This window comes from Kryptolebias marmoratus, linkage group LG3 (assembly GCF_001649575.2).
Source record: "Kryptolebias marmoratus isolate JLee-2015 linkage group LG3, ASM164957v2, whole genome shotgun sequence".
NCBI lineage: Eukaryota > Metazoa > Chordata > Actinopteri > Cyprinodontiformes > Rivulidae > Kryptolebias > Kryptolebias marmoratus.
Window position 1 is genome coordinate 10936178 of NC_051432.1, and position 57062 is coordinate 10993239.

Consider the following 57062-nt stretch of genomic DNA (forward strand, 5'->3'; position numbering starts at 1 on the left):
GCTGCTACACTGAAACAGATTTCCGAGCAACTGAAGAGATCATTTGGAGGAAAATGTTTATAATTAAAGTTAAATAATTCAAAAAGTACTAAGGTTACAAATTCTAAGAGTCATAGCGTACTATTCCCAATCAAACCAAACATTTTGACATATAAATGGTAAAAATAGCCAAAACTGTTGAAGTGGTGTGATTAAAAAAAAAAGAAAAAAAGGACAAAAGCTACAGTATGAACAGGAAACCAGTGTAGAGTCTGAGTCAGCATTCACTCTGTTATTGACTGATGATTCGACTCTCAAACCCAGTTTTGCTACAGATCCTACAGAGACTAAAGTTTCCACATTAATGTAAAATATAGGAGTGGTTTCCCACCATTAGTGTGGCAGCGAGGTGAAATTTTCAGACCATTTTACCAGCTGTTAGATGCCCTGCCCACAAGATACCCAGCTCAGATTTTATAGTGGATGTGTCAAATAAACTGTCACTGCTTGTATAATAAAAATAAATACAACATGTCTGACTACCAGGACTGGCAAGATTTATTATCTACCATTAAATCTAACATCCGGAAGTCATCTGAATTTCACAAGAAAAAAGAAACATTGGACAAATGTTATTTTTAAGATGTTGATTAAGTACAGCAGTGAGCACTAACATGGTGAGACTTCAGGGTGAATCCCTACATGCTAATAAAGCTAGAAAAGCAGCATCACTTATAATAAATACATGCTCATTTGAAGGCTTTGTCCAAACACAACTTTGGCTCAACTGTGCATGGTCTAAGAAAATAAAGCATCTATTGTTTGATGTGATGCTAATAATTTATGATCCTACAGTGTGTTGATGAGGGACTGCTGTTGGCATATTACTGCACACTAGAGCTGAAGTAAAAGATGCCAGCTAGACAGCATTTCCAAAACAAATTTGTCCTACACTTACTACGAGAAAAAAGTCAATTATCAAATGCATTTTTTCTGGGCTACAAAATATATGTAATTCCCTGGTTATTAATTAAATATTTCCAGATTTAAAAAAAAAAAGAAACAAAAAGCCTAGCATTTCTTGAAGGAATGCATAATGCCCACCACCTTGCACGCCAAAGTTTTAAACAAAGACGCTGTGTGATTTTGTCAGCACAAGTTTTAGCTCAACATCTGTAAAACTAACTGAGTTACAGCTTTTTTGTTTTTGCTAAAGCTGGTTAGCTGCCACAGCCATCTTGAATTAGGCTGACTTAAAAGCTAGGAAGTTGTAGATGTACATATAGTGATTACTTTGTAGGAGTTTCATTAAAATCCATCAATTAGTTCATGAACTATTTGTGAACAGACAAGTGAACACACACAGACAGGCGGTTATATAATTGACTGTCTTTCAGGGCAGTGGGTGATTAGTAGAAGATACAATCATGGCAAAAAGAAAGTGCAGACAGATGTATTATGTCATGGTAAAAATTAACTTATTTAGGCTGAAGAAAACAGATCAATGGCTAACTTAGAAACAAGGCGAATGAAGTGCAGAAGTTGTAAATGAAAATTTACAGTTAAAGCACCTTCCTTAAAGCAGAAATTCTGTCTTGTTTCTCTGGACGATTTAGGTGTGTGCTGACAAAATGACAATGACAGCAGCAGTGATCTCTAACAAGCTATTTTTACTGCCCATCAATTTGGGAAGGGTTATTTGCCATTTCCAAATAATTTTGGGGCCCCACATTTTGTAGAGAAAACTACTATTCGCAGGACAGGAAACAAACAAACCAAAAAAAAAAAAAAAAAATACAGTTGCCAGTTATCTCAATTTTAGCAATTTCACAAAAGTTACAAAAACCCCAGGAGCTTCATGTCAGACTCAGAAGACCTGACTAAGCATCCTAAATGTTAAAATTTATGACAGTACAATTGAAAAAAAAAAAAGGCTTAAGGTTGCCGGGAGGAAAGATTTTATTGCAAATAGCTTGGGTTTGCAAAGCAGCACCTGAAACGAATGAAATAACTTTGTATCAACATGACATCTTGCCAGGTCTGAGCATGAATGACAGAGCTGATAGTCTGTCACCGATCTGCTCTCTGGAGCAGTAAAGAGCCATTTCCCACTAACACATGCACTGATTGCTTAATGACCAAGAAAGTTACATCGTAAAGGTTGTCAGACTTGACATTAGCGTGACATATTCAGAGGAGCGCAGCATCTACCGCCTGCTGCTCTGTCGGCTAATTTTACTTGGTTTTATGGGTATTTACATAATTGTGCCTGAAAAGTTATCACTTTAGTTGTTTTCAGAATGTTCAGTTTTTATCATTTTCATTCTTTTTAGTGTGTAAACAGCTATGGGGAAATTTCTTATGATTTCCTCTCTGGGTCTATATTCTATGTACAATAAAATTGACATAGTCTTATTGATGCCCATCAACTGGACTATTTTTTGGCTCCAAGTTCAACATTTTCATCTTAGTAAACTTTGGTAGTGGAAAGCAACTTTCCAATCACACAATTCCTAAAACTCTAAAACATTTGTGTTGTAGTTGTTTGTTTTAGAATTAACATTAGGGGCCACATTAGGGATTTACCCTTGTGATTGTGATACACACTGTTGTTTCTGTACCAAATTGGAGTCAAACCCTGCTGGCTACTAAAAAGGTTTAAAGCACTTCTGCTTAAATTCATTGTTTTTTCAAAACAGCAATTTCAACAACTTTCCTATAATACGCTCAAGGCTTTCCATTAATTTGAGCTTGAACTGTTGCTAAAAGTTACACATTTAGTCATGCTTAGATCTGTTTAGTTTAGCTACTATTTTTGACTGTCTTAGCTCATGCTTAGATATGTCTGGTTTTACTTCGGCTGTATAGCGGGCCTGGGATACTTTTAGATAGTTCGGTACCATTAGTTTTAGTTTTAGCTTAGTTTAGTTCTGTACATTTAGTCATGCTTAGATCTGTTTAGTTTAGCTTAGTATATTTAGACAATTAGTTATCATTGTATCTTGTACCTGTCTGTAATTTTGTTCTGTAATTTTGTTTCATTATCATGTTCTGTAACTTTGTCTGTAATTTTGTTCTTGTGTTGTAAAGCACTTTGAGTTGCCTTGTGCTGAAAAGTGCTATATAAATAAATGTACCTACCTACCTACCTACATAAGAAGAAGACGGGCATGAGAGCAGAAAACATTATTCTTGAGTTATCCAAATGCAAACAAAGATAATCTAAAGGGAAAGTTCAGAAATCTGATGGTAGGTTTCCATGGAAGGGTTATACAGCTTTAATTTTGACCGGATTGATGAGCTCACGGCTAGTCCAAATGTGGCCACTTCCAAAGCAGATTTCTGTTATCCTAAAACAACCTCAGTCTCAAAAACATGTCATACAAACCTTAACATCCCTGTCAGTTTTACGTTATTCTGGCCAAAATGTTACAGTAATGCTGCTGGAAGTGCCTTGTGATGCACCAGAAGTGTCACAGCCAGCTGCTGCTGTCATTATTTGAGCTTATAAATAACCAGACTTTCATGTCAGTAACAAGTGTATTTTAAAATTGACGGTGATGTAAAAGGGCATGAACTGCTATTAAATTTTTTAAGGCTCAAGTTGTTTTAAGACATCAGCAGCTCCCTTTGGTCTTGGGCCCCATTCAGACTAGCCATTAGCTCAATGTCCCTGTCAGAAATAAACTATATTTCTCCAAAATGAGGTTGGTCAAAGAGCTAAGTTAGTAAGTGTTCATAACATTTACACAAAACCTTTAATTTTAAACATCTGAACTACATCTTTATGCCTTTAAAAGCTAAAAGTGCAGGTTGGGATTTAGTTTTTGTGGAGTTGAGATATTTATTAACATTATTCCTTCAGGCTTTTTATATACATTGCTTTGGTGCTCTTCATAGAAACACTGAGTTTCTATGAAGGTCTGGTGGTTAAGCTTCCCATTAGAAATCACAGAGCCACTGTGTTTATATATGTGATCCGACTCCTGTGTAATAATTTCTTCTATCCTTGGTTCGTTCGCATAAATATTGTTTGAAACCACCTGCGTCAAACTTTCATTTAAACAAGCACCAGAATAAACCAGAGATAAGATTAGAGGCTGAATTTCATGCAAGAACAAACACAAATGTGTCTGCTGTAACAAGACTCCCCTGGTGGATAATTCACCTGGCAAATATATTATGTGGTTAGTTGAGCATGATGCAAATAGTTGAAAAGTCAGAGAGGAAAAAGCACAAGACTAATTTTTACAAAGTTTTAAAAACAAAACCACACATTTTTTTGTTAGATTCTTGTGTACTGTGACATTGCAGCTTTTGTGTTGTGGAAAAAAAAAGTATAAAAATATGAACCACATCACTAAGTTTTATGTTGTAATTGGATTCAGCAGCTATAATTAGGAAGACTTTTAAAATAGTCTTTTTTTTTCTCCGTCTTGAGCTGTATTACTTTCCCTTTTCAGTTGACTTACAGAAGACGTCTGGAGTCATCACAGGTGTTTTCATTACGCCTCACAGGACTTAACTCACACTGATTTCTTCGTTTTACATTCCTTCACTCAAATCAAGTGATGCTCCTCATGAGAACAAAGCTGAGGTTAAATACATGTCATGAAAGAATCCACAAGTGCTTTTATTCAAACTCTGCTCTGACAGTTGTTATCACCTGCTATTTCTTGGGCTTTTTTCCATTACGTCACGAAGCACCGTTCAGCTCGACTGTTTTTTGGACGTTTTGATTATCCTTTCTAGAGAGCATTTTGTATGACTTCATCTCGGTTTGCAGCGAATGTCGTTGATGTTGAACAATGATGCAAAAACCCTGCAGACCATCGACTGGTCAGAGATTGCTTGTCTGTAAGCACAACAAACTGTCTTCATGTGTCAGTCCCTTAACAAATCTGTGAGCTTTGACCGTAAAACAAAAGATGTGATACATTCTCATTGTGTATGAAGAAGGATCTAAACAGTAATAGTTTAAACATGACATCTTTTGCTCATTACTCACGGGAACCTAATAATAAACGATAATGCATTATGTGTCAGGACAATACAAACCTATCAGATATCATATTAATTCTGATGGAAATAACTGGGTTTTCTGCTTAACTGGCAAGGAAACAAATGTGCAAACAAAGGTAAGTGCTTCTGCCTACTGTTACAGTAGTTTTACTACATTAAAATAATATCTAATAATAACACTGCCTGATAGAAAGCATATCGTCCTCCACCTTTGATGTCAGAGTTTTACACTAAGACTCTTTTATGTTGAGAAATGTTAGAATTACAGTCTTTTCAAACCTTGAAAATAATAATATGCACACTCTCATATGATATTTTGATAGCTGGTGTTATCTCACATAATGTATGAGCGCTCAGAGTATTTGATGTGTATGACAGTACACCACTACCACACCAAATTTTAGCTCAATATCTGTAAAATTGGTTGAGTTACAGCAATTTGTGTCAGTAAACATTGATTGGCTGTGGTGGCCATCTTGAATAGGTTGACTCCATGAATGTTTCACAGTGCGTTGCACTCAAAGTTACGTGTTGTGAACAATGTTGAGCTACTACCACACCAGATTTTAGCTCAATATCTTTAAAATTGGCTAAGTTAAAAAGGATTTTTAATCATTTTAATAAGAAGGCTGTCAATTACTCATGATCATCCAGTTTTTGTGTAAACAAAAGATTTTGTTTTCACCAGCAGGAACCTCTGCATTGACCTTTCCAACCTTGCCTCCTATGAAAGAAACATTACAACAAATCTAGGAGTGAAAACACAGCATGTGAACGCAGCAGTAACGTCCTGCTACTTTCAACTGAGGTGGTTGTCTAAAATCAATCCTATCTTGTCTAAAAGAAATCTTGAGACAGTAATACATGCTTTTATAAAATCTCAACTTGATTATTGCAATGTGCATATTAAAACATTTTTAGCATTAATCAGGCTTCTGTTGCTTGTTTGCAAGTGATTTAGCATACCACAGCTTGATTTTTATCTGGTACAGGTAAAAGAGAGCAAAATCCACTTACAGATTATTTTTATTTATCTTTTTTTTTTCTTTCTTTTTAGTCACTTAGCAGTTCTGCCCCCTCTTATCTCTCTGAACTGCTGCACCAAAAAAAAAAGCCTTGCTCCTTCATGTCAGCAGACCAGACGCTTTTAATGGTTCTACAGACGTGATGCAAGCTCAGAGGTGACAGCTTTTTCTCTTGCAGGTTCCAAACTCTAAAATGGTTTGCCACTGCATGTTCTACAGGCTCCCCCGCCCTGCTGCTTCTTCCTAATTTAAAAACATACTTTTACTCCCTGGCCTTCAACCCAGTGTGAAGGGTTGACTGTGATCTTATTGTACTTTTATTGATCTGTTTTAGTCGCTTCATAGTTTTGCTTGTCCTGTAGGTTTATGCATTTTTTATTTTATTTGTCCAGCGCTTGCTTGTTTTATTGTACAGTACTTGGGTCTGTGGTGCTTTATAAATAAAATGGTATGTATGGTATGGTATGATATCTGAGCCTGCCTGTTAATACCAAACCACAGTAATGTGGCACTGAAGTACCATGCAGATCATTAGGCACTATTTAGAAGCAAGATTTCAAACATTCTTAGCATCTACTGCAAACGTTTTTTTCTTTGGTATGTTTAATTGCTCTAAAGCCCCAATGTTCTATTGCAGCTGCTTGGTCCTAAAAAGACAGGGCTTGGTTTGATAATGACACATTTCCCTTCAACAGGAAGCTACTGTTGAGGTTGTCATTGATCAAGAAAGCTTTGCAATGATTGCTATTGTATATCCTGCGGAAATACTATCATTGTGAAACAGTTATAACAAAAAGACGTATGTAGAAATAAAGTGCAGAATTTTATTTTAAAAAGAAAGGTTTTCCAACTTTTAAACCCTGGTCACTTATCTCTGACATGTATCGTACTCAGTGACACTGGAAACGACACCAAAAAATACATTCAGATAAGTACTTTTAAGTGTTATGGCCCTCACTATCTTGTGGATTTACCTCAAAAGTGCAGTAAATTGACAAGAGCACAAAAGTCTCACAGGACAAGAAGGCCTTTGGCATGAAGGAATAATGGATGAAAGTCCAAGAAACAACAGCTGACAGGTCTGCTAAAGTGTTTTGAGCTCATAGAAAGACTAGAAAAACACCATATACTGTAAATGTAGTCCATTTGCCATTTTTCTTAGAGAGCTTGCGATAAATCAAACCTAAAATAAAAGTTTAAAAACTGTGACATAATTGAGCAAAAAGACAGTGAGCATCAGCTAGCAGCCTGCTGACCAAATCCGACCCACTATCTCATTCTGGTCTGCCACAGAAATAATGAACTATTTTTTAAATAAAAGCCTAGCATGGAAATGCATGTTGCCCGCCACCTTTCATGCCAGAGTTTTGGACTAAGATCATCTTATGTTGAGAAATGACATAGTCATAGCCTTTTTTGGCCAGACCTCGAAAATAATGCGATCTCATACAATATTGCAAGAGGTGCGTGTCTCAGAAATTAATACATTAACATTAACACATAAACTGACTGAGCTGAAGCCATTTTGGGGTTAGCTAGTGTAGATTAGCCATGGTAGCCATCTTAAATAGGTTGACTACAAACGTTTTTTCCTACGGATCTCTATCTAATGAGTACTTCCTGAATGTTTTATTAAAATTTGTTCATGAAGTTTGCAAACAGACAAACAGGGTTGAACTCAACAACTGATGCTAAATTTTTTAGAAAAGAATTTTACAAAATATGTAGCACTTGGAGTTTGTGTTGTGAATGGCTCTCAGCTACAACCACACCAAAGTTAGGCACAATATCTGTAAAATTAATGGGATTTTAGCCATTTTTGTGTTTTCAAATGGGTGAACTGGCCATCCTGAATTGGATTGACTCCAAAGGTTAATCAGTTGTAGAGGTCTATCCAATCATTACTAGCCGGTGGCCTTTTAATTTCTTAATTTACAACTGCAAACAACTAATCCTGCTGCCTTCATAGAAGCATACACACTTAAACTTCTCCAATGTTAGCTTCATGTCCATCAGACATCTGTCCTCGACATTTCAAGAAAAGCCCAGCTGTCCACAATAAAAACAATAAAACTAATGTTGGTTGTGGTCATAAGAGATGAATTCGGAGGTTACCTTGTCCCTGGTACTGGAACACCACGGTGGAACAGAGCCATTATTTATCTCATAAATTACATCTGTGTTTGACAAGTCAGAAAGTCTAATAACACTCCCTGCAGTGCTTATCCTCACAGTTTTGTTTTATATAGAAGATTGTAAACATCTAAAACAAAACCCACCCACATGGATTTATCAAGCTAACCTTTTCACTTGTCACCATGAAAGACAGACAGTTATAGACCAGGCTGCTCAAACATCAGTTATGAAGCTGGACCAATCTGCAACCTCGTGCCTGTTTTTGAGGACCATTTATGCTGCAGTTGCCTGCTTTTGCTTGGCTGCAGCTTCACTTGACCAGCTTTTTAGCCTCAGTAGGAATTCAAAGGCCAATGTGTCAGAGCCTTTTCAGGTTTGTTCTAACAGTCTTTTTCACAGCAGACTTTTTGACTTTATTTGCTGAGACAGGCACAGCTGTGCACTGTAGTAAGGCATTGCGGTGTGACAGTGAACTAGAATGAAGAACTCAAGAAGTTATACATCGGCAGTATGTAAAAAATCAACTGAATTACTGTTTCTACACTTATGCTGTCCCACTGAGATGCATCAAAATGTAAAAAAAGGCTAGGACTGAAACTTTTGGTCAGGCTGGTCTTTTTTCCAGTCACTGCTGTTTCCCATCATAATAATTACAACAGTCTTCTTCATCTCCGACTGAGCTGATATATGACTTTCAATTTCTTTTTTCTCAGGAAAAAAAAAGACAATTTAACATGTTTCATGATGTAAAAGGGGTAAGGATGATTGCATCATTTGAATTTAAGCTGATATCTGATGGTTTGTAAAACCAACATCAGTTTGCAACATCAGTTGATGCCTCATCATTTACTAAAGCCACAACTTTCTAAACTTTTTTCTTAATTTACACAAAAATATCAGTGCAGATGACAAGTAGGAAATACTCATGTTGCAGTATTAACGGTTCATCAAAATGCAAAGAATGAGCGATTTTAACTTGGCTATAAAATCCTCCAAAAGTTCTGCCTCTCCAAGTCCTACAGGACTGATGAGCTAACAGCTACTCTGAATGCAACCAAGTTTAAAATTGATTTCTGCTGTCTTAAAACAACTCCAGTCTCAAAAATTTCATAACAGTTCACAAACGAGGCTTCATAACCCTTTTCACTGTCATCACTTTTGCAGTAGTTATTTACATCAAATTGTGGTTATTTGAAAGAGGAAATAGTGGCAACAGCAATGAGCTGTACAACTTCACTTATGGCAGAAATTTCATGATGTTTCTGTCAAAATAACTGTGTGATATGAAATTGATGGTGATGTACTGATATCTCTAACATTTTTGGAGTTTGGAGTTGTTTTAAGACAGGAGCCATCCAGTTTGTTCTTGACTGCATTGGTATTAGCCATTGGCTTGTCAGTCCTGTCAGATGTAAATGCTAAAGGCACATTTACGTGGGACTGACATGGCCAGAAGACATCTCAGTCTTTTCTAAACTGACCAAGGTGACATATGAGAGTTGAGGTCAGCCCACCACTGGTACACCTTTGTGCTGCCAAATAAATAAATAGCAATAAAATAAATAAATAAATAACAGAGCCATACCAGTCGACATGTGAAAAAGTAAGCCAGGCTTGCAGCTCTAGGCTGGGATGTAATGATGACATACGGTCTGTGTGACCACCCAGCTGTGGGATTTAAAAGCCTCAACAACAACAAACAGATTCATTAGTGAAGCAACAATGAACTTTGCATTTACTTAAAAAAAAAAAGATTAATTACTTTGTAATGTTTCAGAAATAGTATGAGAATGGTATAATATCCATCATACATTTAATGTGTGGTGCTCCACATCAGTACAACTGAGTTCTTCTTCATGACTCTTTTGGTTCCAGGAATTTTTTTTTTGATTTTTGAAAACTCAGATCCGGATGTGATCATCTCAATGAGGGATTTATGAATGGTCCAAGGTACCTTAAAAACAGAATGGTCTATGTGGTTATTTTGCACAACTGTTTTGTAAAAGTGCCTTATTTCTCCAAATTGAGTCTGTTTAAAGAGCTATCTACAACAGGTAAGATATTAACTGTTCTTTCTACATGCCCTCTTTTGATGGCAACAGCATCAGGATAAAGCAAAACAGATGTAGACAAAACATCTCCTTAGGGAACAAAACAATAGTGGGCATACGCAAAATGGGCTACTTCATTTTTATTTATTTTTTTTAATAAAAGGCTTTGCGATGTCAAGTCAACACAAACACACCAATAAAAGTTTGTAAAAATCTCCATTTTGGAAAGCCATTGTAAAATCTAACAAAAAGAAAAACCCCAAACAAAATGGTTTTCTCAACAATTTTTTTTTGTGTGGTGCAAACAGCAGATATTGTCCTTTTACTGGGGGGGTTAAGAGGTAGACAGGGCCTTAGGTACAGGTAACACTCTTCTCCAACATGTTAAACATAAATGTTAAACTCTCAAAGGAGACGAACCGTAGTGCTCCTTCAGTTTTATGCTTTGACTCACAATTAAATTGCCTAAGTCTGCAATGAATTTTACATATGCAGATCAATATAATCTATCTAATTCTGGGAGAAAAAAAAATATCCACAGATTGTACAAATTTATGTCAGCAATTGTTGTTTCTGCACATTTTGTTTCCCTCGATTCACAGGCATGGACAGAACAATCCCATTTGAAACTGAGAGTTTCATGATAATGTTTTAAACCACCCAACGGATGTGGCAAAAACAAAACAAAGCAACAACAAGCAGAATGTGCTGTTTTGTCTTGTTTTTAAGTGATTGTGACAGATATATGTAAAGTGGTGCAAATGGAGAACGAGGGCTGCAATTTCACATGAGCTGCTGGTGGTTTTCCACAGGAAATATGGAGCAACAAGCTGCCAGCAGAAAGCTTTTCAAGGATTACTTCCAATGATAGCAGTCACTGTGTTCAGTGTTTAGTTAACATAAAGAAAAAGAAATCAGTGACCACAACAATGAAAGTGTTTTCCACTAAGAAGAAGAAGAAGAATAAAAAGAAGAAGCAAACAGTTTAAACTACCACACATCAAGTGTTTATTTTGGCAGCGGTGAAGCTCAGGAAATCAACAGCTCATCACTGTGGTGGGTAAGAGGCTGTTCTCCAAATCACTGGCCATGGACTGATGCAGACCAGCGCTCCGAAAATGCATTCAGTGGACACAGATTACTGTGTAACAATTTCCTTATTTAGTGGTCCAGATCAGTGCTTGTTCATGATGAATAGGCTTTTGTTTTAAAGAAAAAAAAAGCTGTGTCACATGAGTCAAATTTTGGGCTTAAATTAAAGTGAATACAGTATTTATTTATTTTGTCTTTCTTGCAATTTACTATTGGTAAGTAGAAAGAGGATTATAAAGGTAAAACAAAATGCTGATAAGTAAAAATAATAAAAAAAGAATGATGCAAAGACAGCTCAAAGTTTGTGGTTTTGCGGCTGTTGGTTTGTACGATACGTCTATCATGTGATGTATTTTTGAAGTCCACTGAGCATTTTGAGCTTAAAGCTGATAAAATATTCAGTTTTTCAATGTTTTTTTTAGTAAATTTGTTTTGTATATGTGTATCATCTATGATTTAAAAAAAACACTAAATATGCATTGTTCACTACCAAAAGTCTACTCCTTAATTTGCAAGTAAAAGCACTCTAAAACTGCAAACCTCCACCAAGGCTATAGGGCCATTCAAATTTTAATTATTTGTAGTTGTTTTTTTGACAACTCCAACATTGTCTGTAAATTTTATTAAAATCTGTTCATTAGTTTTAAAGTAATATTGCTAACAGATGGACAGATGGACGGACAGACAAACCAACACAACCTTCCAGTTGACATGATATTCTTGGTGGAGGTAATAAATAAGTGAAATCAGCAGAGTCAGGTTTTGTTGCTAACAATTATGAGACATTTGTTTACATTCAAATGTTAACGAGTCAACTTCGGACAGTCTGACACATACTGAGTCGGTGAAATAATCCCTGGACGTACACAGAGTCAGAGGGAGGCGATGGAATCAGAGAACACCAGGTCCAAAAAAAATAAAAAGATACTGTAACTTGTTCTCTTTTCTTCTGAAACAAAACAGCAAATAAAAGCTGTGAGGACGAGAGTCGACAGAAGTGGAGTCATTTTAAAATCGAGCTAAAATCAGATGTAAATGAGCTGTGCTGAGGTAATGGGAGAATTTTCACGACTGATCACTAAATGTAGTTGTAAACAAAGGCGAAGAGTATTTGCTGTTTTCTAACACAAGTTTTACAAAATCCTTGATGAGTTTGAATTAATCTACCCCCCAAAATTGGGGTAGAAATTGTTATTATGGCTTTAAAAGGACTCTTTTAAAGACAACCTTTATGTATCTAAAAGGTAGTCTTTTCTAAATAGTTCATAGATGGAGGCAGAATGATGATGACACTTCAAAATCAAGTTTTATTTTTTGTTTGTTTTTTTGTCTCTACTTCATTGGCATCCTAAAACAACTCTAGTCTCGAAAATTTTACAACAGTTCAAGCAACAAGTGTTTTATAAACCTGTTCACCACTGCCAGTTTCAGACTGCTCAGTTATGCTGGCAGAAATATTATGAAATGCCTGATAGAAGTGCTCCAAGCTGCGCCGCAAGTGCTACAGCTAGTTGCTGCTGCTGCTACTATTTGCATTGATGAATAACCAGAAATTGGCGATAAAAGTTTACAAAATAGCATTTCCATGAACTGCTCTGAAATTTTAGAGACTGGAGGTGCTTTGAGACAACAAGAATCTCCTTTAATCTTGGCCCTGCTAAGACTAGCCGTTCGCTCATCAGTTTGACCAGAAATAAACCCCGTTTTTCCACTCTGAGGTTATTTAAAGAGTAAGGTAAGATATTTAGTAAGGTAACTGCTCACAACCTTTCCACAGACCCCATTTCAAAAGATCTGAATTATTGCTTTAAACAATTAGGAAATGACTCTGAGTACAACTTCCTTTGATTAAACTCAAATTGTAGAATTTTTAAAATTAAAAAATCCCTTTAATGCGGGTCAGGTTAGTGTTAAAATCCAAAATGTTTGCACTATCTCAAGTGTTTTCAGTCATATTTGTATAAAAAAAACACCACACAAAGTAAAGTTTAAAGTTATTTATTTCCTTATTTATGAGAAACATCTCTCATGTAATTCTGAAATGCAGAAGTTGTCACAGCGAGGAACATGACTGTAGTCTGCTTCCGTGACGCCTTTAGTGCTGGTCTTGACTCAAACCGTACAAATAAATTTGAGATATTGAAAGTCTGTAAATTATTACAATTGTTTTTTTCACAAGCAACACCGATAACAAAACACCGGACTGATATTGCAACAAGCCACAGCTACGCTTTATCATATATACATCATTACATGTAAACATGATACTATAAAGAAGAGCATTGCAGCGAAGCTAATCAATGCAGATACACTAATACTGACCGATGCAGAGCAATACAAAACCTTTTAGACTTACTATAATAAACACGATATAGAATTGTAAAGTTACTTTGCATCATTAATAATCAAGCTGCAAGAATGTGCATGAAACCGTCGTAATACTGTTATTTGTCCTCAAATATATTTTCATATTTTCTATAAATGTCTTTAAAGGACAATATGGTCATTTTCAACCTGAGTTTTTTTTTTTTTTCTTTTTGTATGAAGTTTGAAAAATGCACTGCAGAGTTAACGTGGCAAAGCTGTGTAGCTGTCTAACGTCAACAACAGAGTTTTTTTAATAAAGAAAATAGAAAGGAGATGAGTCTCAGGCTGAATTGCACCAGTCGTCCTTTAAAAACACAACAAATATAATGTATTGTCACCATTTGACAGTGAGAGGCACACATCGTACTGTACATTCAAACAGTAAAACACGTATATACAGAGAAATGTGAAAATGGCCATTTATACATTGCTTGACAACTTCCGTCTAACGATTACACAACAGCTTAGGGAGGCAAACTTTTTAAAGTTTTCTTCACATTCGTTTAAGTATTACTTTCATGACGTCTCCTAACATTCAAATATTCCAACTTACTCTGTTGCCATCTTCCTAAATGAGTGTCGGATGACTGACTGCAAACAAATGAGCTCCAACAAGAAGAAGATAAATTAATTAAAAGGAGAAAGGATTAACATTGATTCAATATTGATGGTGCCCGAGGTTATAAAACAGAAATAATGTATCTTATCTGTTTTCTGTTGGCTTTCATTTTATTTTCTACTCATGTCCTAGTTTTGTGATACACTTACAGTTAAAAGCAATTACAGTAACGCAAACAATCTGCATTTGAATAAACCAACACCTTTTTTTTCTGCTTTCTTAATTGTGGAACTGAAGCAACCGTGCTAAAGCTATACAGATCGATGTAAATAGATTAAACATTTCTTGATGGATGAGGTCACTTTTTCTTCTTTTTTCCTTTAGGGTGATGGTCAGTGTGTGTGTGTGTGTGTGAAGGGGGGGGAGGGGGGGTGTTAATTGCCAATTTAGCCAACTAGTATTGGCTGTAATTGCCAGCTTCAGAACTGCCACACATTTTGACGAGTTTAGGCTAAAGATCACCTGTGCCAGCTTTAGTGATTATCTGAAATATAAGGGAAGAAAAATTAGTTTGGATAAAATAAGGCGGTCCCCTCAGTTAACTTTTCTCAGCTGAGATTTTCCAGCAATATAATGGTATGGTCACAATAATTGTATTATTGTGGCAAATGTGGTAAAATGGTCCAGAACTGTGTGAACTCAGGAACTCAACATACAGGACAGAGCCGTGGGGAGACGTTTCAGCTGTAGCATGTATGACCCTTAACACCCATAATGCCTAATATCTGCAGCGACGTGCACTGGCTGTGCATGTTGTCTTATCTGAGTATTGACAGTAAAAAATGTGCTGTATAATTCGAACAAACAGCATCCTGACCTAATGCTAACCTGCTCTCTGTTATAAGGGGTTATACTGGTTATAGAAGTTTCCACGCAGATACAAAGCTTAATAACATCAAAATGTTATGGGAATTTCAACATGTAAAGCACTAATAAAATCTGCTTCTATTAATTTTTTCATTACTTCTTTAACGATTAATTTAAACGTGCAACAAATGATGGCTTTGACTTCACTTCCATTTTGGCAGCTATGCCACTGGTTTTTCAAAGGCAGTGACAGAAAAAAAAAAGGTTTTCTTTTTTTTTTAAAAAAAACAAAGGACGTGAATAACAATCTGATGTTTTTGCCTGGGAGTTAATTATGCCAATTATGGTGAGGATTCAAAAAATAAAATCAAGAAACAAGCTAAAAAAATTTAGTTACATTTCTAAAACTTTTAGGGGTTGCTAAGTTTAACAGCTGAAGCAGAGAGAAGAAACATGAAAAGAGATAAAAACTGTCTTTCTTTTAATTACCTTTTATGATATAAGGATAAAAAATATGGAACCTAGAACTTAGTACAATGTAGACAAAGAAATATATAAAATGTTTTACTGCCATTAATGGTGCTATTCTGTATTTTGTGAACCTTACATGATCAAACTTTAAATCAGGTAAGATGCTGATGTTGGCAGAAGTGAGTTCAGCTTAAATGTAATACAGAGAAACACCTCTGAAACGACAAGAAACCAAAAGGCTGACCTACTTGTTTCGACTGTTTGCTGCATAAACGCATTGAAAAAAAAAATTAAAAGCAAAAAAAAAAAAAAAAGCAACTTATTTTCTTTCCCTTCAAAGAAGTAAAAGGTAAACTGGTTTGTCCGTGTTCTTTCACGGAAATTACGCTGCAGCCTGTTTTTTGAAGAGCTGTAAATAAAGCCTGGGTTTTGCCTCTGGCTTGTTGCCAGCCAGTTTGACATATTCCATATAATAGTTACATAACCGAAAGCCAAGTTTGGAGCCACACACACGAGGCCAAACAGAGTTCAATCAGCAGCTATTCCATTGATGACTCTTGTTTGTGGCCATGGGGCAAATAGATGCAGAGTCCATTCTCTGTACCACACACAGCTCACTGCTTTTTTTACAGACTGCATTATTAAAATGAATTATCTTTTGATTAACTTTCTCATTAATGGTTTTTACCATGCCTACAGAATCCTAAATGGCAGATATTTGATTTGATTTTATTATTTATAAACTAAACTTTTGGATTTTGATCAGAGCTGAATGTTTGGTTAAAAAAAGAAGAGGGCAGATAGTTTTTGTTTTTTACATCCTTGCTGAAGTAGCCACTCCAATTTCATGCCTAAGTTAAACAATTATTGTGTGCACTGTTTGTATGTACATTGCTTTGTGCAAGTTCATAAAACCCTTCAAGAGAACTCCTCCACTTCAGCCTTTGGTGCCACTCCGTTTTGTATTTTTACATTGCTTTCGTCGGAGTTGGCGATCTCTGTGTGGCGTGAGGTGACATAGCTTCTCTTCCTGGAAGCCAAAGAGTGCTTTCTCCCCCCAGCGCTGCCGTTGCCCTCAGCGGGGTCGTAAACTACGACCATGGTGGTATCCATTCGCGTCAGCGTGTACATGCTGCTCTGGCGCGTCGGGTGCAGCCGGGTGGAGCGTAATTCCAGCTCGTCGTGGGTGGACACCTTGATGAATGGGCACCAGCGGAATGCCCTCTTGAAGCCTGCTCGAAATCTGGCGCCACGGCGAGAGAAAGATAGCGAGTTAACAATCACAGAAGAGAAAGGTGTTTGGAATACTGAGAAAGAGAGGCACACGCATAAATAAAACAACAACCATCCACCCACTTGATCCTGTGCAGGGTCCCAGGGAGCTGGTCCTGATCTCCAGGAGTTAATGGGCCCTGTGATGGATGGCTTGCTAGTCCATCACAGGGCCACATAGAAATATGCAGCCATTCACAATCACACCTAGGGTAAATTTAGAATCTCCAATTGACCTAACACGCATATTTGACAGTAGAAGAAAACTGGAGTGACTCAAGAAAACATTTGTACGCACTGGAAGAACATACCAACACCAGGCAGATACGCTCCAGTCGAGTTTCAAACCCAGGTCAAATAAAACTAACTCTGTTTTGATTTGTTTTTTAACCTAAGGTAGCCTGAAAGTTTTTAAATGTAATGGCACACATTTTTAACTGCAAAGCAGTGTACAATTCAATGAAAAGTATTAAGGCCTTTGATTGTTCCTGAAACTTTCTTAATTAGTGAGCCAAGCCTAAATGTCGAGTGGTGATCATCTCCTGCAACATCTCTTGCAAAAATATGCAGATATTTGAAATTACAGCAGCACTTTGGCTCATTTAAAAAAAAGAAAAAGAACCAAAAGGTTTGATAGGGGTATACTGTAGGAAAATAGATATTGCAAAGTGTAAAGATCTCCTCATTTTATGTTTGATGACTTTTTTTCCACAAAATATGGAATTAAAATGAGGAAGGCGCAGCCATTAATCAAAGCAAAGTGACTAACACTCCTCACCCTAATACGATGCCATACTTCTGGTATGCAGCCACATCATCATCATACAGTACTTCCACACAGCATCAGCCCCACTGCCAAGAAAACAGAAGTGGGCTACACAGAAACTAGAAATGCCTCAGAAAAGACTAGAAAGAGTCTTATGTGTTCACCTGGAATCCTGCTTTGGTGACAAGAAGGACTACTTGATATTAGCTAAATATTCATGATGTCGTGGCTGATCATTGTATCTAGTTTAAAAGGATTAGGAGCAACACGTAGAGGTGAGAGCCTTGTTTGCCCTCCTACCTTTTGAACCATCCGTTGTAAACTTTGATAAACCTTGTTTGTACCCACCTGCTGTTGAGGCAGCAGTAGATGATGGGATTGTACATGGTGGAGCTCATGGCCAGCCACAGCACTGACAGGTAAACCTGCTGGATGTACTTCCACTTCCCCAGACGCTTATTGAGACCGGTCACGATGAAGTAGATGTGGTACGGCAGCCAGCAGAGGGCAAAGGTCACCACCACAATGATCATCATCTTTACCACCTGCAACACAAAAAATAAACCATATAAGACAAAAAGAAAAAAAGCACTGCTGTTCTTGAAAGGCTGTTCATTTCCAACAATTCAGCTTAAAGGGTTAAAGCATTTGTGATGTATTCACAAGTGTTTGACCAACCAGTGGTCACGAGCCTAAGAATGTAATGATCCCTGAAAACATCACCTCTAGAATCACTGCTGTTTGTCACATGAGGATCTGCGCCAACACAAAACTCTCCTTACTAAAGGATGTTGTTTTTACCAAAGAATTAGCTTAAAAAGCAAGGTACACTGTGTTAAGGTCCTCTTCACATGATGATGAGAGCAATCCTGCTTTGATGTACAGACTGAAACAACAGACAAACTACTCCTGCTTGAAGATAATCACACATTTGAACAGCTCAGTTCAATAACCCATGAAGGAAATTTGTTGAACACAGTCGATGACTCCTTCTAAGCCCTGAAAAAAGGCAACAACCTAGTTTACATAAAAAAAAGCTCTTCTCTGAGCTGAATATCAGTACCTTTTTAGACAAAGTGCAGTGTAAACATTTCCAAACAGTGAGAACATTTTTTTTATTTTTTATTTGCATGGACATCTCATATGGTTTCTTTATTCCAAAAAGAATTTGTGCTTTAAACAATTCGTTAAATCGCTATCATCTGTGATTAATGAACTGCTGTACATTCTGTCTGAGCCTGCAGCAGTCATTCTGCAGACATACGAGCAGAGGAACGACCAGAGACAAAACAGACATCAGCGAGTCCCTCCTGAAATCTAAACAGCAGGTTTGGCACACCGTGTTTTAACCTAATGTTTCAAAAAAGTTTACAGCGCTACATAAATCATGCTGAGGACTGCACTAGGTGACTGCTAAACAGCGGTAAAGCTGTATTTTTTATTAAGGAGAGGTTTATGATGAACTCTAGGAGATATAAACTTAAGCGATGTGAGAAGTCAAACAGAGAAACAAACAAAGCATAGTGTTCAGGCAGTTTTGCCTCCTTAGCATTTGAAGTGTTCTGCTCCAACGCTATGTTACTGTTATTTAGTTGCGAAGCTGAAGGATAAACGGATGAATCTGGTGTTTATTTTACAGTTCATCCATCGTATCAGTCCGTGCAGTGGTATGCAAAAGGTCAGAGTTTCTGTTCATGTAAATAGTTCAGTCTGTGAGGATCAACTGATATGTGCTGGGATTAAAGGAATATTTCAGATTTCTTTCTGAATTTTTTGTGGAAAAGTTATGTACAGTTATTATCTTACTTGTTAAAGATAGCTTGTTGATTGACTTGACAAGCAAACAGTTAGTACAAAGAGAGCCAGAACCAAGGTCAATTACTGCCCTCTTATAAAAATAAAATAAATTGCACGATTCATGCAAACACTATTTGGTAAACCTTGACAGTACCATCAGCTTCACATTACACAAATATGTTGTTTTAAGCAACAGTATTTTGACTAAAATGTTAAAATCAAAAAAATGTTAAAATATATAAATATATTGGCCTTCTCTTTGACCAAATCATTTGATTCTGCCTGTTTTACACATTAATTTGTATAAATAAAAAGTTGACTTTTAAAAATAAAGCTAACTAAATTAGAGTTGTTTATTATGATTTTTATAAAAAAATATATACATCCATCCATCCATTTTCTTTAACCGCTTCTCCCTTCCGAGTCGCGGGTAGCTGGTGCCTATCCCCAGCAGTCACTGTGCGAGAGGCGGGTGACACCCTGGACAGGTCGCAAGTCCATCGCAGGGCCACATATAGACGAACGAGACAAACAACCATTCACACTGTCACTCACACCAAGGGACAATTTTAGAGAAAAATATATACATATATATACAATTAGATTCATTGAATAATCAAACAATTAATCAACAGAATAATCTAAATAAAAATCTCTAACTACCATTTAATTGTCAAAAAAAAAGAAGCTAAAAATGAAAAAAAAAAAGTTTGACCTTAAGTACTTTTCACTTGGAGCTTTAATTTGTTCGATTTTGTTTCCACTCATTCAGTCATCTTTTTTTTTTTTTTTTAGGGATAATACACAATTAAAAGCTTTAGAGATGCTTTAAAACCTTTCTCCCAAAAATCAGCAGTCATGAGCCCCCAGTGGGACATAAATTATGAGTACTCAAAGGACTGCTAGAGGGGAAAATCAAAACCCTCATTTAGCTTCAAAAGATCTTCAAAAAGAGTCTTTGTGATTAAACTTCAAACTAGGAGGCCATCCAAAACAGCACTTTGGGAGCTAATTCTGCTGCATAATGTTGCACACTTAAACAACTGGCAATTTTTATGACAGGGGATTCGTTTATGTCATTACTATAAGGACAAAAAAAAAAAAAACTCATGCAAGGTGCCAAAAACAATGTTATTTCTAAACAACAATAAAAACACAGAGGGATAAGCTACTGGCAGTGGACCAAGACAAAAACAGTTTATAATAATGGATCCAATTCAGACTCAAAACTCTGTTCTAAAAGTGCAATTAGCTGTCTCAAAGTTAGAGAAAACTGTCTGCTTTATCCATAGATTAAATATGTTAATAAACTTGAAGAGGAGAGGCAGACTTTCTAAGAGCCCTTATGGTTTGTTATCCATCGCTTGACTGCCAGAACAGCTGAGATGATCCATCTGTGTCAAATTGTGTAAGAAAGGAATAAAAAATACTGCGACGGCTTCGACCGCCACATGGTCTCTTAAACTTATTGATTTGAAATACATTTTGAAAGTTATACAACCTATATATATATATATATATATATATATATATATATATATATCTTAACACATACTGTACATTTTGTCCCGGTATGTTGATGCTCTAAACATACTGAGTTAATAGTAACTGCTTAAAGAAACATGAAACAAACAAACAGCAAATGATTTTTAAAATGTAATTAGTGCCAACTTCAAAAAGGTTTAGTCCACAAACCCAGGCAGCAGAAAAATAAAATAAAACATAATAAATTATTCAGCATTGGATCCTGATTTTCTCCTTGATGCTGCCTTTCTCGCCGACAGGACTTTTTGTGCTTGTTTTGTTTTGTTTGAGGCGTGTCTGTGTTTTGCTGCTGTTGGACTCTTTAACCTGACCATGTCCCGTGTCTGTGTCCTCCACTTGTTAATCCAGCCGAAAAACGTGCAGCTCCAGATCCATGTGTTGGTGATTCATCATCTGATGCTGACAAAGCTTCTTCTACTTGGACGACCAAAGTCAGAGGCAGACAAGTGGAGATGATTTATCAAGGTGTTAACCAATTTCATTTAAAAATGTCAGGGGAGAAGAAACAAAAAAAACCCCACTCCCTCGATGTTTAAGATAAATTACAGATCCTAATAGCCAGACGTGTGTGAAACTCATCAATAACTTTTTCTCAACAACACAGGTAATATTGAAAATATTCTATAAAGTTTAAGAAATTTGGAGAAAAGTATGGCTGTTTATTTTCACATGTACAGTGTACAGTCTTTGTTTTCTGTCCTTCCCTCTAAATTGAGGTTCAGACAATTAAAAACAAAGACTAATAGATTAAGACACAGCTTTTATCCTCAGGCTGTTAAAGCTGTCAAACCTACTCCTCAACCTTGACAAATTCTTTCATAGATAGGTATTGATGCATCTTGATGGTCAATCACAGGTCCCCTCTTACCCTAAATTGCACGTCACTTTAATGGTGTAATACATTTTTTTTACTTTATTAGTAGTTAAATGTATTGTGCATGTTATCCTTTTATTCTGTCTAAGGGAGAGAAGTTTGCTAAATTCGTTTCATAGTTTAACACTGTTCTTAACATTGTTTTATCAGTGACAATAAAGATTCTATTCTATTCTACGGTGCTAAATTACTAAAAAACAATCGAGGTAACGTTCAAGTTAATTTAGCAAATACCCTCGGCCAAAATTTTTATTTTTTATTACTGAGAGATATTCTAAAGACAAGCTAACAACAGTTAATCAGAGTTTATGCTGTTATAATTGGACTATTTATTATAAATATGATCAGTGCTCACAAGTACGCAGTACGAGTACTTCCGAAATATCATTCTTAATGTACCATCACTTTTTTATTGCATACAGCCACTTCTCATAAACCTGCTGGTACTCAGCAACACCAACTATACACTACGGCTGATTTATATAAACTACATTACCCACAGGACATCGACTGAAAACAGGCAGTCATGACCCTCTCTGATGTGCTTCTGATTGGTTTGGATGTATGTGATCAGCTGATGCATGACTAATGAGGAACGATGATTGGCTAGAAGTTGTGTACAGGGAACAAATCGGAGGTGAGAGGAGGGACCATATTGTGATTAAACAGTAAATCTGTTAGTAGGAAGTTTAGGCCTTCGAAATGCAAGATGCTGTGTGATCTTTTTCTCTTTCTCATCTCAGTCACTCAGTTTGATTCAACATCTCAAAAACAGCCCCGTAGTAAAGATGAAAATGGAAGTGATGGGAAAAATGCACAAATGATGGAAAAATCTGAGCTTCTACAGTTTGGGTGGAACTACTGCAGGGACACAAATCAATTATCTGAGAGTTTCTCTGAACAAACATGAACTCTAAAACAAGTTGAGTGAAGATAAAACAACTGTTGTCCCTCACTGTGCTGGATAAGTGGACTTCAGCATGCCAGATCAATAAAGCACCATTCTCTGAGCCTGCGTGTGAGTGGAAGCTATTACTGTTCACTCTCCTCAAACATAAAACCCATAAAACCCAACCTGAAGCTCCAGATGATTTGTTTCACACCATTATCTGGGAAGTACTCAACAAAAAACCTTTGGAGGAAAAACCTGGAAGGCATTTTCTAAAAAAACAAAAACAAAAAACATTTGGCATATGAGTGATTGAATCAGCTGCTCATTAAAGTCATGAGCAAATTTCAGCCAACCAGACGACCAGCTGAGAATTTGTGGAAACAGTATGTGAAAAGGAGCCACTATTGATTGTCTTCACGCCAAGATTCCTCCAGTAGCAACCAGCATGAAACACTACTGGTCTGAACTCATTCAATTAGTTAATGCTCAACGTATGTGTTGTGAAGGACTCTCTGCTACCACCACACCAAATTCCTGCACAATATCTGTAAAGTTGGCTGAGTTATAGTCATTTTGTCATTTTGCGTTTTGTGTTTCCCAAGGTCAGTGGTGGCCATCTTGATTTGGTTTAACTTCATAGTCAGTCAGTTGTGGTGACTGGTGATAATTACTTGATTACTTTTTGAGAGTTTTATTAAACTCTGCCCGCTAGTTCTTCAGATTTCTTTTGCTAAAAATTCCAGACAAACAAACACAAACACAGAAACATGCACACACACAGACATGGGCAAAAACATCACTTCTAGCCTTTGACGGCAGGTGAGAAAAAAATCATTATGATGAGAAAAATATGCACAGAGCTCTAAAGTATTAGCACAACTACTCTTGGAAATTTGGACATTTAACAAAATTGATATTTAATTTTTAAAAAGTATGTTTAATTTAACAAGCTAAAAAGCTCTATAAAACCAAAAATTTTTGCAGTTCTCAGTTTTGAAGCATTAAGAGATTCTGTGAAAAACAACATGTTATTTAAACACTGTTCTAAGTTTTATTTTCACTGCAAAAAGCAATACAAAACATGCAGCTTTACCAACACATAAAGGCAGCTCGGTACCAGTAACTTCTTCTGATTTTCACATAGCTCTGACTCATATCTCTGAATATTCTGGCTCAACTATTTCTCCAGTAGTTCATCCATGGGTTTTCATGTCAACCAGGTCATCTGCCTGCTGGCCTTTTCAAAATATCAAGTGTCAGAAACCAGACTGGAAAAGCACTGTCTTGTTTGAATGTTTCTGTGAACTGGAACGGCCAGCCAGAGGACTTGAAACGTGCTCTGTCAAATCTTTTTGTGACAAAATATAAAACCTTTTCGCCGGCCCTGATATAAGTCGGTAAGAAGTTGTGTGTCGTATATTCAAAAGTCATATTTTTAGATTTTGGATTAGCTTGGCCAATGCCATTTTATGACACACTTTATTTTATTGATTTCTCACAGATAACACAAGGAGTTATTGTTAATTTAAAAACAGGGATAAAAACAAATAATCGAAACAATTATTTTCCTTGCTCAAATCAAATTATGATCCCGACTGGCCAAAGAATAGGTCATTTATGACCTTGTAGTCAAGGCAATTTTACAAAAAAGAAATAATTCCTACTGTAAAGCATGTTTTATCTGGCAGCTGCTGAAATGTTTATTTTATTCTTAATTTGCTTTTGTAGACTACTGAAACTGAATCATGATGTTTGACATTGACAAGTTGTTAAAGCTAAGAGAATTTGGTAAATTTCAACAGCTCATTTCTTTGTATAAAAAATTTAACTAAATTAAAAAGTTACTATGCAAATCAGGCATAACTAACACTTCAGTAACCATTAAAATAATTAATAAAAACGGTGTGTTACTGCCAACCTTTACACTTGTATGAAGACAAAATAAAGTTGCTACAGGATGAGCATCCTTGGCCAATTTCATATGTATTTATGGGGACATATTTTAATTATTCATTCAATGTTCCCTGCGTTTTTTTTTTTTTCCAAAATCTTCTCAGTTCATTGCTGATTGCCATAATTTCTCTTTATACAAAGAAAATTGTACTTTTGTAGCTCACTGCTGTGGTTTTCTGTAAAGAGCTCAGCAGCGGCAGGAGAAAGGTTGAAGGAAGAACCCATTCTCCGTTTGTGCAGTATTAGTATTAGGAGTTCCACAGAAATGTCATCAAAACAAATTCAAGTCTTGTATATTTAATTTACTGAAAAAAAAAGCCTTAGAAGATCTAGAATCTTAAACAAAGACAAGTCTGTACCTAAAACCTTTCTTCTTTCTTTTGTCTTTCTTCGCTACAATTTTTTAATGACACTCCATAATCAGTGCTGCGTTGGTGGGATATTTGTATCGCAGCCCCAAACCCTGATTTACAAACTCTGGCCATTAATATAAGACTCTTAACGCCATTCTGAGGTCCCACTGGCTCTAAGTTCCTTCCAGCTTTATGCACCAAAATTGACTTTTATTTTTTGTGCTTGTTCGTCTTATGCAAATAAAATCACAAATGACATTTTTAATAATGTCAGTTGTTTACAATTTCATGTCATACCTACATATTTATTATCCATTTCAAAGATTTGAAGCAGTCTGTCTATTTGTAACATCTTCAGTGGTGTATTAGGGATGATTTAAAATGCATTTACACAAGGTTGGAAAGTGCATGAAATATTAGTCTGCACATGTGTGAACCGAAGCGTTTGTGCTGATAATTTTTCTAATGCATTAACCGGAAGAGGACTGAGAGTGTGGATGGATACTTCTCACTTTGGCTCCAACAACACAATATGGCAGCACTTGTAAACTGTAGATTTTGGCTTTCATTTTAGACAGTGGAAGTAAAAAAGTCATTTTGTCCATCTTTATTTATGTTGATGTTTCTGGTTGTTTGGTCTAACAAATGTTCCTCACTGCTTGGCCACGTGTCAGGATTTCCTTTCCAAAGTCCAAGTCTGATCCTGGACAGTAAAATGCAATAAAGCATTTTAATCTTGTTAAACGGAAAAGAAAATTGTTATAGAAAATCATACTTTAGCTTACTTTATAAGAAGATAAATATTAAAGGAGTAAGCTCCAATAAAAAAAAAGTTTTATTTTGATCTGAGCTTTGTTTCCGCTTCAAGTTAGCAGAACTAATTGTTTCCTGGTTTCCTGAGACACAAGTATTGTCTCGGCTCAAAATGCAGGCATAACATGTTGGAGTAGAACAGGACTTTTAAATAAAAAACATTTTCAATTTTAAAGTCACGCTGGGTGTCAAGATATTAAAACGAAAATGATTTGTTTTCAGCTGTAGTATGACTTTGTTATCAAAAGTTTGCAACAAAATGACCGTTTCTCCAAACACATTTGCTCAGTCATTTTCTTGACTCTTCTTGCCCTGTTCTGTGCTTTTCAGACAAGCTGCTCTGTTGTGCAGCTGATCTGACGGGTGATACACCTAAATGTTTTTCTCTGTTTCTCAAAGTTTATGTCTGTATTTTTTGGTACAGATGTCATACATGATTCATCTTAAGCCTTCAACGTTGTCTCTCTGTGTTCTAGCATCAGAACTGAAATAAAGGGTACAGAGGGAATAACAAAAGAAACCCTTCTCTCAGCAGGTTTAATTTCCTGTGTAGCGTGGGTTTTAAGATTACTGTATTAGTGTTTTAAGGATAGAATGCGATTTTATCTCCTACATAAGGTATCTTGTAAGCTTGCTAGGAGGCAGACAGCTTTAACTCCAAACCCACAGTTTCATAATTTTAGAATGCAAGAGAATCTATTGATTAAAGAAGAAATAAATGGCTCTGACTGCTTCATTATTCAGAAGAAATAACAGTCTCTGTAATTAGTGAGGAGACCAGAGGCAAACACAAGAACACAATGTGGATTGTTTAAAATTAAAACGGGAAGAAAGAAAGAAAGAAAGAAAGAAGCAATTCGAACTCACTTATAGTCCAATTAAACCCTTCAAATAATAATAATAAAAAAACATATATGCAGAGCAGAGGGTGTGATTTCATCTGGTTTTAGGAGATTTAGTTGCATTGAATATTCCAACCCAGTCTCACAGCAAAACAAGCCCCTAAACACAAGAACTGATTTGTGCTTCTGATTTATTTGTTTGTTTTTCATGCACATGAACACCAAAAAAGAACACATGTAATTTTCTTAATATTAAGGCCACCTTCACACTGGATGATGATCTGTTATGCTCTCCACAACGTACATAACCTATTAGGATGAGACAAAATTTCAGCATCTTCCTCAAGTGAAAGGCAGTCAGGACTTTGCTTTATATGTCAGTAGCATGTTCCCATGATGATACTACAACACACACCATCGATCTGAACATGCCCCATGACTTTCTCAGACCACTCCAGGATGCAGTTACATGCTAGAAGGTCACGCCACGCTAGCTAGCACAACATCATGGCCATGTTTGGGTGGCTAGTCCTGCTTTAAATTCTCCACAGCCAAGCCACGTAAGTGTGCACGAGGTCCAAGTCATGGATGCACTGCCACCACTCTCTACCCAGGACCCTGATATACTTCCACCAGGCCAATAAATCACTACGACCTGGCTACAGAAGTGCTGAGTGCGCTGAAAACTCTCCACAGCTTATCACACTAAATCACGAGGGAGACCTCACTGCTTTCTTAAAACACCTACACTGACCAAAACAAGACCCTGCAAAAACCATCCACATTTGGGCTGATTCTTTTACATCATTGCCCACCTCTGTCCACATCATGCCTGCCTTTGGATGCTTTATAACAACCTTGGCAGCCCCACCCCCTTCCAAATGTTTATGATTTTGTCCACTGGAGTACACTTAAAAAAAAAATAAAATTCAACATTGGGCAGATTTGGAACAGTTCTTTTTAATAATTATCATTTATCATTGGAAGGGCTGAATAGTCAAGGCCGTAGTCTCGGATGTTCTCTGTTATAGGAAAGCTCCTGGGCAGATGTACAATTTACAGACACTAAATTGAGAAAAGGTTTGAGACCAGTTTTAAATGCCTGCAACAATTTTATGACTATATTTAAGTTTAGACATTAGAAAGTACATTTTTGGACTAAAACACAACCTGCAAAACTACACCAAATGTCTTGTTTCTGAGACTTTTTCAGACTAGGCCAATTAATCACAGCTGATAAATTGTTAAGTAAAGCCGAATATATGCACACATGTAGGCAGAGGTCTGTCTGAACATATTTTTGTGCTGATTTATAATGCCTTATATGATTTTGCTTTAGGACTGATCCTGAAATTCTAATGTAAATGAGCTCAGACAGAGCAGAAAGAATATGAGATGGATGACGGACAAATAAAAGAAATTTGCATACACCAGAGTCAACCTCAAAGGGCCAATATTAAATATTGTTCTACCACTTTGATGTTTTATAAATGCAGAAGCCACTAAAATAAGTCACGCAGAGAACAAAGTAATAGCTGGTATAGATTCTCAACCATCCAAGTCATCCTACCTTTTTATATTTTTTGTAAAAGACATTCCCAACCTCCTTTATTGGTTTTTGAAGCTGCTTCACTTTTCATCTGTAAAGCCTCTTCAGTTCTGATTGATTAGTGGGGAGTTTCAAGCTTAAGAACTGTTGTTGTGCCACTCACACAGAGAGTACGAGTCAAACACATGCTACTGACCCAGTTGTTTCAGTCAGATGTGAGTGATCAGACCTGTATTTAGGGGAAACTAAACAACTCCTTTATAACTGCACAACACAGAAAAGTGAGTTTTTTTTTAAGGTGAAGACTCAGCTAAACCTCACAGGGACGAGCACCACTACCTTAAGCACACTTTTTAAAGACAATTTTTTTTTTTTTTTTTTTTTTGGGGGGGGGCATCAAACGGAGGATGTTCCCCTTAGGTATCATCTATCCAATCACGGTGCAGCCTGCCTCACCACTTCAACTGGTTTTACAAATATTCACACTTTGAAACGTGCCAAAATTATCTCACCTTAGTCTGGGAGGTAAACACATTGCAGGTGACAATGACCCAAATGACCCACAGAATGGGCAGGTGGGTCAGTGTGTCACACGGAACATGAACACCGAAAAAATCCTTGAAAATCCTCCCCAGTTTATTAGAACAGAAAAATAGTTTTTTGATTTAGAGGTGAAACATATTTAAAAATCAAGAAAGAAAGTCGGGTGGTCTTTTATTCAACACTCCTGTGGCCTTTGGGTGAAATGGACCCTAAGTTACAAGTGATTCTCTTCCTCTCTTCAGTGACAAGGGCTTCAGGAGGGTCTTTTGGAGCAAAGGAGTGATATTAATTATTGTACTAAACACACACAAAAAATGCAGATTATTATTTAAAGCAATAGTCTTGTGATTTTTGAAATGATGTTATACATGGTGACGTAAGTCACAGAACAGCAAGTATGAATGAAAGGCTAGCTGATGGCTAATCCTTTTGATATTGTTTTTCTGGTTTAACATGTGATCAGCATGTCTGATCAGTCAAAGGTTTATTCAACTCCCAGTAACTGACACATTCACCCGCCTCAGGACACCAGCATTTGCATTGTAACACAGATGGTCAATTTAGAAAACAGCAACAAACTAAACAGTGTCATGCAAACCTGTAAAGGTTTAATATTACCTAATGTACTGTGCTTTCACACCTATATGACATTTTTGAGAAGGAGTTGTGTTCTAATCCTGAAAAATGATTATACAAAAGGGGCCCCAGTGTGTCTAGCCATTAGTCTAGGCTTGAGAAAGACTTCTCCCCCCTTTTCTTCCCGCTAAAGGTTTTGTGACTCATGTCACCACTCAAAGGTACCAGCTATTGATAACTATATGACACAACATCACTTCAAAAATCACCACACTGTCCTTGTAAGATAACTTTACAATGTAATTTGCACTGTAATGTTAAGTGTTTTTAAGGTTTCTCACAGTTGCAATGTGGTTATACTGTAACACGTCAGATCAACATAGTCTCATGTAAAGCTGCAAATAAATAAATATATGATGCATAAATATGAAGCCTGTGAGATTCTTCAAAAGGCCAGGTGATTGCTGGGTGTCATCCCCAACACATACTCCAAGTGCAACTCATTGCGTACAATCTCCGTGTAAAACTGAACTGTTGGAGTCACCTTTGCTTGTCTGTTACCAAAATATCTAATAACACTGACCATTGCACCTTTCAGTTGTGGGACCCCCCTGACCCCCCCACCGCCCCCCCAAAAAAACAAAATAAAAACCAAAAACAAATTACAGCCATTGCCTCCTTTTTCTTTCTTTACTGATGATCTGATGGCCTTATTGCTTCATGCCCTCTGCAGCTCACTTTAAAGTCATGCTATCCCTTCCTTTTTCTGTTTGTGTGTTTCAAAAGCACCACCTTCTACCCAGGCATTGACAAACTGACACCAAGTTTATCTTCTCTGTAATGCTAAGGTCACACTGCAGGAGATAGAAAATCCTAACTGATTTTAAGAAGATATGGCATCACAGACATAAGGAAAAAAATCTCACAGGAATCTTCTCTAATATCAAACAAGTTTGCACACACCAAAAAAGAGCAGTCCATTACGTGCCACAGGATATTTTTAACACAAAGCAAAGAGAGCAAATAGGGGGAAAACGCACCACCTTATAGGAGCTTGTGGAAAAGGCAAAAAGAAAATTGTTGCACATCTTTATTTAGCAGACAGAGAAAAATATGCATTAAATTAGTCTGTAATAGGTACTGGTTGTGGAGATATTATTAGAAGGAGTTCTATATTCTTCAGTGAGAACTTGAGGTGAGATTTCGGCTGTCAGTTTGAATATTTGTTATCAGTAGCATGCTATGTTAGCCTTAAGGGCTCAGATGGTTATTATTGCTGGGCAAACAGATCTGATGAGAATGTAGACATTCATACTGTGCATTTATTCTTATACTGTTAGGGAAATCCAACTGTATCAGGACCAGTTTGGGATTGCATGAAAAAACCTCTCCCATTACTGAAGTGTCTGGGCAATACAGACTAAGCTCTCAGGCCAAGTTTCTCCTCTGAATGTTGGGATGGATGATCTGTGGTCAAACTGACTTGGAAATTGTGCAGGCAAAGTTTGGCTTCAGGGAGAGGCTTTCATTAGCATCATCCATCCTCCATTCCATTCCGCACCAAGCTTTGTGGTTTTCTGAACTGAATAACAACCTTTAAACAGCAAACTTTAATGCAATCGGTGAATCAGATGTGATATAATGTGTTGATTAGAGCACATTAGATGTGCTGGGCTTACTTCTTTAAATGAGCTGTACTAAGTGCTTTATTTTAATTAGTATTACGTTGGTTCTTAAATCAAGCATGATGCACTTTGGAACCAGGAAAGGAGACGGTCAAATTGATTCACACCACATGTAAAATCAAACTTTTCAAGGCTTTTCAAGTGAAGGGAGGAAAATTAAATCAAGAATCTTTTGAGGGGAAGGGAGCTGGAAGTTTTTATATACCTCTTCATGCCTGTGTCTCCCAACAAAATCCTTGCAAGCGATAAATGTAAAATATAGGTTCTGAACAGACGACAGCTGCTCACTGAAGTTACTTTATTGCACTTTAAACACGAATGAGAAAAGAAAGTGAATTACAAGCCAATGCTTTTTTCTGATTGTGCCAATTTTGTGTAGCTGGCAGAGGCACAAAAATGTGACATCTTGGAGGGGAAATACCTCTGAAATATTAGAGTAAAATTCTATCTGTCACTTACAGTTGAACTTGACAGTTTTTCTCATGGAATATATCAATTTACCTGGGACAGCTGTGAAACACTGTCTGACCCCTGATACTATTTTCCTTTTGGTCTTTTTATCTGAAAGTAGGATATAAGTTGTTGGTTTATACTCCAATAGAGGATCAATTACATTGTAACTGTGCACTATAAGACTATTAATTCCATCCATCCATCCATCCACTTATCTGAGGTTAGGTTGCAGAAGTAGCAGGTCAAGCAAGGAAACCCAGACATGTCTCTCCACAGCCCCACATTCAAGCTCCTCCTGGAGATCCCAAGGTATTCCCAGGTTAGAGAGGATAACCCATTTAGCAAGTTCCCGGTCTGCCCCAGGGTTGTTTCTCAGCAGGATGTGCCATGAAAACTTTCAAGTTGAGGTGCCCAGGAGGCATCATAATCAAAACACCCATATTACTCCAGTTGAAGCCGTGATCCATGTATTCATCTTCAGCTCCATCCTGCCATCACTCATGAACAAGACACCAAGATACCTGAGGCAAAGGCTCACTCCCAACCTGAGGGGAAGCATTTCACCTTTGCCTGGTTGGGAACCATGGCATCAAGACTTGAAGGAGCTGACTCTCAGCCTCTTCATATTAAGCTGCAAACCGCCCCAGTGCATGTCAAAGGTCATGGCTTGTAGACGCCAACAGAACCACATCACCTGCAAAAGGCAGACATGCAGCTGGACTCCGTGGAGGGGAGAGCGAGCTCTAGACTGAAGGCTATAATGGACAATGCCAGTCACCCCCTCTACACTGTCTTCACGCAACAGAGGAGCGTGGAGGGCTGCTGTCATTGGGCTGCTCCACTGAGAGACTAAAGAAATGTTTTGGTGCTCTGGCCATCAGGCTGCATAACTCCTCTGTGGAAAGGGTTGGCAAATGAAGGGAGGAGGACGGTGTGTGCACCTAAAGGAGAGCGTGGTAAAATAACTACATCTTTGTAATTCAATGTTTTTCAGTTAAAGTAGCACCTTACTGCTGTTCAATTTAATCAGCTATATTAATTATTACATTTTTATTTTTAGTGGAATAATTACCGTTTTGCTAATTCATTTTTTAGGTATTTTTACACTACCTCCTTGTATTATTTTCTCTCTCTGGTAGTTTTTTTGTATCTGTTTCTTATCATTGTGTTGTGTGAATGAAATCAGCTGGCAACTACTGCATTTCCTTCAGGATAATAGTCTTATCTTATCTTATCTTATCTTATCTTATCTTATCTTATCTTATCTTATCTTATCTTATCTTATCTTATCTTATCTTATCTGATGAGATAAGATAAGACAAACATCCTCCTCTCAATGACTGCACCTTGACATCCTGTTTATGAACACCACAAACAATATGAGAGACAAAGGGCATCCTTTCCAGCCAGCACCAGGAGCAAACACAACTTTGTACCAAGACGGTGAATACTCTTACTTTGGTTGTTCACAGATGAGAGTGACCCCAGCACCTCATATTCCTCTAGCATCCACCCCACAGAATTCCTTGGGGGACACAGGTGGAAGCCCTTTTCTCCAGATCCATAAAACTCATGTGAGCTTGGCAATCAAACTCCTAGAACCCCATCAGCAACTCCACAGGGGTTTAGTGGGACATTTTTGTATTAAATGTCAAGGTAAACACTGGATTGATGGGCTTGAGTCACTTGTTTGTGTGAACTTTAAGGGTATAAAAACAGTGAAATACCCCTCACCAACACATGGGACTCAGTCTGAGACCAGAATATCATATCAAATTGACACAAAGTGGTAATGAAATGGCAGAGAGTTCACTCTGCAATAACATGAAAATTTTAAAAAGTCTGTAAAAATAAAATTGCAACTCTAGTTTTTCACTTGTTTCAGGGTTATTTTCCTATTGATCACATACAAAAATAGCTTACAAAAAGTTTGCAATAGCACTTCAGTAATTCACTGCAGCTTCCTGTGAAATTCTCCATCATGACATTATACCACTTTCAAATTACTACAGAGAGAAGGGCTTAATTAATTTGAGGAGTGGGAAACAAATGGGTGAAAATGGAGGGAGGACATTAGGGGGATTCTGATTTTGAAAAACAAAAAGTAATGGAATTGACAAACTAATGAGATTTTTATTACATTAACTGGTTACTGAGTTTGAATATAATTTAACAAAACAGTCTGAGGCCTCGCCACAGCACCAGATTGATGTTTTTTCATTAATGCACTAAATGACTACCCATTAGTCGGCTTGAGACCAAAATGAGTCCGGTCAACAGTTTGGAACATTCAATAATAATAAAAAAATCAGCAAATTGTTTCTCTAAATGCGACTGAGCGATAAAATAAGTATATTGGAGGCAAAACAGTTGACTGAAGAAAAGCAAGAGTGTAAGTACTGAGTGCTGAAAGAAATCAGGTAAGCTGATTACAGAGACAAAACAGGTGAAAGGTGAGCAAACTACTGAGCCAATCAAGGGTGTAAGACAAGTTTACAAAACTCAATTAAACAATCACAACTGTCTAACTTATGAAACACAAGACACCTAAATAAACTACACACCAAAAACCAACACAGAAAACCAATCTATGGTCAAATTTGACTGGAATTTTGCTTGATAGAAAATTTAAGTAGACCATAATAAAGCAAACAAAAAGCGTTCATCGAGGTGCACATGTCAATGAAAGTAACCATTGCTTCTGAATGTGAGTGTGTGCATTATGGCTGTCTCTGTTGGTTGCTCTCAGCGAGTGATTACACAGAGTAGAGGCATGTGACCACTGTGACAATGTTTGGTGGAACGACAGGCACTCAGGAGGTTATGTAACCATAGCAACATATAATGTGATCCCATGTGGCCAACAAAAATCCAGGTCTCCCAACCATTTATCCTATACAAAACAAATCTCAGCCCATTTATTTGTACACTTGTGCCTCAGTACAAACGCCTACTGACACCTGTTGTAGAGACTGCAACAGCCCCACTATGCTGAATTTTACAGTGGCTTAATATTTATTTATTTTTCATAATACAGTCTCATCTCTCAAAATGAATCCATTCAGATGATTATGAACACAGACAAACACACACATGCATTCTGACATAAACACTCGCACTTACACAAAGCAGATAAGATTTCACACAGAAATGTAATGGATTATCAAGGTTGCTCGAAACCAAAACTCAAGCACAGATTACCTTCAAAGAGCTGCTTTATGATGAGTCATTAGTGCTCCTTCTCAATATGACATTTCCAATGCAGAGCCCCAGGCGTGAGCTTAAAATAGAGCACCTGTGGCGACATGATAGTGGCAGAGTGGATTAAGTCAAAACAAAGGGCCGGTGAAGCTTTTGTCCTGTGATGATGATAAATAATACAAAGATGGAGGTTTGTAAAGCTTCTGGTCATCTCACAGAGACGTGATGGCCGCAGAGGTTGTTTGTCAGCACAGTAACAAAGTGAGTTAGCATTTGTGACATACTAATTGTGGATCACTTTCGCAACATTTTCCTTCATTTTTCATCATTAACTAGGTTCTTCTATTTGTTTTCAGTTTCAGCCGCTGATCTACTGTCTCTTAAAATCCACTTCTCCATCAATCACTTTGAGTGGGTAACAGCTGGATTGAAGGCACAATTTATCACTGTTTCATACAAAATATTCATATGTCAAGGGCTATACTTGGCCACGCAGTGACATATATCATTATCAAATGACATCTACAGCAAATACACGTTGACCTATAAGATACTAAAGAAGATGAAACATCTATTTAAGTTTTTAACATCTGCTTTGATAAATGACTTGCTGACATCTTTTGACCTGGAACATAAGGTCACGAGGGTTTTTTTTTTAAGGTTTTGGTCTGTCTGTCACTTCTTGATCCAAAAATACTGAATACATTTAAAAAAAGGAGCTACCATATTCTGCATAATTACCAAAAATCCTTAGTGTTTCTAAAAAGAAATATCACGCTGACTTTAGTGGTGCACAAATGTTTCCTTAGCAGAACACCCTCACGAGGATCGCATGAGGGATGGAGATGACAGAGGACCACACACTGGCACAGTCTTGATACATGTGCAGGCCCATCTTAAGTTTGCCAGTGAACATAAATGTGGGTAAGATGGGACCTCAAGAGCATTTTAACGTTTTAATCCATTACAGTGTAGTGTCTAACCAATAGATTTATTGATGACTGTCGTGCCATTTGCCTTCAGATCATTAAAAAGCTCCAGCTCCTTCAGTGTAGTTGTGGGCTGATCCGTCACCTTTCTCATCATCCTCACCCCATGAAACAAGACCTTTTATTAAACTCCAGGCTGAGTGTTATGGATAGTCTTTCTATTTTTCTTTCTTTCATCCTCATCTCATGAGACAAGCTCTTACATGGAGCTCTAGACCGAGGGTGATTGGTGTGTTTTTTTATTCTGTATTTCTATAATTTTGTTATGATTATGGCCATGTCTTCAAGTTTTTTCAAGTTAACTTCCATTTCAGTCTGGTCCTGTTTACCTCTCTCTCCTCACAGATCTCAGTAATTGGCTCATTGATTTCACCTGTGTCTCTCACTACTTAACCAAGCCACTCACCTTCATTCAGTGCCAGATTATCATCAGCTTGCCTGTGGTTCTCCAGCGTTCAAGTCCATGTCTCGTTTTTGCCTCCTGGTTCTGACTTTGTTCATGTCTCCTGGTTCAACGATTTTTGCCTCAGCCCCCAACGGATTATTCCTGCCATCTGCTTTTCCGGTAACGACCCACGCCTGGCTTTTTGGACTCCTGCTCTTCGTCACGCCCCCGATCGGTACCTCCAGCCATCTGACTACCTGGACCACGACCCAAGCTTTTCCCACGGATTATGGTGAACTGCCTGCTCCCCTCAACTTGTTAAGATCTGAACCATTTTTGACCTTTGCCTGTCTCTGGAACCAGAATCAGCTTCTTGAATATAAACCTTTTAAAACTTTGTCTGTTTCCGGTTTATTCTCAGAACTCAAACCTCGGTTCATATCAAATTTCTGAATAATCACACCAACAGTTGTCACCTCCTCGCCAAGCTTCCTGCTGATGGTCATGCAGCCAGTCTTGACATCCTTGACAGCCTCTGACAGCTCCTTGGTCTTGCCCATGGTGGTGGAGAGGTTAGAATGAAAGAAATTGATTCTGTCGACAGGCGTGCTTTTTATACATAACAAGCTGAAATCAGAAATGTCTGAAATTGAGTGAATAATTTGTTGATGGTCATCTCTGTGCCACATGGGCACATAACCAATTTGTGGGAGCCAGAAGGATTGGTTATAGGAAATCAAATACTTACTTCCCTCAGTGATTTGCAAATATTTATTTTTTTACTTTTATGTAATGTGTGTTTGTGATGTTTTTTTTCTTTTCTGGATTTTTGGTATATCTTCTCTTAGTTTCCCCTAAAATTTATTTAGCATAACATTTGCGACTGTTAATTCTCTTTTGGTAAATACCAGACAACTGCATTAAAAAAAGTAGTAGTAGTGGGTAAATCAACTTTGACTTCAAAACTCAGGATAACAAGGTGAATACACTATGTTGTGCACTGTTGAACTTGAACGAACCCTAAAAATGGTGCATTTAAAAAACCCAAAACATGTTGTTGTGTGAACATACAAACACAATCTGCCCAAACTAATCCAACCACCAACAAGAAGCCTCTAAACCCCTTATTCATTACAAATATTTATGTAAACAGGCTTTCTTTGCTCACAGATGATCGTCATCATAGTTCATTCATAAAAACATCAATATTCATGAAAGAAGCATAAAAGTTAAAAATAAAAGGAAATTAATACAATTAAGCAGAATCAGTAAAGGCTGACCTGGTTTTATTGAGCAGCTTGTTCTACTGCTGTGATGCTCTGATTGTGAAAACTCTATCACCACTGGTTTTCACCAGAAAACACCTCTTGATTAGTTACGATCCTTTTGACAATTACAGGTCAGATATATTGCATTAAGCCATGAAAGTTAATAAGGTTACAAATATATTTTAAACAAAAAATGGAAATTAAAGCACATAGAATGTCACTTCTTCTGAGATCCACAGACAGGTCTTGTAGAGTTTGGAGTTAATTGGTGGATTTTTTTGGTTGTGGCAGTGAAGTGAAAAGGCAGTTGTAATGTCTGACTCATCCCAAAGACATACTGGATCCTACTGAGCAGAACCGCAGTGTCGTTGTTAGGATTGCATCCTCCTGCTTTTACCCCAGTTTCAGCTGTGTCAGACTCTTCTGCAAGGATCAAAATAATGAGATGAATAGCTTTTAGATGACAAAAGAAGACCTGTATAAGCCTTGTGGCATGCTGCTTAAAAAGTGGTATGCTATCAAACCAAAAATGTTTTTTATATATATAACAGGCTTTACATGCTCCAACAGGAATGGCAGAAGTAATTACAACAATTGCATTGTTGCTTTTGTTAAAGCTGATGAAAATGTTACATTTTTCACTTTTCAAAGGGATTTATGTGGTGAGCTCAGCATGTCAGAATCTGGACAGTTAAAAGGAAATTTCCTTGCATAGAGTTTTTTTTTTTTTTGTCAGAGCTTATTACACACAGCAGCAGGATCCATACGAGTGTCTCAAATGTGGCAGAACGGGGCACATTTCTGCATGTGGCAAAGCAACATTAACTGGTCATGAAAAGTCCCCAAACAGGAGGACAGAAATGACAGAAATAGAGTTTGTATTTTTTTTCAGAAAATTGAACTGTGTTTGCAAAGTCATCATTTACAAACAACTTTTAAATCATTTGTAGCACAGTGGCCATTTCCTGTTCGAGTTCTGAGCTGCATGTCAGCTGTAGGGATGTTTGGGTTTCACTGCTCATCTGATCCATTTAAAATCAAACGTGTTTATCTGTCAAGTTTGGTGTTTTAACTTGGAGATTTTGTTTTCAATCTCATACCAGGTTATTAGAGGCAGGGGTTTTATCCTGCATAGTAATTTCCTGTGAATCCAGGCACCCTGTCAAAAACTAAAGCAACAAATAAGGCTGTAGTGAAATTAAATAAATTAATACATGTGAGTTTTTAAAATGTTTTATTTTTTGTTATCATTTTATTATCATTTGTCACTGACACAGATAACATATTTGATATTGTTTACTTATTTTGTGGAGTTTTTACAGACTGTTAATTTTTTTGCAAGTGAGCAAATTTACAAAATCAGCAGGGAGTCAAATGTGGACTTCGTCCAAGTTTTTGCAATTCCTTCATTCAATAGCGTTTGAAATTGGTTTGTAGCTTTCAAGTAAATATGGATCAAGTCTGCTCTTCTTTACCAGTGTTGTTACAGATGGATGGTTCAGAGCTGTAGGGAACACTCCAGAGAGCAAAGAAACATTGACCATTACAGTAATGTAACATCTACCAGGCAGAGTACACTTAAACAGCTTAGTTGGGTCAAGAGCACATATTGGAGAGATTAACTGCAACACTACATGTTTCAGTTTGCAGTTATGAATAGAGAGGTCATTACCAGAAGATATGAACTAATGAAAAGTGGGGTCATATCATGTTCATGTTCAGAGATTATTTTTAACCTTTTATTTCATTTCAACTACTGTATCTGGGTACTTAACGTTTTTTGCCAGTGCGTGGAGACAGTAAATCTGTTTAAGAAAAGATATATATATTTTGTTGGACATAATCAGTTTACATACTACTGAGTAAGAATGACTGAGTCATTCATAAGTGGCGAAGAAACCAGTAAAAGGCTGAAAATCTCCCATCTGTGTGTGTGGGAGGAGTTGGACTCTTGTGAAGTCTAAAATTCACACATGTCAAGAAGACTTTGACACAACTCAGCTGAACAACACACAGTCAACAGGGAACAAAATACTGGAGTTTACATTTTAAATTTCATATTTTATATTTTGCTATCAATGTTTTACTCTTGAAAAATGATTTATTTAAAAGTCAAGCCAGTTTATCCTTTGCCTTGGTGTTCAGGCAAGGGTAAAGGAGATGTCTCAACAGCAGCACTACCTGGGCAGTTTCATATTATTTTCATGTAAATACGGTTTTGTAATTCATTCTCATTTTAGTTTTATTCCAAAGTTCTAACAGCAGTTTGAAGTTTCAGGTTGGTGACATGTTTAAGATCAGCAGTGGGTAGCTGCCTTGAGCATAACTTTCCCTTTAGGGATGCTGCATGGCTCTCAGGAAGACCAACTGATCTCAGGTTAGATGAGAAGATGATTTGTTTAGTTGAAATGCACTCAAACGTAATTAACTTTTCTGGAAGGTGTGATTAGTACCATCTGTCATGACTTTTATCTCTGTTAAAGTTCAGGTCCTAATGTCTATATTATTAATGGTGCCAATGCTGATGCACTGAACTGCCATTTACTATTCTGTTGGTTGATTCTTCTAACTCTATATTGTCCTTAGGTTTGAGTGAGAGGGTAAATGGTTGTTTGTCTTCTTTGTCTCAATATGGTCCTGTGATGGACTTGCAACCTGTCTTGGGTGTACACCACCTCTAGCACAATAAAGCCTGGAGATAGGCGCCAGCTCCCCTGCGACCCGGAAAGGACAAAGTGAGTAAAGAAAATTGATGGATGGTTGATTCTTTTTTTTTTTTTGTATCCCAGTTTCATCCCGATAATGAAGCTGGTTTGAGTGTAGAAAACATGTTAAACAAAGTGCAACAGTAGATTTATAAAGAAACGTTCAAATGTGACGTTCATAACGGAGATCTATCTTTTACTTTGTATTAACAAGAGGAAGATGGCTGGAGATTCAATTTGGCATTACCTAGTATAGCATAAATTAAATTGTTGAAACTGTGATTCTGTGGTTTTAATTTGAGTAAATTTAAAGATCAGTAACAGATTGTGTCCCACTTTATCTACCAGATGGCTGCAACCTCACCTCAGACCCAAACACAATTAATGGCTGAATCACTCTGAGGGAAACAAGAATGAAACATATGGAGGTTGGTGTGACTATCCTTCTCACCCTGAGAGGTTTAATCTATATTCTCAAGTCACTGTCTGCTGCCCTAGAGCCCAAAGAAGACCAAGTTTGGTGTCAAAGCAATTGCATGGTAAATAGTCTCAATCTGAAAACTTTAAGACATTTGTAATAATGACTGAAATGGTTTGGAGATACAGGTCATATAGTGCTTGGTTTTGTCTCTTTTTACTAAAACTTTTCCACTTTGTGTTCAGTGTTATTTCAAACAGGCCTAGAGTTTCCAGTTTGACTGATGCTCTTCTCTACATGTTTTACATTCGATTTGGATAAATGAGACACAAGCTTGTAATAAATTGGTAAAATAGTTAATTAGCAAAAGCAGTGATTGATGGGAAAATCTGCAAGCTACCACAGTGCTATTACTCAAAACATAAAACATGCTTACTACTCATCATTTTTTAAAAATAAATAAACACAATGTTTCCTGGAAGGCATTTAAAATCTCATGTTTTTCTATATTTTCAATTTACTGAGATTAATAAATTTATTATTAAACTTGTGTTTTGCCATGAGTTTGATAGGAGTCTTATCTTCTGAAGCAGTTTGTTTGGCGATGCATGACAGTGTTGCCTCAGGTTGAACTCTCCCTTCTGTCACCTGTTCCGTTCAGAGCCTGCAAGTACCTCGCTCTCCACCTAATTATCTTGACTGTCTCAAAAATAGAAAGACAAATTTGAAATGAAGTCTCTATTAAACAAACAGCACACACACACACTCAGGCACAATGTTAGTCATTTTCACCTATTGACCAGTTCATACACCGAACACCCTGTCTGTCAGCAAAAAAAACCACCCACACTGTGGTGACATACTGACTGACACCTATATGTAGAACATTAAAACTTGTATAATCTTGTATTAATTGACATTGAGTGTAAGTGCATGCTGCCCTCAAGGAGAACTTAATCTACTGTAAGATGACATTAGTCAGAACACAGACAGATTCTCCACTGAGGAAAAGAAGAAGAATCAATATATTGTCAATTAAAGGCCTATTGTTCACCGCATTTATTTTTGAAGATAAGATTGTCTGATGTAGTCTCAGCTACTACCACCCCAAATCTGAGCTCGATATCTGTAAAACTGGATGAGTCATGGGCATTTTCACGTTTGCTAAGGCTGCCTAGCTGTGGGGGCCATCTTGAATGGGACTGACTCCAAGGGTTAATCAGCTATAGGTGTACATCCAATAATTACTTTCTGAGAGTTTCGCTTAAATCTGTCCAGTGGCTCATGAGACATTTTGCTAACGGCACAAAGAAACACACACTTGCAGACACACACACCTTTGCCTTCAGCGGTGGATGATAATAAAAGCCAAAATAATAAACTAACAGACATATTCAAGCTTCTTTGTAAATGATTCTACTGAAACTTACTGAACATAATTAGTCTTCCGAATCGCCTCCCCTAATAATCTACATTTGTAATCCATTCTTTGCAGACGTAATAAATAACTCCAGTATGGAGATGTGTTTGTAAGACTCCAGGGGAAAAATGCCAGAGTCCCAGGAGTGTATTCAAAGACCAAAACCGAAGCACAGTCAGGCTCGTAAGCCCTGAAGACACTGTTGGTTTTTGTTGCATCAACAGTAAGTGACAATCACAACGGTTTTGTTGTGTCGAATTAAGCTTTTTCTTCACTGAAATGTTGACACAGCAGTATCAGCAGCACTGGCATGCAGGGAAGGCACTTTTTGTGGTTGTTGCAATATGCTTTAGCTGATGTTTTCATTTCAGGCTGCAACGTTTAATAGGCAAATCTACATCACTTGTTAAATGTTGATCTCAGTCTATAATGCCTCTAATATTGCTGACAGGACATAAAGGTGCTGTAGCTTTATTTATTTCAAGCAGTCAAAGTGCAGAACATCCTTTGTGAGGTGAGGAAAATCATGGTTATGGTTTCTGTCTTACTCATACATTCTGCATCATTTTTAGGGAGACATTACTTTCAGTTTTTTAACAAGTCATCCTACAGGTTAAACAATAAAATATTTGCAGGTTTTACATGACAGAATTAAATTATGTAAATAATTGTAAATAATTAGTTGGTGTATTGCTAAAGTATTTCTCTTTGTTTTATTGATTTCATCACCACTGAGGATGCTGCACTTTCACTAGGGTGATTATCAGGAGCATAGGCTTAATAGATTTTCATGAAACATGCTGTACACAAAATAGGCTAAGGAACAATTCACTTGATTAAGAGGTGTTCTGGGACTCTCTTCCATTAGAAAATAAATTAGCTGTGGCAATTGTATTAACAGACACAGAAGCTTAAATCCAGATCCCAAAGGTTCACTAACAGAGAGTCGTGTAATTCTTCTGTCTTAATATTTAAAAGCCTTTCAGTTTGAGCCGCAAACAATCCTCTGATTGTGTGCTTTCCCAATATGTCAGGATAGCAAATTGCATTAAATAATTTCAATTACATTTTGCTGTAGGATTAAAAAAAATAAAAAAATGAAAAATTGCTCAGGAACTTGTCATTTTCAGAGAAAATTAAAAAAACAACCCAGTTTAAAGAATTTTAACATTCAGATTTTGTTTTAAAAACTGAACTGCCCTAAGGCAAGCTTACCTTCCTTTTAGCTCTGAGCTGTCCATGATAGTTATCAGACGAGTCTCCAGGAATCTCACCCCCCCACAGAGTTACCCCCACGATGGTGTAAGTGATGCCCATCACCACTAAGGGCAGCACGTAGACCAAAGCTGCCACTATGATATGATACCTAAGACAAAAGCAGAGAACAGTCAAGAAGGTAAATTTGTTGTATGTGTGTATATATATATATATCAAATCCTTTGGAGCTCAGCCTGTATTACTATATGTACAATCTAATTTACCTAAGCTGGGAGGCAAAGACAGCAAGTGTGATAAAATCCCTTTTATATTTAACTTTTCTTATAATCTAATCTGTTTTTAGGAGCTGAAGCCCCAGTAAATTGTTCCTAAGCTCTCCTATAATTATTATAATTATAGTAGTAATATTTTTTATACAAGAAGCCACTACAGATATACGCTTAACATAGGGAAGCAAGACTATGAGTTGAACTAATTGTTGCTTCTCTGAAAAGCAACAATGATGATTGTTCAGCAGCAGGAACATCACTTTAGCGAAAAGAATGCCAAAAGTAAAACTGCAGAATGTGTTAATGACTGTTAATTGCCTAACTTCACCTTCATTTAGTTGAGTGAATGAAAAGGCAACATTGCAAATGGCTATTTAAAAATGAATTTAGACCGCTAAGTTCAGATACTCCAGTATTTCAACACTTTATCAGCATCTGTAGAATGCTGTTGTTATAATTAATTACTCCACATAAAAATTAACTGGCATAGTGCTCCTGTTAATGCTATTTATTTTACTTTATTGACCAAATGGATGTACAAAGATATTTTAGGAGAATAAGTAAGAAGCAGGACAGCAACATAGCAGGTGATGTGAGGGAGCCTGCAGGACTGAGTTCAGTAGAGGTCTATGGGTCAAAGTGTTTTTTTTTCCTAACATGTAGTCTTGCTGTTAGGTCTAGGCACCAAGGCACAGCAACAACTACATTATTTAATATTTGATTCTGCCCAGCCTAACTTTCTGCATTCACCAGCTGTAGCCCTGTAAACTAAACGAGCCTAATTACATGGATTTTGCCTAAATGTAAATCAGTCTAGATTGAGTGCACAAACATATACCCATAAATATATTTCCATGTACATGCAGGCTTACCATACACTACCCTGTTAGAGATAAATACACTTTAGTGTTGTGAACACAGGCTTTTTAATAATACAAGCATCAGCTCATAAATTGTGAAATGACCTTGTTTGGACATTAGACAGGACTGTTCTCTGTTTGCTTTCTAAATCACAACTTAAACCCCTTTCTTCTCCATGGCCTTTGACACAACGTGAGCTGTTGACTCTTTTAATCCATTTGAAATAACTTTATGTTGTTTTATTTGATAGGGCTGGTTTTACTTTGTGTTTTTATGTCTATCATTTATTTTATTTTTTATGTCTTGTCACTGCCCTTATGTCTTATTTCTTGTTCTGTGCAACACATTTGTCATTTAGAGTGCTTCATAAAAAGCTGACATGATGTGGTAACATTTACCCATTTAGACCATTATTTTTAAAAAGAGAGAGAGAGAACACAAGAAAGACATCTTAAAGACTTAGGAGAGGAAAGGCAGGGTCTCCCAGAGAAAACAGGAAAAGAAAAGACAGAAAAAAGTGAGTCAGATAGTAGGTCCTGATGAATGCTCTACAACTAATTAGAAATTAATTAATGGAGCCTATTTAGGTTTAATGAAGCTTTTTGGCATGTGATGTATACATGCACATTACTTCTTTCAGCCCTGGGGGCTAAACCCACCCTCTGTCCTTCAGTCCTAGTGATGTCCCTGAGTCTAACTCTTGCAGACAAAAATCCTCATGAGCTTCTCATGTGAAAAATCACAGGCGGTTGAATGTGAAAATGTGTTTAACACACAGGAAACATTTTGGAACATGCGTATGATAACAACGTGTAAAACCCAATGTGATTACAAGGCTTTAAAGGTGTTTTACATGTGTTATCACAATTTACACATTATGTTTGTTGTACTTATTTCTACATGGGCCCACATTTTTCACAAGTTCAATTCACTACTGTTTTTTTTCCTGTATGAGAAAGCGTTTCATATAAATGAGGTGAGAACGTCCGGTTATGTTTGTTTTATCTGAATCCCCTGCATTCATTCATATGTTGAGCAGTTTTTAAAGTAACTTACAATATCAAACTAAAAATAAATTACCAGAAGTCAACACTCCATTTGCTGCTAATGTCTCATACTTTTCTTGCTGGGGGTTGATAGGAAGCTTGCCGTCACTCACATGGCTGTATGTTAATGCAGCAATAACTATAGCTGAAGAGGAAATGACTAAAGACATAAAAAAAATGTTGTGAAGAGGAGAAAATAAGCTTTCCAAAATAATATTTCCTCACATGATGGGGTCGTCAGCCATGCGAGGCCAGGCCACGTAGCAGATGGTTCTGTGCGGCAGAGCTCGGGTGGTGGAGAAGTAGCACAGAGGGAAAGCCAGAACCACGGCCAGGCTCCAGATACAGACGATGATCCCTGTGGTGACCTTTGCCGAGAGACGAGGCTTCAGAGGGTGAATGATGGCCATGTACCTGAAGGAAAGAGACCAGCAGATTGAAAAGCAGTTCTGTGGTTAGTCTAACAAAAGAGATAATTAGTAATTTATTAATGGATTTCATGCTTTTATTATTCGAATTGAATGGTGATTTATTAGCACCCTAAGGAAAATTACATTATTGCAGAACAAATTAATAAAAAATAAAAAAGTAAAAAAAAAGAAAAAGAAAAACTGAAATATTAAGTCTCCTGCAGAATGACCTTTCGTGTCAGTCTGTACTGCAGTGGGCTAATGGTGATAAAAAACCTGTTTGATCTATATTTCATGTAGAAGTTGTGCAGATTATGCTCATTATACTCAGAAACTTGTGCAACATTCTTCTTCTCACACTCAGAGTATCCCCCAACACACACCCAGCCTTCTTCATATTTCGGTTCAGGCCAGAAACATGAAACTTGGTCATTTATGTTTTTCTTTTTTAGTTGTCCCCCTACATACTTACAAATTACTTGTAAGTTGGAGCTCTGAAAGGCTGTGATATGTGATGTTTTAAATACATCACATTTTTTTGACATCAGGTTTAGTGAAAAGGTTATGAACGAATAATATCTTACTTGTTGAAAATAGCTCTTTTAGCAAATTCAGTTTGGAGAAATAGACTTTAATTCTGACTGGATTGATGAGCTAATAGATAGTGCAAGCAAAAAACAAAGTGGACTGCTGTTGTCTTTAAACTGCTCAGATATATATATGTGTGTGTGTGTGTGTGTGTGTGGGGGGGGGGGGGGGGGTGTAAGTGTGTAAAATGATGTGAAAATTATTTTATAGACTTTTACACTGTTGTCAATTTTGTATTACACGGTTATTCTGGCAGAAATATGATGACATGAAATTTTTAGAGTTGGTTTAAAACAGTGCTAAGACTTGGTCTCGCTGGGATGAGCCAGACAGATTTCAACTATTTCTCCAAACTGAGTTCATTCAAAGATCTATCTACAACATATAAAATAAATAAATTAACTAATTGTTTATAACCTTTCCACACAACCCCACTTCAAATGGTCTGAACTTTTACTTTGAAGACATTTGGATTTTTGGTTAAACAAAATAATACTCAGACGTTTTAAATTGTCCTTTAAGTTTGAAAGACAAATCACGAATCAAATTTTTATTACATTTTTAAGCTCGTGGGGGGTGGGGGGGAAAGGTTTTCGGACATTCTTGAACCTAACCTTGGTCAATCAAAGATTGATTCAGTTCATCTGGTGATTCTCTGACATTTTTTTTTTCACAGAAAAATTACAATAATTTTCTTAAAGGCAGCATACAGAACTGGTGCTATCTGGGTTTTTTAAATTATTATTTTGAAGTAAAATTGATGGATGATTCATTCCACATCTCCGGGCTTGATTACTTTTTTCCTGGACCTCAGTGAAACATTGAAAACGGGCCGGACATTACCATTTGCACAAGCCCAGCTCAGTGTGCTGCATGATTTTAAACTAGTAATCACACAAGCTCCGAGCGGCTAATCCAATCTTACTGAGATGGTAAAAAAATGGGCCTTTCTTTTTCACCTCAGTAGCTTGAAGTCTCCGGGGGACGGCAACAAAGATCCATCCAGTCTCAAGAAATTGCGTGGAACTCAGTGGCCTTTGTTAGATGTCCAATCAAGTCTGTGCTAAAGCAGCGGAGTTATTTAGGATCCAACAAGCTCACACAATAGTGGCTGATGTAATATCCTTGAGACCACTGAACAATGGTCCTTATTCTGCCATATTTGAACAAAATGGCACACATGCACATATGTTTTAGTATCTAGACACATTTAAGTACATTTACAAAGGTATTTGCTTCAACATAGAAAGATCACAAAAATGTTATAGGTGTGGACAAAAAATATGTATATTTCTTTCTCTGTTTTCTTTTTGAAAGGTGTTATCTTGTCTACGGAAAAACATGGACAGGATATTGTTTTGAAACCACAGTGGTCTTATATTGCAAAGTAAACATTTTATTACCACAAGATATTGAACTAGCAAAGATCATCACTGTGTGAGGAGTAAATGTCAAGTCATTGCTCTAAGATCGCCAAAGATAATATTCAGTTTCAATCATATGCACTTTGCTGTACCACATGACATAGTGCCTTTATCAGATTTTCAAGAATCAAACGTAAAATAGAAAACCAAATCAGATGGAATTGATAGAAATGTTAAATTTATTTGGATATTTATTAAGAAAAATAATCCAGTGATACATGTCTGTGAATGATTCACACCAAGAGGTTGCAAAAAAAAAATCTGTAAAGTACTTGAGGCTGACACCTTGTTGACTTTTAAGACTGGGCTGAGTACTTTTATAAATCCTAGAGTTAGGGGTGGCTCAGGTTTATTCTGATCTATCCCTAAGTTATGCTTCTATAGACTGCTGGAGGACAAACTGACCACATTTCCTCTCTCTGCTGTTTTTACTTACCCTACTCTCCATGTTTGAACATGCAGTTATTGCTGTTATTGACCTGTTTTTCTTGGTTTCTCTTCCCACTGAAGCTACACCTGGACCAAACCTTGCGTGTTTGCCTGTGTCTGTTTCCTGTCCTCTCAATCCCCAGCCAGTCAGGGCAGATTGCTGCCCATCCTGACTGGTTCTGCTGGAGGTTTTTTTCCTGTTAAAAGGGAGTCATACCTTTCCATTGTTGCTTCTATGTTGCTCAGGATGGGGAATTGTGTTGCAATGAAGTGACGCAACTTGCTGGTTTTCTTAGATAGATAGCTATTATTAATCTGCATTTCATGATGTCCTAATTAATTCCACCAGTCCAGAGTCAGTCAAAGTATCTGGGAGGCTTGTTCACGAGTGATGGCAGGATGCAGTGGGAGATGGATCGACAGATCGGGGCCTTGTTTTCAGTAATGAGGGAGTTGCTTTGTTCTGTCAAGGTGAATAAAGATCTGAGTGGAAAAGCAAAGCTCTCCATTTCCTGGTCCATCTACATTCCAACCCTCACCTATGCTCATAAGGTGTGGCTCAAGATAAATGCAGCTAAAACTGGTTTCCTTCGAAGGCCGGACAGGCTCAATCTCAGAGACAGGGTGAAGAGCTTTGAGCTTGGACTAGAGCCGCTGCTCTTTAACGTGAAAAAGGAGTCAGCTGAGGTGAGGTGGTTCAGGCATCTAATTAGGAAGTCTCCTAGGCACCTGGGGAGAAAGATGTCTGGGTTTGCCTCCTGAACCTGCTGCTCCCGCAACTCAATCACAGATAAGTGGTGGAAGATGAATGGATAAAGGAAATGTAAATATAATTATTTCCAAGAAAATCCCTAAAAATAGTGTTAGGTGATTTGGGGGATTATAAAAACCCTCAATGTTATGTCCTAACAAAAATATTTCTCTTTCTAAATTTGAAATATGTTCATCTTGATGACTGAACAACCAAACAGAACACTGACTTTGAACAAAGTAAGACTGCAACACGAATGGAAGTGCTCTCCAGGTTGAAAATAAAATAGAATACAATGAAAAAAATATGCTTGATCCCCTGAGGGAAATTGATTGAAATAGTTGCATAAAAAACACTATTGCTTTTGTGGTCATGTGAGTCAAAGTTTTATCAAAATTTGTCATGTTTGAAGGTGCAGCATCGGACTCGTATGTCATTTGTACATAGGGCATTGGTAGTGTCATGGTTTGGGTTAGTCATGCCAAAGGGTTGCTAGGATGGCTTCCCAGCACCGGTGAGACAAGGAATCAATGAATTATGATTTATACAAAAGAATTTTAAAAATGATGTCAGCTCATGTATCTGCAAAGTGAAACCCAAAGGAAAATGGGCCATGTAGAAAGACCTTAGGACTTGGCAAACAAGTGTTTCTGCCAAAGAATGGATAAAGAGGAATAAAGTTAATATTTCGGAATGACCAAGTGAAATTCCTGACCTAAATTCAATGTAAAGGTTGTGGAAAGAAGCGAAGCGAGTAGTGCACAAGAGTTGAAGCTGTTCTGCACGGTCGAGTACAGATGTGCTTGACAGATCATCCGTTGCAAGAAACTTTATGTTTTATCTGTTTATACATCCAAGGGTCAAAATGAAACAAAGGCACTCATACTTTGACGCATACATTTTATTTTCAAAAAAAAAAAGTATACTCCAAGAAATAATATAAATGTATATATTATTTAGCTATATATATATATAGCTGTGATGTTACCTTTTCCACTGAACTTTGCTTTTCTTTTGCCACAGTGCCAAGAGAAACAGGTTTGGCTGCTGAGAAAAAGCAGGCAGGACAAATTCACAGACGATCACGAACTGTGGCCTCTGCCATTTCAAGACAGAGCAGAGACAGAACCATACTGGGGTTACGAAAAGCATGGCCGGAGGTTATATCTGAATTGTGTAGGTCACGGCAATGTTCCGATTCTCAGTACACAATTTACAAGACTGAAGGGATACTGCCGGCCAAAACCCCAAATCCATGGGAGCCCAAACCAGCACGGCCCGAGGAAACCCATTGTTCAGTTTGTGTGTCAAAGTGATGCACTGGACAAAGAAAACACCTCACACGATCTCCCAACACACTGTGACACTCCTCCACTGGCTGCAGCACACACTGCGCTTCCTTCTGCATAGCTTTTTTAGATTTGGTTACGTCCGTCCGGCCTGTGGCTGCCTCCTTCATCAGTTTAATCCCTTACAGTCAAGTATTATGATGTACGACGGTTCACTGATCAAAGCTGAGCTGATAGAATTGTTTGTGTCTCCAAATGACTAGAAACCACAGGAGCAGGAGAACAGAAACAAAGAAACCAGAGGGGGAAAACAGAAAATGTGCGAAAGTGCAAAAAGGATGAGTGAATGTGACAGAAAGCAAGAGAGTTGGAGTGTGAAAAAAAAGGGGGACATCTTTCCAAATGATACTTATTCACAAAACAATTTATTTGGTTTATCTCGCGTTAGACATAAATACAAATTTGTGGAAAAGGTTTTTTCTTTATATTACTGAAATATACAAATAATGGTACCATTTCTTAAGACAGGCCCCTTTCTAAAGGATTTATTAGTGCTTTATAAATAGGATATTAATTAGTTTGTAAACACTTTGTAAAGCATTAACAGTCATTCATAAAACAGTTATAAAAACACTGAAACAGGCTCACTATTTGGCAAGATTAAGTGCAGTACCTTTATTAATTTCTTCATAATTTCGATTTTTAACATCAAAGCAGTCAGAAAGTTACCTGAATGTAAGCATTTGCAGATATAAAGTGTGTTTTGGCAAATAAAATAATTTAGTCAAAAAGTAAACTTTGCAACTAGCAATAAAAGACATTTACTTGAATAAATTAAAGTACAATAATTAATCTTGCCAAACATTGCTTTTGTAACTGTTTTATAAATGACTGTTAATGCTTTATACAATGTTTACAAACTCACAAATAACCTGTTTTTGACTCTTTAATAAATCCTTTAATAAGTGCCCCTTTTTTCGTAAGCGCAGCCCAAATAATGAAGAAATCCTCTGCAGGGATCTAAGGCACATTTAACAGGGAGACAAAATGAGCCTATAGGGCAGCAACCGAGGAGGTTCATTTGGACTGAAGGCTTAGAAAACCTATTAAATGGCTTTAAATGTTCAAGATGATGTTCAGTTTGCACTTCAGATGCTAAATATCCCACAAATGAGTTTTAACTTTTACCCACTAGATTTAGTTTTCCACCACTGCTGCTAGTGGCCACAGCATAATTGAGCTTATTGATCAGGAACAAAATGTCCAATAATTGTTTGCAAAACGGCTAATATCAAGGCGCTTGGCTGGCAACATCTTGAGGAAGTTAAAAAAATATGATGCTTATCGAAAATTAAGGATTTCTTTCATCCAGACTGAATTAAAATTCGACTGATAGGCTGCATTCATTAAGACTTAATTAGGACTTATTTTTAAAGCTTATAACATTAACCCAGCCTTTAATTCATGTTTATTTCATAGTTATTAAATTGTTTCAGTGCAAAAAGCTCCAATAGATAGATAGATAGATAGATAGATAGATAGATAGATAGATAGATAGATAGATAGATAGATAGTTTTCTGATGGAGTTTTGGGGTGAGACTAATGCTTAGTTTTTCTCGGAGTGTTTCCTAAACCCACCTGTCCACAGCTATGGCAGTCATTGAGTAGATGCTGGCGAACACAGATGTGACGGGGAAGAAGTTGTGGAATTTGCAGTAGGCTTCCCCGAAGTACCAGTCCCCGTGAGCGGCGTAGATGAAGTTGATCAGAGTGTTAAACGCCGCCATGGACGCGTCCGAAAACGCCAAGTTGAGCAGAAAGTAGTTGGTCACCGTGCGCATCCGCTTGTGGGCCAGAATGATCCAGATGACGATGAGGTTCCCGAACACGGCCACGGTCAGCACGCAGCTGTAGGCGACCGACCACAGGGCGACGCGCCACGGCGGCTGCACGAACTTGTTGGTGTAGTTCGACGTCAAGTTGGATCCGTTGTTCTGCGGAGCCTCCATCCTCCTACCGACTGCTCTGCTCCTGCCAACCCCCACCCCCCTCACCCCTTCAGTGAGGTGAAGCTGTTTCTGCTTTGGTCTACCTGCTGCTGAAGCGCACAACTGGAGAGGCAGGAGAGGATTTGCGCACCGGCGCCATTGCGCACGAGTTCAACGCTCCTAAAAGGCACTTCTCCTTCTTTTTTTCCCTCCTGCAGGCTCTGTCTGCTGGACCTGTGAGTGATGGAGCAAACGAATCCAATCTGCGCATGAAGCAAGTGCCGCTCTCACTGCGCCTGTTGAATGTGAGTGTGAGCGCACAGCCGCCTCCTCTTCCTCCTCCTCCTCCGGCAGCAGCAACAGGCAGGGTGACGCACAGAGGCTGCGAACAGTGACAGAGATTGATCGATACTTGTGGGGCTGCTGTTTGAAACTTCATAAATAACAAATAATCTGCGCTGTCTGTTTCTCTCTCTCTCTCTCTGCGGTACGCTGAGCATCTGGATGTTTCCTGATCTGAGCTTCCAACAGGATATTAAAACGTTGCAGGCAGAGTGTGTTTTTATAAAACGTCTTTCTGAACCATTAGCTGCAATTTACATAATCAGTTTAGCGCCATATTTTAATTCAGGGCCTTAAAACTGATATCAGATTTTAAATGACTTTTCTCTCTCTCTCTCTCTCTCTCTCTCTCTGTGTGTTGGATCAGTATTAAAGATCTTTTGGAGTGGGGCTGTGTGAAAAGGTTATGAACAATTCGTGTCTGTTGCAGATAGCACTTTATACAATCTCCGTTTAGAGAAATATAGTTTAATTCTGACCGGATTGAGGAGCTAAGGGCTTGTCTGAGCTGGGCCTAAAACCCAAAGTGGATTGCTGTCAAGTTAAAGGGATAGTTTGGTCGTTTTTGAAGTGATGTTCTCGCAAATAATTATCAGTACCTTATGTGCCATGGCAACAGTCACAAAACGTGGAAAATGAAGAGAAGGGCAGAAGTTTTGATACAGGTTAGGCCACACGAGAGACACTTTTTCAGGTTTATAAAACCTTTTTCTCAGAATTGGCATAATGATGTGAAAGAATTAGCTAATATTAAATATCCCCACTATTGCAGGACATCGTTTGTTTCGTTTGAGGCTATTTTCCCCGTCAAACGACGTCCGTGTAACAGCTCAAATGTCTGTTCGCTGATCCTAGACCCACAGAAACAGACCATGGACATGCCCATGGTGCTGAGGCTGCAAATGTATCTGTCCGCTAGGAACTGACAAAAACCTTTGACTGGCTAGATGAGGCAAACAGGCGGACTGATACATACAGCATCCTCAAGCACCAACTGCATGTAGCCACAGTCTATATGAACACTGTTCAGTTGAGAAAACAGCAGCGAACTAAACAATCAGTGTCATGCAAACATATAAAGGTTTAATATTCGCCAAATTTGAGTTCTTTCACATTGATATAACTTGACACTCGAAAGAAGGCTACATCGGGCTGTAGTTATTAGCTCCAACTATTCGTTTTCTGTCAGTAGGTTGTGTGAGTGTACAAATTAATGTTGGTATGAATGGGTTCAGAGTTAAGTTAAACAAGCAGTGCGTTATGAGTGAGCTGTGGCTGTTCACCAGAACCCGACAGTCTGCTGCAAGATTCACGTTGTGCTGATGGGCTTGTGTTTCTGTATTTTCAGAGAGAGAGAGAGAGATGAATGAAGACATTCTTTTTCACACTTGTGCATGCTTGGGGTCCATTTTTATTCCAGCGTGAAAGTTTTATATAGAATTGTCTGGTTATTTTGCAAGCACAGTAGTATGGCTAACTGTAGTATGGTGCACCTCCTGTTGGATTTTTTTTTTCTTTTGCTGGAATATTCATGTAAAATCTAATTGTCGGTGATGTCAAGATTTAGATAAACAACGTTCACACTAAATGGTATGAAATGTTGGGAGACTTTTAGGAGTTGTTCTAAGGCAATACAAATTCAGTTTGGTCTTTTTCCTGCTCAGATTAACCATTAGTTTGTCAATCCGGTCAGTGTTAAACTCTATTTCTCCAAATTGATGTTACTCAAAGAGCAATCTACAACAGGTATGATATTAAATATCTGTAGCATTTTCATAGAACCTTACTCCAAAACACCTGAACTCTCCATTCTCCTCTTGCAGGCTTAGATCCCCTGCACAGTTCACCAGAAGGAGCTGCATCACCCGGCTGGTAGAACGGATGCGAGTCTCCTTTCCTGTCACACCAACATTCACAGCTATCTGGCTGAAGTCGCCTCCAGACACCCAACTGTTCACATTAGATAAACCTCCTTCATCTGCTTGTGTCGCCTTCAGTGCCAGAACCTCCATATGGGTTCTAGGCATTTCTGATCAAATCCAATCAGGCCGGTCCATGCTCCACAAACTGCAACTTTTAATGCAGTTTTAAGATAGTTCTAAAGAGACTGCAGCGAATACAGAATCAGAAGAATGTGTACGGCTTTAGGGAGCTGGTAGAGTTTACTCTACTCCGCATGATCTGTCTGTTAGAGGCAATTACCTGCGGGGCCTCCTTAAATGTTTTGTACCATATGTGGCCTGATGCAAAGAGGGCCCTGTTGGCTCAATTTCTATAGGGTTTGCGGAGAGATAAAAATGAATAGGAAGCTGCATTTGATAGGCTGAAAGAGTCTACGGAGTGCCACTATTATGTTGAATTAAACACTGTAATCTTTCTTGTCCTGTTTAAACGATGCTCTCTAATTCCTCTCACAGTGAGTGGCTAATTGAGTTAAGTTAATTGAAAGGTCTGTGTGGTGGAGGAACAAAAACAAGAATACCTACTATAATTAAAATGGAGAAACAACAAAAACAAACAAACACTGAATTGTAAGAAGAAGCAGAAAACTATTAATGATGCAGTGCCTAAAAGGATTTTTATAACCTGGCCTTTGTAAGTCAAATGAGTATTTTGTTTTGCTCTGGAATCCAGTTTATTAACATTAATTGGAATTCACATCAGGTAACTTTTAGTTTAGACGTTTTGTTCAGAGAGTATGTAAATTAGGTCAGGGTTTTTCTTTTTATCACAAACCACTGTGTGCTGAATTAATGGCGTATATATATATATAGCAATTTAGGCTAAATGAATTCACTGATACTTCTGATATGTGGGCTTGTTTACACTATGTGAAAGGTTAGTTTTCTGTTGTTTCTTTGAAGCATGAAAAATTCATGGCTCCATAAGGAAAATCAGCTCTATATTTTCCCTTGACAGGCTTAATCCACAGATAAGAAGGGGGGGAAAAGAAACAAAACTAAAGCTTAATTACAATGACAAGGAACCACTACAGTACGAGATACGAGAAACATAAATCTCATTTCTAAGAAAATATGTTTTTTTGCTTCTAATGAAACTGTTCAGGGCTCTAACCCAACGTGGCGATTATTATTTATTAATAAGCAGCTGCGGAAGTGCAGCTGAAAGAATTTTTACAAGCTCATGCAGGAAAACAGTGAGAAACAAAAAGCAATTATACAACAGGATTCCGGTTATTGTATTTATTGATCCCAACCTTTAAGGTGTTTGATAGTTGAACGGCTCTGCAGATCAACACAGTGAAATATCTAATTTGTGCAGCAGCTCACTGTCAGCAAGCTAATGAAAAAAATTTAATATTCTCACAGTGTTAGATTTAATTGTCATTCTGAGCAGGGGTGCAGTATGAGATTCTGGGATGTTTGACAAAAACGGAACAAAATTAAAGGCCTCACATTTGTTGATGAACTGCAAATCACCTGCCATCTTTTATGACCGAGTTTTAGACTAAGATCGTCTTATCTTAAGAAATGAGTTGAAAAGTTAAAAGCATTTTGGTCAAACCTTGAAATTAGCATTATGCACCGTCTCATGTAATATAGCGATATCTTAGATGATTTGCTAGCCTTTGGAGTATGTCTTGTAAATGACCTTTAGCTTATTCCTCTCCAAATTTTAGCTCAATATCTGTAAAATTCACTGAGGTAGAGCTATTTTTGGCTAATGTTAATTAGCTGTGGTGGCCATCTTAAACTGAGTTGACTCCAAAAGTTAGTCAGTTATAGAGGTTGAGTCAATAATTCCTTTATGAAAGTTTCATTAAAATCTATTCAGTAATTCATCAGATACTTCGCTAACAGTACAGACAAACAAACACACAGATCACATGACAACATGGACAAAAACATCATGTTTGCCTTTGGTGGCAGGGAGTAGTCAAGGGAAAACACACAAACTTCACAATATATTACTGACAAATCATGTAATTAATCATTGTATGAAAAAGATGAAAATAAACTTGTGGCATTTTTATTGTCTGCAGCCCCTTCACACAGGATGGCAAACCTGCTCCACTCTCCATGGACTCCATGACCTATTACAACCACAATGCACTGGGGTAAATTTGAAAAAAAAACTCCTTCAGTATCCTTCAGTAATATGACACTGCTATGGTCTGAGTACACACTGAATAGATTCTTCTCTCCTGTTTTCTACATCCCAGAGACACTTTCTTGTGTCCTCCCCAGGTTTTTTTCCTTACCTGGCACAAGTCTTTCGAACTGCATCTAGGTTTGGCTACTGCAAGAACATCCCAGCACGCTACTGCCAAAGTATTTTGTCTGTGCATCAGGGACGTGCGGTCAGGGGAGGCAGGTGAGGCAGAGCCTCACCTGTCATCATGACAAGAAAAAAAAAATCATAACATAAAATGATTATTAATATTTGTCCACTGATCTTTATGTATGAGTAATTTTCGAACATTTTATGGTCCAAATCGCATTTTTATAGTCAAAATCGCTGAAATTGCATATTTCCTGTTCAAATATGAGGGTGAAACGCTAGGTGCGGCAGCAAGCCGAGCTTCACCTCTGATTGCGCAATCCATCACAAACTGGG

At 37.5% G+C, this 57062-nt stretch overlaps 1 protein-coding gene across 1 annotated transcript; it reads right to left on the bottom strand.

Moving 5' to 3' along the window:
* Window positions 1-13287: 13287 nt before the first annotated feature.
* Window positions 13288-52471, bottom strand: tacr3a (tachykinin receptor 3a). The gene is made up of 5 exons (XM_017439906.3): window positions 51793-52471; window positions 45488-45676; window positions 43084-43234; window positions 17956-18152; window positions 13288-16812 (listed from the first exon to the last, which is right to left on the bottom strand). The coding sequence occupies exons 1-5, from the start codon at window positions 52161-52163 to the stop codon at window positions 16488-16490; spliced, it is 1233 nt and encodes a 410-aa protein (XP_017295395.1). The 5' UTR covers window positions 52164-52471; the 3' UTR covers window positions 13288-16487.
* Between the last annotated feature and the right edge of the window lie 4591 nt (window positions 52472-57062).

Excerpts from the sequence above, each read along its gene's own strand:
- tacr3a (XM_017439906.3), bottom strand. The coding sequence starts at position 52,163 with ATGGAGGCTCCGCAGAACAACGGATCCAACTTGACGTCGAACTACACC. Across the intron at positions 18,153-43,083 it reads AGCTCAGAGCTAAAAGGAAG|GTGGTAAAGATGATGATCAT; the intron begins GTAAGCTTGCCT and ends TTTGTGTTGCAG. Across the intron at positions 16,813-17,955 it reads TACTGCTGCCTCAACAGCAG|ATTTCGAGCAGGCTTCAAGA; the intron begins GTGGGTACAAAC and ends CCGTGGCGCCAG.